The sequence below is a fragment of the Orbicella franksi genome, chromosome 7, assembly GCF_964199315.1.
Source record: "Orbicella franksi chromosome 7, jaOrbFran1.1, whole genome shotgun sequence".
Taxonomy (NCBI): domain Eukaryota; kingdom Metazoa; phylum Cnidaria; class Anthozoa; order Scleractinia; family Merulinidae; genus Orbicella; species Orbicella franksi.
In genome coordinates this window covers 32,140,348-32,212,436 of record NC_138151.1, presented here as the reverse complement: position 1 = coordinate 32,212,436, position 72,089 = coordinate 32,140,348, and the positions used below count along the sequence as shown (strand labels likewise).

General features: G+C 40.2%; 2 protein-coding genes across 2 annotated transcripts; both read right to left on the bottom strand.

Moving 5' to 3' along the window:
• Positions 1-27,769: 27,769 nt before the first annotated feature.
• Positions 27,770-30,190, bottom strand: LOC145493737 (uncharacterized). The gene is made up of 2 exons (XM_081473195.1): positions 29,787-30,190; positions 27,770-27,948 (listed from the first exon to the last, which is right to left on the bottom strand). Exons 1-2 carry the CDS (start codon positions 29,962-29,964, stop codon positions 27,770-27,772), a joined length of 357 nt encoding a protein of 118 aa, XP_081329321.1. The 5' UTR covers positions 29,965-30,190.
• A 27,275-nt stretch (positions 30,191-57,465) lies between these two features.
• On the bottom strand, positions 57,466-58,443 carry LOC145493736 (uncharacterized). Its single transcript, XM_081473194.1, has one exon. It carries the CDS (start codon positions 58,441-58,443, stop codon positions 57,466-57,468), a length of 978 nt encoding a protein of 325 aa, XP_081329320.1.
• Between the last annotated feature and the right edge of the window lie 13,646 nt (positions 58,444-72,089).

Below are 72,089 nucleotides of genomic sequence, written 5' to 3'. Positions count from 1 at the left end.
GAACAACATTGAAGAGCTACCCCCGGGATTATTTTCCAATGTATCAATGCTTTGGTCCTTGTAAGCTTGTTTGCAGTTCTTTTTTCTTTAATTTTTATGAACGTAATTATTAGTGATAATTAAGTATTTGTTCGAACTATGACACTGACCCTGTCAACTCCAGCTTGATTTCAACATTACAAACATTGCTTTTTGATTATCGTTATCGGTCGTTTATCGGTAAGTTTTGTTTTTACATTATGTAGAGATCAAGACTGAAAACAGCAGTGCACAGTGTTATGAAGGAAATACATGTATCCAGCTAGATGAGACAAATTTATACGTTTATCCATTAAAGAAAGGAATTGCAAGGCCTTTGGTCTATTCCTTTTATAAACATATTACATCAAGATCATTGCTTTCCACTTATTGGCGAGATAAAAACACAATTTTATTTCACTACAGTAAAATGTCACACTTTTTGTCCGTCTACTATACAGAAAATCCGTGTAAATTAAGACTAAAATAAGATATGATTTAGATAAACGTTTATGCAGCAACGGTCGAGAGAAGATCAAGATAAGAGAGTCAATCCTGCATAGAGACTTCATACCCAAGGTAATCCGTCATTTTATATGTTTTGATTTTCAATAGACGATTTATCGACCTTTTTTGTTTGCGCTCTCAGCCGTGTTTTTGTGCTCGTTTGGCTGTTCATTCCTTTGCCGTTCATTTGGTTTCAGGGAGTCTCATAAGCAAATCACAGTGGGAACAGCAACATAGTTAATATAGGGAACTGATTACGAAGTGTAGCAAACATCAAAGAAGTAAACAAAGATACCAAGATTTATGCTGGAATGTCCACGACCGGGCACAATCTTTTGTCTTGAGCTCATACACTTTGCATGAGTTACGTAACCAAGACGTCTCTATTGGTTAGTTGCTTGGTCAGTAGTAAAGAATTGTTGTGTTTTGAGCACGGTCAAGGCTAAAAAACAGAACAAAATCACACAACAAAGAACTTTGTCGAGTTTCATAACCATTCCCCTCCATTAACTATGATAGCAACGAGTATAATAGCTGTCTACAACAACAATGTGAAATAATCACATTCTGCGCATTCTAGATAACATGAAATACGACGGGTAATTAAAAAAAAAAATTGGCTTTTGATGCTTTCTTACATATTATATTTTGGATATCTCCGAGAGTGATAGACAAACTGAATCTAAATATTGCGTAAATCCTAGGTTCAACATAAAGTCGTTTCCAATCGACGTTGTCCTTGATGTTGTTCTCCTTGTTGCTTTAAGTCCATCTTGTTGTTTAGGCAGGGAGCGTCTCTGCATTTTCGACCATCTGATTGTTTGGTTGCGTTGTTTTCGGCGTTCGTTTGCTTTGCACTCGTTTGGTTGCTCATTTCTTTACGGTTTATTCAGTTTTTTTTATTTTTTGGCCGGGCAAATCTGTCCTCCGATTAAAGTTTCGAAATTTATTAAACTTTGCGATGGCTAAAGCTCCTTTGGTTCTGTGATATTAAAATATCAAGGAAGGCATCCTTGCACGGGTAACCCGAAAACACTGACCCCCGGTCCGCGGACTACCTATGGACCGGTCCACGGACTCCCGTTACGGACCCCCTCTACGGACCAGCCCCCAACATATAATAAACATGATAAATAAATATTTCAGTTACAGGTTGTCTAATAGATTACTCGTCACGGCGAAATTTCGAACGTTACATTGTGCAAATGGGCAGACCTGGATTCAGGCTCGGGTGCAATTTATATAATTACACATTGCCATTTTCTTTGCTGTGGCCATAAAGTATACGAAAGACGCGTACAGGGAAGCCTCCGGGAAGCCTCGAAATTTATGTTCTTTCCCCTATGCCATTTTTTTTAGCCATCCTCCCGTGGGTTCGTGAACTCGTTCCAGGCCTCACAATTTACTTAGCGGAAAAACAGATACAAACAAGAATAAACGGCCTAGAAATATATCTTCCATAGCCAGATTGAGCCACGAATGGAAGGTAACAACTTTCCTTCTTACCATCGACATCTCCTCAAGCTGAAAACAGCTTTTAGGGAGGGGGGTGGGATGGTAAAAACCCAAGTCTGTTACATTTGCACAGTGTAACACTCGAAAAATCACCGACACGAGTCTGAATCTATTAGACAACCGATAAGAGAAATCTTTGTTTATTATTTTTACACTGTTTTAGGGTGGTGCATAGAGGGGGTCCGTAGGGGTAGTCTATGGACCGGTCCGTAGTGTAGTCCGCGAACCCGGTCCATTGTGGTGGTCCGCGTACCGGGGGTCAGTGTTTTCGGGTTACCCATCCTTGCACTGCATGTTCCATGTTTTCCTTGGCCTTGAAACGAAGCGAAACATAACCAATTCTTCCACGAAAACATCCACGTAACGCGCGAGAAACATCCGAAGAAGAACTGGGTACAGTCGTACATGTACCATGTTTCAAAATAACTTAAGGTACAAGGCATATATGATAGATTCACTCTCTTACCTTGATCTTCTCTTGCTACAGTATGATGTCACAATTTGTGCCCCGTGACCCTCCGTTATAGCCACCTCCGTTTAGTTGAACCGAAGTGGCTGTAGGTTTCTGAATTGGTGGTGGCATCGGCCTGCTTTACAGAAAGGATCTCAAAATTCAACAAGTGAAAACTGATACTTGTAATTCATTTGAATTTATGGAACTATTATTTCACTCTAGCTCATCTGTTATTCGTATTGTTATTGTTTATCGACCACCATTATCATCTAAGAATGGCCTTACACATACTCAATTCTTCGATGAATTCTCCTATCTACTGGAACTCTTGGTATCTTCTTCTGGTAAACTTCTCCTGGCTGGTGACTTTAATTTTCATGTCAACGATCGATCGAATGGCCCAGCTTGTCAATTTTTGGATCTGTTAAACTGCTTCAATCTGAATGCCATGAATGTCAATATTCCAACTCATAAAAGTGATAATGTCTTGGATCTTATTATTACCAGGTTAGATGAAACAACGACATCAAATTTCTCAATCGATGACCCTGCTATCTCCGATCACTTTGCTGTCCATTGTAACTTGGCTGTTTCAAGGCCACCTAACCCGAAACAAGTCCTAAAGTCACGAAAGCTGTGCAATGTCAATTTACATAAGCTACGACAAGATATAAACTCATCTACTTTAGTCAAATCACCTTCGTCAGATATTACGGAACTTTGCGATCAGTATGATGCTGTTTTATCCTCTATTTTGGATGAACATGCACCTCTGCGCACAAGGATTATCACCCTAAGACCTCATGCTCCTTGGTATAATAATGAGATTAGGAAGCAGAAAACCATTTGTCGTAAACGTGAACGGTGCTGGCGTCGTTCCGGTCTTGCGTCTGATTACCAATCTTACGTCGACCAGTGCCTTGTTGTGAAAAACACTATTTTAAAATCAAAAATGGATTATTACTCCATCTTATCGACGAGGCTGGAAGCGATAACAAGTCTCTTTTTCGCACCATCGACCGCCTTCTCCACAGGAAGCCCGAGAAGTGTCTTCCGTCTTGTTCCTCGGCTACGGAACTTGCAAATAATTTTATCACTTTCTTCGAAAATAAAATTATCAATATAAGATGTAAACTCGAAGCTGCCGAAATGCCTGATCTCTTCTGTACTTTGGACAAATTAACGCTCGACTGTCAGTTAAATGCCTTCTCACCTACTTCAATCGTTGAACTTTCGGAAGTTGCACGCACTGTTGTGTCTAAGTCTTGTAGCCTGGACCCTCTGCCTGCCGTCTTGTTAAAAGAAAATTTTGACATGCTTCTACCCACGCTTTGCAGGATTGTAAACTTGTCCCTGGAATCTGGATATGTGCCTCCTTCACTAAAAACCGCCGTCTTACTGCCACTACTCAAGAAACCATCCTTGGACCACGAAATCCTTAGTAATTATAGGCCTATCTCAAATCTCAAGGTCATTTCAAAAATCATCGAAAAAGTTGTTGCAGTACGTCGTCAGGACTACTTGGAATCCAACCAACTTAATGAACCGCTACAATCAGCCTACAAGCGATTTCATAGCTGTGAAACCGCTCTTGTACGTGTACACAATGATATTTTGCGTGCCATTGACGATCGTCACTGTGTTATACTCCTGCTGCTTGATCTATCTGCTGCTTTTGACACTGTTGATCACGACATTCTTCTAACAAGACTGAAATCCAAGTTTTCAATCTGTGGCACTGCCCTTGAATGGTTTCGTTCCTATCTTACAAACCGCACACAATTTACCTTAATCGATGGAAAAAAATCACAGTCTCGTGAGCTTAAATGTGGAGTCTCCCAAGGTTCGGTCCTAGGGCCCATCCTGTACTTACTTTATACTACAGCACTGGCTGACATTCTACGGTACCACGAAATGCAATTTCACTTCTACGCTGACGATACTCAGTTATATATCTCTTTTTCAACAAACAACGACGTCGAATTAACTAATGCAGTTGGAAAAATTGAGGACTGTTTGTCTGATCTTGACAAGTGGATGTCTCTTAACAAGCTAAAACTGAATAAGGACAAGACGGAACTTCTTCATCTATACTCGAAACACAACCCGCAGCAGTCTCTACCACCAATCCGTTTTGGTCAAGACATAATTCAGCCATCTCAATTTGCTAGAAACATCGGTGTGATATTTGACAGTACCATGACTATGCTTCCGCATATCAGTTCTATTTGTAAATCAGCCTCTTATCATCTGCGCAACATCTCCCGGATAAGGAAATTCTTATCTACGAAAACCACCGAGATCCTGGTCATGCTTTTGTGTCTTCCAAACTCGACCACTGCAACTCTCTTTTGTACAATGTACCGAAGTGTGCTTTAAAAAAGCTCCAGTCTGTTCAGAACGCCGCTGCCCGACTTATCACCTGTTCCCGAAAGTACGACCGCATCACTCCAATACTGAAAGAATTACACTGGCTTCCTATTTCTGAACGCATTAAATTCAAGATTATGTTACTTACCTTTAAGGCTCTTCATCAACAATCTCCTGTCTACATTCAAGATCTAGTAGCGTACTACCAACCTTCCAGAATCCTCCGATCATCACACTTATTACTTCTTAACCCCACGAATTTTCACCTGAAGACATATGGTTCTCGAGTTGTTTCCGCTCCTGAACTCTGGAACAGTCTACCTGTTTCTATCCGCTCATGTGACAATCTAAGTTCTTTTAAATCTAAACTCAAAACTCATCTTTTTAAGAAAACTTATTATTCTTAGCGACTTTTACTTTCTATTACTTTCCTTAATGCACATTTTTAATTATTAAGATTAGTACAGATCATTTTGGCGAATTGTACAGCGCCTAGAGCAGGCATGGATAGGCGCTATATAAATATTTATTTATATTTATTATTTATTAACAGTGTTGAGGCTAGTAAAGTGAGTTCGTTTTAATCCATTGGTTAAGCAAACTCATAACTCAAAGGTGGTTCAGGGGACGGGGTTGGGTTAAACGGATGGAACTCTAAACTTTTTTTGATACATGTATATAATTTAAGAGAAAATGTTTTCTCCGCTGTAGTAGATTTGCAAATCTTATAACTCAGATATAGTCTAAATTGATAGTGAAGTATTAAAAACTGATACTAGAATGTAAAAGGGTACTAGTTCTGCAATGTTGCCAAAGATTTTTGTAAAGAAGGCGTAATCTTGCTTTGCATGCCGGTCAAAACCACGGCGGTTGCTATTTAGTCCATCAGCTGAGAGCCGAAAATTTGGGTTTATGGCTCACTTGAGGGGAACAGCCGAAACATGTCTTATCTTAATCTTCGGCTTTCAAGCATCACAAAAATGTATGATAGCAAGGAAAGAACGGTAGCTTTCACTTTTAAATCGAATTTAAATTTTGCCCTGCATACCTTTTTTTGCCGCCATCTTGGATGTTTGGGGAACGCTTAAAAGTGGTTTGTATTCCTTTAATGTGAGCGAATAGTGTTTCAAATGTAAATTTTAAACGTATCCGAATAACAAACAAGATGTCCATTTGTTCTAGTGCTTGAATTATCAGCACATGACGTCATAAGTGACTTCAAAACGCCTGATTATTGGTCACAATATGATCATTTTGCACTTATAATCATTGCAAAAACATTGTGGGGTACGGTTCTCAAAATTATTTCATGAAAAGAGGGCAAGTAGATAAAGTATTTATATAAATTGCAAGTCTGTTGAAACAAAGCCCTCAAAAACAATAGCCTGTTTCCTTCATCCAGCCCCAGTTCACAAACATGCGGTCTCACAAACGAAAGTGCAAACGTGTTTCCGCTACACCATGATCTGATCAATGGTGGATGAATGCATTGTATGTGGTTGTTAGGGTTCTAGGTTAGCCCAGGAGAGCTTCGTCACGAGTATTGGGCTATTACTTCATCACAGACCTACATCCATGAGGAGTAGTTGGCTGGTTGGGAGGTGCGGTGGCCTCATGGTTAGTGGGCTCGTCTCCGGATCGAGCGGTCCGGGTTCGAGCCCTGGCCGGGGACATTGTGTTGTGTTCTTGGGCAAGACACTTTACTCTCACAGTGCCTCTCTCCACCCAGGTGTATAAATGGGTACCGGCGAACTTAATGATGGGGGTAACCCTGCGATGGACTAGCATCCCATCCAGGGGGTAGAAGAAATACTCCTAGTCACTTCATGCTACAGAAACCGGGATAAGCTCCGGCCTGATGGGCCACTTGGCTCGTATGCAGACTTTACCTTACCTTAGCCCAGGAAGCTTCCTCACGAGTATTGGGCCATTACTTCATCACAGACCTACGTACATAAGGAGAAGTTGGCTCCAGCACGCATCGAAGAAGAGATCAAAGCTGTAGGTAAGCTAGTGGATCAGCTCAAGGATGTTATCACCGAGGTATCAAAGCGAAAACAGAAGTAAGTAATGGCTTATTGCAGGCCAAGAGCTGAACACGGGACAATTGCATTCGTTAGTGTTTACCAATACCTTTAGGCATTACGTAATCCTTTTGTTAGACTTGCCATCGTACATTTTTCATATATTAGTTTTCGTTCATAAAAATAAGTTAAATTCTAATCCTCGGCGTGTGCGGTACGGATCGGAACTTCTTGGGCATTTTCGAATATCGAGGACACTTGGACTGTCAGGGCACCGTTTAAAAGTTTGGTTTATAAAATCGTGTGGAATAGAATAAATGTTTAATCTGGTAAACAAGAGCGAGGTAAAGAAGGCAGTGAATGACTTTGTAACTACCGTTGCTCATCTAATCCCGCTTCAGTTTACTTAGATCCATCGAAGAAAGCCAAGATGAAGTCTTTTAAGGATCTGTAGGCTGTGCATAAGGTTCGCGACTAGGATGTAGTACTTCCTTCTCGTATGGATCGTGATGTATTTGCTCTGATGGCACTTGTCGGTCCCTTGTCGATCCTTGTGGACTTCCGCGAAAAACAACAGCGCAAAGCTTCCCGACAGAGGCCAAACTCTCCCAACAGCTAGAATGACGCATCACAGTCACCGAGAAATACCTAGAGAACGCACCAGTATTTTCAGTATACCTGGAATGGTGGTCTTGCAGAAGTTGAATATCCCGACCCTCTGGAGGTATGTCTCATGTGGTCACTAAGACAGTGTTTGAGTTGGTAATGAACACCGGCAACAGGAAACAGGAACGTGGACGAAGTGTTGGACATGTATCGCGAGGTATCAATCAAGAATGTCGAAAGATTTTAAAGAGTGTCTACCTCTGACAGTGAACAGTACAAGAACATAATCCCTGCCCATACTGCGAAGTCAGGGAACAAGCTTTTCAGTGTCACCACAAACAAGCCTGACATTGCCAATTCCCTCGTGTCACAGTGGAAGAAAGAAGAATTCTGAGGCAAGCTCAGTGACCGGATCATGTACGTGACAACCGAAGATCAGTGTTAGAGACTAAGACGCAGCCGTATGCGAACTAATTCCTGAGATAGGGTGTAATCATGAAGAGGCTGATATGAGTATGGTTCTCCACGCTTGGTAAGTGGGAGGCAGATGCGTCATCCACTCCGACACCGATATCTTTGTCCTACTGCTTGCTGAAAGCCAAAACCTTGGAATGTGCTACATGAAGAATGGAAGAGGCGGAAAGACCAGAATGCTATGAAAGACCAGAATGTTATTTAGTTATTAACAGCTTGGAGAAGTAACTTGACCAAGGAATTGACAAGCTCTACTTCATGAAAGTCCTAATTAGCGTACACACCATCACACGCTGATACTCTCTGGTAAGCAGTTCAGCCTCTAATTCTCCAATATAGTGAAAGGTACGTCCGAGCTCTGGCGAGAATTGGGAACGAACGAACAGTATACGTATTGAAGGAGGCACGCATGTGACAGCTGTACGAGAAGGAGTACCAGATTATCGATGCGCTGCGCTATGAAGTTCACTGCACCAGAGGCGAGAAAGTTTAGCCAGAGGCAGTCATCTCTATGACGTCGCGTTACAAGAGCAAATTATCAAGCAGCAATCTGGAGAGGAGTCGTCATCACAGAGAAGACAGTCGAAATATGACGCTAATAGCAGAGTATTTTTGAGAAATTTTAAGATGTTTAAAAGGGTGCTCAAACAGAAATATAACTTCTTCATCGGAACTAAAACTAAGGAAAAAAAGAAAACTAAAATCGTAGAAATATCTGCTAAAACAATCAGACATTCAATCACTATCGCGGTCATGATTTACCGTGTTTAAGCTTATGACTTTGAGAAGTTACAGATCCAAATGCAAGTGACAGCAGTGACAAAGGGCGTTATACGAGCTTGACGTTTCTGTACTCGAACCAGCTCTAGACTGAAGTATCTACGTTGAGTTAGGGTATATTGGTTAATGACGTATTGTGCTTACTTAACTAAACGTAGAAAAAGGTTTTTTTCTAGTACTGTGATGTGAAGCACCTTATTGGTAATTTAGTCATTTCAGATGGTTGAAATAGAGGTTGAATACATAAACTAGAAAACAAAACGGTGGCCATTGTGCTGTAATTTATTACGTCATCACAGCTTAAACAACTACAGACAATACTGAAATAATAACCAAGATACTAATTATTACAAATGTAGGACCAGGCAAAATAACGTCTACCTTTAAGAAAAGAAACATATAAGAAAATAACATTTCGAATTCCAAGATGACGACCAAAGGGAGGGTATTGGGGGTAAATTTAAAATTCGATTTACAAAGTGAAAGCTACCGTTCTATCCTCGCTATCATGCATTTTTATGATGCGCAATAGTCAAAGATTAAGAATATACAAGTTTCGTTTGTTCCCCTTAAGTGAGCCATACAACCACCTCAGCAGTGATGGACTAATTGTAATATCAAATGATGTGGGAAGACTCCCGACATATCAAATGTATCGGCGAGAGATGAATGAAATCATCCTCCCATTCCCTTCATCCCCGATAACTGTTCAAGGGGAAGAGGGGTTCGGGGGGGGGGGGAGGGGCTGGGTGGTTGTTGATAAAATCCTTTTTCGATATATCAAGGTCTTTTGCCGTTGATATGACAGCCGTGAACTTGCTCCACATGAAAATACGTTTTTATCTTTTTATTAATACTATGTATTTTCAACTTGCTCTCCGTCTACCGCAGAGACCTGACAGGAAATAACATTCAGAATTTACCACAGGATATCTTCTCCTCTTTGGAGAACTTGGGATTCCTGTAAGTATATCCATCATCTTTGTTTTTCGTTTAACAATCATTACAACTGCTAGCCTTGCTTTTTGCAAATGTCTAATCGGATTATTGTTATTTATTATTTTATTATTATTTTAGTAGGAAAACAATCATTTCAAAATAGGTATTTAAGAAATAGAAAACAGGTTATACTTTCCGTTATAGCAGGAGCCATAATCGGGGACGGAGACCGTAAGCGCGATCCATTTCTAGTATTGGGGTTGTCCCCATGGTATGGGACAATAATTCTATTTCTAGAACAAATTGCGCCATCCCCTGCGGCACACGCGCGTACATGCTGCGAGGATTTTTGCGGATGTCGCGCGGGGGGAATGGCGTCCGAAATTCCCGAAATTTTTCATGTTTTTGGCCCACAACTCAGCGCGTTTACGTCTGTTGGGATTTTGCTTAAGTATTTTCGTCGTAAGCTGCTGCAGTTTGAGTGAAGTAAGACAGTGTCGAATTTAGGTATGTTCCGCTTTAAGCTTAGATATATATCGCTGACCAAGTTGTGTTCCAACGGAGGCTTCTTTTACATGAGCTGTATATTACTCCACTTTAAATTTCACATATGTTGAAGATTAACAGCTGTCCATTACGCAGCAAAAAACTAGTTGGATATATTTAGATATAGCAGAGCTTCAGGACTACATAGTTTTCTAGCTCCTCTTGCCACACGCCTGCGAGAAATTTGCCAGTCTATCGCGACCGAAAAGTAAAACAAAATAATTGCTAGTTTGAGTTTCGCCTGAATTGTAAGCAACGCTTGATGTTTCATCAAGGCCCAATAACTTTACGTACGTAGATACTGCTCAGTTTTATTCGTGTAAAAATTCAGTAAATTCTCTGTTGTCGATGAATGAGAGCGCCCGCTGATGCTTGTTTTGTGCAGTCAGTAAACATGACAAATTGTACTTCCGCCGCACTTTCGTGAGAAAGCGTACATCGAACTCAAACAGTAACTCTGTAGTTTTTGAATATGTTTAAGATTGATAAATGTTTGAGAACATATTAAAAGCTAAGCTGAAAATATTCCAATAAAGCAGAAATAATCAGCAAAGTTACGTTGACGCTTTCTTTAATCAACTTCGAATAACGATTTCGATTTTGTTGATCGAGTTATCAAAACTCCTTGTCTATTTTCATTTTCGCAGTGTAAAACTTCGCTATGTTTATGTCGAAGAAACACACGACGTTAGTAGCCTTTTTTGCGTTCGTGAAATTTGTTGCAGCATCTCAGCACAAAAGATAACGAAAGAAATCTTTGTCAAGATTTGTTGACAATTGAAAACACCGACTCGGACTTGAAAGTGCACGAGCTGCACTATGCAAATGAGCTAATTGTACGCGTCAGACCTTCCTTTCAAAAACTTTTGCAAACTCACCAAACAAGCAGAAACAAAACAGGTTTTGGTTATGATCAACCATTGTCTGAGAAACTCACAAAGTAACTCGATACCAGAGTAGAGAGTTTTCTTGCTATATTCTTAAGTTAGAACAAACGCAAAAACACGCGTAAGCTTGGCCCAACTAGCGCGAGCAGATCTTATTATTCATTCCCAGCGGGAGATTGAAGTCTTGTTTTCGACACTGAAAATCCAGCTTTTCCGTTAGCTCAACGCATAAAACTACATATAAGCGCCCTGGTTCGTATTCCCTGCCTTATTCCCTGCCATCATTGGGAAAACTACGCAAGATAATCTCTGTATCTCTCAACTCTCACCATTTGATCACGCAACGTGACAACATCCACGCGAGAGCCTCCGACATGTGCGTGGGTCCGCGCGGATATATGACGTCAGGATGGCGCAATTTATTCTAAAAATAGAAAAATTGTCCCATATCATAGGTGCGCGCGGATCCCAAGACTTACGGTCTCCGTCCCCGATTATGTCTCCTGGTTATACATAACATCAAAATGTGGTCAGAGCATCGGTGACACACTCCGCAATCGTCTCGTGTGCCACTTTTTTCTTTTGCTGTTAAAATATTTTCATGTCATTGGTATGATCAACTACTGAAAAGACGAGCGGCAACATGGAATATATATGGATTTTTTCCTTTTTTACAATAACTTTTAACTCTATCACGTGCTAATTGGTCAATTGTTATAAAAGTATCGACAAAGATGACGCGATCATGTGGAGTCTATCTTTTTGTTGAGGGTCGACGATCGAGGGTTACATGTTGAAGGTCGAGTGTGGCGGGTCGAGGGTAATATTTTTTGTTTTCTCGGTTTGTTTTTTTACTCTTCTATTTGCTGTAGGTTCGAATTACACCGCTCACTCGACTCTGGTCTAAATGTTCCTCCCCGAATTGGTTAAATGTCCGCTAACATGATCGCACTTCATTTCACAAACGTCTTTGCTACAGCGAGAAAGATAATTTATGTAGTCTTCTCGATTCAGACATCTTTTTGGGTCCAATGTTGAGGGTTTAATAATATATCACAGACCTGATTAGTATTTATCTATAACCTTCTATAACATTCAAAGTCCGGTTTTTCATGTGACTAGTCCTCACGCTGGATGCATTGGCCGATGTACTAATGCCATCAACTTTTGAGTGGCTATCCGCGTAGAAATAAATCCAAACATTTAGTTTTGCAGTTGTAATTTCTTCAACAAATGATAACACACAGGAATAACAGAATGTGGTTCGCGTTAATATTTGCATTGATAGTGACAATGTTGTGTCAAAGTGCCTCACTCGCTTCGAATTTCACATTTTCTGCCGGCAAATTTTTCACTGTGGAAAACAAATAAAAAGCCTTCCCTAGCTTCGTTTGCGTACCTTTTCTTCTATGTCGCTGTAGTGGTTTACGTCATTTTACTACCAATGCGATTTCGTGGAGTGTTGGCTTCATTGTTTTCCAGCGTTATTGACAGGCCGCGAGGAGAAATATTGCCATCTGTGAAACAGTACTTGAAATCTGGAGGCAATGGGAGCAATGGAAGCAAATTTACGGCTATTTTCCTCCTTCGGTAAATTCTCCGTCATACGAAACATCTGTGAGATTTTGCCATCTGAATTACCACTCTCCTTCGGTAAACTTGCAGGGCTTTGCGATGGGTCGCGATGAAAAATATCTGTGAGATTTGCGAGCTTAAATAGACTATATATCATGGTTTTCGACGACATCTTGATGGCTAGGCAAAGCGGTCAGAAATTACAGTGTTTGTATAGGAATCCGATGGCAAATAACTTTTTCCAAAATTGAATTTTACACAAGTTGTCAATCGGAACGTTAAACTACTAGGTACAGGATTGTATTTCCAGGTTTAAAGGATGTAGCTTGGCTAGAAGACGCTCGGTTTATTTTTCTAATTTTCCATACATTTGTCTGTAAATTTGGCTGGGTGGACGCGGTTCGCGGGAAAAAAAAAAACAGACAAATGTATGGAAAATTAACTGAGCGTCTTCTAGCTAAGCTACACCCTTCAGATCCTTCAAACTTGGTGAATACAATCTTCCACCTAGTATTTTACACCCAGTCAAAATGAATGATAGGAAATCAGTAGAGGAATTTAAAACATATTGAACATCATGGGTGACAAATTACTCCTTAATTTTGGCGCGAAATTTTAGCATTAATTTATAATTTCACATGTGAAATTATAAAATTGCCATGGCAACATCTCTTGTATTTCGATCATTGCCAAGATGGCGTTGAGATTTAGGACGGTGACCATTGAAGAAGTTACGGAATTAAAAGAACCGGCAGAAAACTTAAATACGCGATAGAGCACAATTACCTGGGTGAGGGTTTTTGAGAAATGGTGTGGCGAAAATAGCCTTGAGAGATACCTGGAGATGATTCTTCCTGAGCAGTTGAATGAAGTACTCGAGCGGTTTTACGCCTTCGTGTGTAAACAAGACGGAATCGATTACGAACGTGGGTCCCTAAAACAGATTATCCAACCACTCAGTCCGGAAAACGGTGGTCAGAAAGCTGAAGGCCTAGAGAGTTCCAAAATCCGAAATAATAACAACAAATGGCCATCGACAAGAATAAAGCGTTGAAGCCTACAACCACGGGAACGAAGACGAGCAGCCGACAACTGTCTAGCATCATTGATGGCAAAGAAATCCACTTTAACCAGACAACCAGTCGAGTTCCCCTTCAGCCGCTAATCTTACCTTCATTTTCAAAGATTTTAGAGAAAGTTGTATACAATCGACTTATAGATTATTTAACTAAATTTAACATCTTAAACAAAAACCAGTATGGCTTCAGGCAAAAACACTCTACTGCAATGGCAATTTTAGATTTTGTAGAAAAAATACATTTTGCAATTGACAATGGCGAATACTGTATAGGTATCTTTTTAGATCTCGCAAAAGCCTTTGATACAGTTAACCACACAATCCTATTGAACAAACTTGAACATTATGGAATCAGAGGTATACCACACTTATGGTTTAAGAACTACTTATCTAACAGAAAACAGTATGTACAATTCAAAGGAGTAGACTCAGAAATGTCAGACATAATATGTGGGGTTCCACAGGGGTCAGTACTTGGGCCACTCCTATTCTTGATATACATCGATGACATAAGTGCTTCCTCAAATGTGTTTTCCTTCACATTATTTGCTGATGACACCAACATATTTTACAAAACTAAAAGTCTAAACCAGTTACTTACAAAAGCAAATGGTGAGTTAACTAAACTTTCTCTATGGTTCAAAGCAAATAAATTATCTTTAAATATTTCTAAAACAACTTACATGTTATTTTCAAACAGAAAAAACATGAATGAGACTATAAATTTAATGATAGACGAGAACATCATTGACAGAGTTAGGGAATGTAAGTGTCTTGGCACAGTTATAGATGAAAAACTAACATGGAAACCTCATATTAGCTTGATAACAAGTAAAATATCAAAAACTATTGGAATTATGTTTAAAGTAGGGCAATTTTTAACCAAAGAAACGACCAAAACCTTATATTACACTCTTGTTTACCCTTACATACATTACTGTAATGTCATATGGGCCAACAATTATCCTACTAGACTATCTAGAATAGTAATACTTCAGAAAAGAGCAGTCAGGGCTATAGCTAAAATTCAGTTTAGAGAGATTACAGAAAATGTCTTTAAGGAACTAAAAATATTAAAAGTACAAGAGATAAATAAGCTAGAAATTTCATTTTTTTTTTATGTTCAAGTTTTACAATAATCAACTTCCAAAAAATTTGTCAGACATCTTTTCAGCAAATTATCAAATACATAGTTATGGTACACGACGTGCAGATGACAGTCATCTCCCACGTAAATCAACTACACTTGGCCAATACTCCTTGGCCTTTCAAGGTCCAAAAATATGTAATAGTATAGACATCAAAACACGAAAAATCGAATCTTTCAATATATTTAAGAATAACATAAAAAGATCTATATTAGACAAAGATAGCAGCAGTGGCAAAATACCCCTTTTATGAAATAAACTTTTGATACTTATTGCTTCGTTGATTATTTCATAAGATATTTCGAGTTGTTTCAAGTTTGATAATTATTATCACTTAGTTGATAAATGTCAAATTACGGATCTATAATTTCACGCATTTTTTTTTTTTTTTTTTGCTTTTCTATAGACTCCCTCGTCACTTGTTTTGTATCAAAAAAATAGTAATATTAGGCGATTTATAGTATATATTGTAATAGGTGATGGAAGCAATAAAGTTGAAGTTATGGCAGCCCATGTCTGACCCACGTTGCTGTCACACAATGACGCACAACAGAAAAAGTAATGTGACGACGGAAACCGCAGCAGCCCATGTCTGACCTCAGTTTCCGACATCGCGTATGAACAAAAAAATCCACCAAAACTAAAATAATTGACGACAGAAAAATGTAGCAGCCCTTGTCTGACCTACAAGGTCGTCAACAATGACTACAGTCTTGATCATAGTACTAAATAATGCGTCAGAAATAGTGGCAGCCCATGTCTGACCTACATTTCTAAGACTGAAGAAAAATAGAAAAAGGTGTAAAAGTGTTTCAATGGTGCGTGACCTAATGACATGTTTAACTTAATTAGCTTGGAGGCGTTCAGAGCGGATATATATTTTGAAAGCATCAGATTTCCAGCGGCCAAGAGTGCGGATTTGCGCATCTGAGAAACCCTTATCAGCCGCGAGCGAAGCAGCCCCAATTCGAAAGCTCTGGCCTTTGTATCGACTGGTATCAAGGCCACAAAATTGTCAACGTTAGAGCGAAGCCTTATAAATCTCTCAAATGAGTGACCAACTCTCCGGTAGAAGGTTCGCTGGCACTGGTGTTTGTAATTCGTCTGCCTGTGGCGCTATTACCTTGAAGCTCTCGACCTGAAAGCGAGAGATGTAATCGGCTTGGCTGTTCTGCAGGCCGGGAACATGCCGACGACGAAATAAAATATTATAGCGTAGACAACTAAGAACCAAGTCACGTAGTAGAACCATGACTAACTTATGCTTAGAGGTCTGCTTATTAATAATATCTACTAGGGCAGCATTATCTGTGAAAAATAGCACGCAGCGATTGGTCATACTAGACCCCCATATGTGGGCAGCTAAAACAATGGGAAAAAGCTCGAGGAAAGTGATGTTGAAACTGTGCCATGCATCCGGAAAGGCACCGCCAAACCAATGCCTACCAAATACCGCACTATAACCTTTAGATGGCGCGGCATCTGTATATAATTCAAGTGTAGAGGAAGTTTCCCAGCGGTCCGACGGAAAAAATGCCCTTCCATTAAAATTATCTAGAAATGTTAACCACATACGGATATCATGTTTAGATTCTCTGTTTAAACGGATGTGGTGATAAGGGCTTGTTAGACCGCTGGTAAGGTCAATTAAGCGGCGTAAAAAAGCGCGGCCTGGGATGACAACAGAACAACAGAAGTTGAACAGGCCAATTAAAGACTGCAGTTCGCGCACAGTGACGGAGCGTTTCTTGTGAAAGTGATGTAGTAAGGTACGACATTTAGTAAGCTTGTCTAACGGCAACCTGGCCTCCTGCCGCACAGAATCGAGCTCTGTACCAGCAAACTGTAAAGTGGTATTCGGTCCCACTGTTTTGTCCTGGGCAATTGGGACTCCAAGAAAGTTACGCATATCGAGAAACTTATGTAGGTCTTCACCGCATTTAACTCTACTTGGTGCAATAAACAAAAAGTCGTCTAAAATATGTAAAACGGCAGAGACATGTAAGTGTTGCATGGCAAGCCACTCTAAAGAAGAACTGAACTTTTCGAAAATCGCGCAGCTAGACCTTAGTCCCATAACGAGACAACGATCAAAATAGTATTCATTTGCCCTTTTGATACCGAGTAACGGGTACTCCAACGGGTGAACAGGAATTATACGAAATGCGGACTTAATATCCGTTTTAGCCAAAAAGCAACCCGCACCTAATTTCTTTAAAATATGAGTGGCCTCCCCCTATTAGTAATAGTAGCATAATGGACTGATGAACATTCGTCAGGGATGGAATCACTTACAGACGAACCTTTTGGGTATGATAAATGGTGAATTAATCTAAATTCATTAGGAGCCTTCTTGGGAACCATGCCAATGGGCGAAGTACGAAAAATGGGAAAAGGTGGAGCCTTGAAAGGTCCCACAACCCTACCAGCTTCGATACTCTTCATTAATTTTGAGGAAACAATTTCCGGATTCTGGAGGGCACTTTGCAAATTAGGAGATTCAAAAGAAGATAATTGGCCGATGTAAGAAATTCGAAAACCGTTCCGAAAACCGTCAACTAATAAGGTTTTTAGGGCTGGGCTATAACCAGCCAATAAATTCTCAAACCGGTCCGCTTTTACGGGGGTGACTGGCTGGCTGTCCAACACTTGGATTAATAAGTTGTGATCCGGATTTTCCGATATTGGGGCGCTGGTGGGTTGAGGAAACCTGACATTGACTTGCCGGATGTTTTGCATTGCATTTAAAGCAGACATGCTCATATTGGCATCCCCTGCACTGCATACCGGCGTGAAATGTCCAACATGTCCCTTTGGGAAATTTGCTGGTAGAAGGTCGAAAACGGACTGGTGCGTGGGCCTTATCCGCACCTGCGGATGATGGAGTTTTGCCGCAAATATTGGACATCGCCCTAAGCCATAATTCCCAGTGGATTTGATCCCAAGGGTAACGGTGAGGTGCAGATTGTCTTAAGTAGCGGAACTGCTCGTCATAAAAAAGCCAGTCGGCCGATTTATGAGAAAGATCACGCACCACTTCACAATATTTCATCAACTTTGGGGCGTCATCAGCAGCTTTCTCCGAATAAATCGTGACGAAAATGTTAAAGGCAGTTATCCACTGCTGAATAGTTGTCACCTTCTTTGGCGTGTGATAAGGCTCAAGAGTTAGGTGGGGTTGACCCGAGACACCACCAGGGAAGGTCATAGATAAGGCATACCGCTCACGGGGAGGAGCTACTGACAACAACACACCAAAATCTATGTATTCGTGAGCCCAAATTTTTGCTTTCGTTTTTGAGCTAACTCTAGCACCTAAATCTGCGCCAATGCTGGTAAAAAGCTGGCGCGGTTCATCCCCAACACTCAAGGGAGAAAGAGGTGGATCCGCGCCTTGCGTACCTGTGGGTTGAGTGAGGTTTGAAATCTCCTCGTTCACCAGATGGTCAACCTGACCAAGTGCTGTGGTAGTGCTGGCGGGGACACTCGCTTGATGCTGCGTGGCCATGGCGTCCTTCACGGCCGCGGAGACAGCAGCGGTAATTGTGCTGGTGAGCGCCTGGAGATTTAACTGGACCATCCCCGGGACTGCAGCAGACTGGGTATCTTGTACTATTGCAGCTGGCTCGGCCTCTTACAGATCAGAGGCAGGCGGCAACGAGCGAAGACGCTTAGAACGGCTTCCAGCGCCAGCAGTACGCTTCTTAGGCGGCATGATTAAGCGAGAAGAAATGATCTATATAATAACGGATGTTAGGTGACAGCGTTAACCGCATACAAGGTAAAATGAGCTTAAGACAATTACATGGCCGGGAAGAAATCTATAACTAAATAGACAACCTCAGAGGTGCCGGATTAAAGTAACCGCCAAATAGTTGCGGTATGTGAAAAAGGATTAAAAAAGACTGTTATCAGACCGAGACAACGCCTTTGCTGTAAATTGCGACAAGTGAGAAATAATAATCATAAAAGCTCATTTCCATGAACAAATAGATATGCATTGACAGTGATACCGAGTGCATTGGACACACCTATGGAAATAGGCGGTCAAAATGGATTGTACACTCATGCGGTAAACTGCAACCAAAAAACAATAAGCAAAGCCGGTATAGAACAAATACACACCTATCTACTGTGTTTATCATATAAAAAGAATGCACACCTATGTACTGTGCACAACGTATAAAACAAAGGCACACTAATGTACTGTGCACACCGTATAACACGGGCACAAATGTACTGTGTACACAGATGGCCAAATGATAAGCCAACGGAAACAGCAATGAAAAGGTATGCGGCAAATGAAAACCGCAAAAATAGCTGAATCACGAGGCAACAAGACACGGCTTGGTGTAAAATGTACACTGTACATATATCAAAAGGAAATGGCTTGAATTAGCGTCAGACAGCATAGTTCGGCCTAATGGTCGACAATTGAACGAATGCGTAATGACTTTAAAACGGCCCCTGCCTATTGAGGTGGACACCATCACGCGCGAGAAATCTCTGGGATGAATTCCGAAAGCCTTTATGTCCCCAGAAAAAGACATGAGGGAGGGCTTCGAGGAACGTTTTAACATGTTTGTTAAACGCGCGAACACGCGTGTTGAATACAGGATCGGACCCCAGAAGGGTTTGGCAGACACAAATAAGCTTAACGTTGTACGTGTCGTGCAGAATGGTAACAAGCTCCTCGATAGAAGAACCCACAACTAAAGGAACAAGACGAGAAAGATCATTGGTTCCCAACTGTAAAATAACTATGTCTGGAGCGAATGAAGCGACCACGGGGAGGTGGTATTGCAACGTCTTAGCCACAGTTCTCCCCCCAACACCACGCCATTTAAATGTGGCAGCATTATTTAACAAGAATTAGTGGTTAAGGTTAGGGTTTGCGGCAACGACGTTCTCTAAACGCCTAATGAATGAATGCCCCAGGATAAAAATTAGAGGGAGACCCATTCTAATGCAATACAAAATATCTCTTCAACTTCCCTGAAAAAATGTTATCGCCAAGAGATATACTCGCTGTGATGGTCAAAGCAAGAGGGAATGAGTGAGAATGCGACCAGTCTTTTATACTGGCGGATAGATAACACTCTTTAACATGATTGGCTGTAATGTCACATGACAGACCACCATCGGATTGACAAATATGTGCCTTGAATACAATAGGTCAATTTATCGACATAAAAAACATCATGCCTTGGCTTGATGTTTGTTTGTTTTTTTTCTGGGTTTGTTTAAATCAAGTTATTAGTGCCAGATATATTCACCTGATATGGATACAAGTTAAAACGTGCGTTTTGACATGTTTATCTAAAGAAAAAAACATTGAAAAATAATTCGAGTAAAATGCTCCTCGTTCTCTGCTCCCCCCTACCCCCCTCATGGGAGAGAATTACTGGGAGTAGAGTCTCTGTAGTGTCCCACTCTCACCGGTCCAACCGCACGAGGAGCCTCCGGCGCGTCTTCGATGCGACTTACTTTAAATAAGAGGTCAAAAGCCCTTTGCCTCCCTCTTGGGAGGCATTTCTTAGACTCGCACATGGCATAGCCTCGTTTTGGTGCTAAGCTTATTTTCGTCCTATAATGTCATGAAATTGGTGTTCTCATTTCTTAACTTGACAGACGTGTTAAACTCGTGATTTTCTTCACATCTATTAGCTTGACAGTAGCTACAGCTTGAATTACCTTAAAATCTTTTTCTTCAGGCAATTATTTATTTGGGTCAAATAAGAAGGGAAAATAAGAAAAACACATGCAAGAGCTCGCAAAGCACACACACAAAGACTAATTATATTTATACATACAGATTGGTTGACAATGTACATTTTTGATTGGACATTCATGTTATGGTCAAGTAACAAATGTCATTACAAAGTATCCGCCGACCGGAATCACGTGACCATATTGCAGGTTCAAGTTTAGAGCTTATCGAAAACACGTGTTTTTTTAAGTTGACCGCTGATCAAGTGCTGGTTTTCGATTGCAGCGCGAGCTCATGTTAGTTTCACTTGTTGCAAAGAGGGCTGGGTTTTTCGGAAGCCGCTTAACGCTAACCCAGGATTAAAGTTCACTGAAGTATAAATTTTTCTTGCAGAAAGTGTTTTTCACTGCTTCTTTTGTGTATGTTGAAATTATTCAAGTTCAAAACAGAAGGCAAAGCAATATACAGAAAACCTTACAGCAAGAGTTACACAACTTAAGTCAAATTTCTTGCTTTTCCTGGGTTAGCGTATTCCGGCTATCAACAATCCGGCCCAGGAGCTCCGGTTTTAGGCTTGGCTAAATCTACTTATTAACCAAACATTCTCCCTTATTTTAGGTATCTGGCATCCAACAACATTGAAGAGCTACCCCCGGGATTATTTTCCAATCTATCAATGCTTTGGTCCTTGTAAGCTTGTTTGCAGTTCTTTTTTCGTTAATTTTTCTGAACGTAATTATTAGTGATAATTAAGTATTTGTTCGAACTATGACACTGACCCTGTCAACTCCAGCTTGATTTCAACATTACAAACATTGCTTTTTGATTATCGTTATCGGTCGTTTATCGGTAAGTTTTGTTTTTACATTATGTAGAGATCAAGACTGAAAACAGCAGTGCACAGTGTTATGAAGGAAATACATGTATCCAGCTAGATGAGACAAATTTATACGTTTATCCATTAAAGAAAGGAATTGCAAGGCCTTTGGTCTATTCCTTTTATAAACATATTACATCAAGATCATTGCTTTCCACTTATTGGCGAGATAAAAACACAATTTTATTTCACTACAGTAAAATGTCACACTTTTTGTCCGTTTACTATACAGAAAATCCGTGTAAATTAAGACTAAAATAAGATATGATTTAGATAAACGTTTATGCAGCAACGGTCGAGAGAAGATCAAGATAAGAGAGTCAATCCTGCATAGAGACTTCATACCCAAGGTAATCCGTCATTTTATATGTTTTGATTTTCAATAGACGATTCATCGACCTTTTTTGTTTGTGCTCTCAGCCGTGTTTTTGTGCTCGTTTGGCTGTTCATTCCTTTGCCGTTCATTTGGTTTCAGGGAGTCTCATAAGCAAATCACAGTGGGAACAGCAACATAGTTAATATAGGGAACTGATTACGAAGTGTAGCAAACATCAAAGGAGTAAACAAAGATACCAAGATTTATGCTGGAATGTCCACGACCGGGCACAATCTTTTGTTTTGAGCTCATACACTTTGCATGAGTTACGTAACCAAGACGTCTCTATTGGTTAGTTGCTTGGTCAGTAGTAAAGAATTGTTGTGTTTTGAGCACGGTCAAGGCTAAAAAACAGAACAAAATCACACAACAAAGAACTTTGTCGAGTTTCATAACCATTCCCCTCCATTAACTATGATAGCAACGAGTATAATAGCTGTCTAACACAACAATGTGAAATGACCACATTCTGCGCATTCTAGATAACATGAAATACGACGGGTAATTTTAGAAAAAAAATTGGCTTTTGATGCTGTCTTACATATTATATTTTGGATATCTCCGAGAGTGATAGACAAACTGAATCTAAATATTGCGTAATTCCTAGGTTCAACATAAAGTCGTTTCCAATCGACGTTGTCCTTGATGTTGTTCTCCTTGTTGCTTTAAGTCCATCTTGTTGTTTAGGCGAGAGCGTCTGTCTGCATTTTCGAACATCTGATTGTTTGGTTGCGTTGTTTTCGGCCTTCGTTTGCTTTGCACTCGTTTGGTTGCTCATTTCTTTACCGTTTATTCAGTTTTTTTATTGTTTGGACGGGCAAATCTGTCCTCCGATTAAAGTTTCGAAATTTATTAAACTTGGCGAGGGCCGAAGCTCCTTTGGTTCTTTGATATTAAAATATCAAGGAAGGCATCCTTGCACGGGTAACCCGAAAACACTGACCCCCGGTCCGCGAACCCCCGCTACGGCCCGGGTCCGCGGACTACCTATGGACCGGTCCACGGACTCCCGTTACGGACCCCCTCTACGGACCAGCCCCCAAAATATAATAGAAATAATAAATAAATATTTCAGTTACAGGTTGTCTAATAGATTACTCGTCACGGCTAAATTTCGAACGTTACATTGTGCAAATGGGCAGACCTGGATTCAGGCACGGGTGCAATTTATATAATTACACATTGCCATTTTCTTTCCTGTGGCCATAAAGTATACAAAAGACGCGTACGGGGAAGCCTCCGGGAAGCCTCGACATTTGCGTTCTTTCTCCTCTGCCATTTTGTTCAACCCATCCTCCCGTGGGTTCGTGAATTAGTTCCAGGCTTCACAATTTGCTCAGCGGAATAACAGATACAAACAAGAATAAACGGCCTAAAAATATATCTTCCATAGCCAGATTGAGCCACGAATGGAAGGTAACAACTTTCCTTCTTACCATCGGCATCTCCTTACGCTGAAAACAGCTTTTAGGAAGGTGGGGTGGGGTGTTAAAAACCCAATTCTGTTACATTTGCACATGCAGTGCAACACTCGAAAAATCACCGACAAGAGTCTGAATTTATTAGACAACCCATAAGTGAAATCTTTATCTCTTATTTTTACACTATTTTAGGGTGGTCCGTAGAGGGGGTCCGTAGGGGTAGTCCATGGTTCGGTCCGTAGGGTAGCCCGCGAACCCGGTCCGTTGTGGGGGTCCACGAACCGGGGGTCAGTGTTTTCGGGTTACCCATCCTTGCACTGCGTGTTCCATGTTTTCCTTGGCTTTCAAACAAAGCGAAACATAACCAAATCCTCCACGAAAACATCCACGCAACGCGCGAGAAACATCCGAAGAAGAACTGGGTACAGTCGTACATGTACCATGTTTCAATATAACTTAAGGTATAAGGCATATATGATAGATTCACTCTCTTACCTTGATCTTCTCTTGCTACAGTATGATGTCACAATTTGTGCCCTGTGACCCTTCGTTATAGCCACCTCCGTTTAGTTGAATCGAAGTGGCTGTAGGTTTCTGAAATAAATTACTAAATTACGAAACAGTGTTGAGGCCAGTAAAGTGAGTTCGTTTTAATCCATTGGGTAAGCAAACTCATGACTCAAAGGTGGTTCAGGGGAGGGGGGTTGGGTTAAACGGATGGAACTCTAAACTTTTTTTAATACGCGTATATAATTTAAGAGAAAATGTTTTCTCGGCTGTGGTAGATTTGCAAATCCTATAATTAATATAGTCTAAATCGATAATGAAGTATTAAAAACTGATACTAGAATGTAAATGAGTACTAGTTCTGCAATGTTGCCAAAGATTTTTGTAAAGAAGGCGTAATCTTGCTTTGCATGCCACTCAAAACCACGGTGGTTGCTACTATAATTTCAAATGATGTGGGGAGACTCCCGACATATCAAATGTATCGGCGAGAGATGAATGAAATCATCGTCCCATTCCCTTCATCCCCGATAACTGTTCAAGAGGAAGGGGAGTGGTGGGGGGGGGGGGGGGAGTGTGTGGGTGGTTGTTGTTAAAATCCTCTTTCGATATATCAAGGCTTTTTGCCGTTGATATGACAGCCGTGAACTTGCTCCACATGAAAATACGTTCTTTATCTCATTAATACTATGTATTTTCAACTTGTTCTCCGTCTATCGCAGAGACCTGAGAGGAAATCACATTCAGAATTTACCACAGGATATCTTCTCCTCTTTGGAGAACTTGCGATACCTGTAAGTATATCCATCATCTTTGTTTTTTGTTTAACAATCATTACAACTGCTAGCCTTGCTTTTTGCAAATGTCTACTCGGATTATTATTATTTATTATTTTATTATTATTTTAGTAGGAAAACAATCATTTCAAAATAGTTATTTAAGAAATAGAAAACAGGTTATACTTTCCGTTATAGATAACATCAAAATGTGGTCAGAACATCGGTGACACACTCGGCAATCGCCTCGTGAGCCATTTTTTCTTTTGCTGTTAAAACATTTTCATGTCATTGGTATAATCTACTACTGAAAAGACGAGCGGCAACATGGAATATATATGGATTTTTACCTTTTTTTACAATAACTTTTAACTCTATCACGTGCTAATTGGCCAATTGTTATAAAAGTACCGACACAGATGACGCGATCATTTGGAGTCTATCTTTTTGTTGAGGGTCGACGATCGAGGGTTCCATGTTGAAGGTCGAGTGTGGCGGGTCGAGGGTAATAATTTTTGTTTTCTGGGTTTGTTGTTTTGCTCGTTGGTGTAGGTTTGAATTCTGCCGCTCAGTCGACTCTGGCCATGGTCTACATGTTCCTCCCCAAATTGGTTAAATGTCTGCTAACATGATCGCACTTCATTTCACAAACGTCTTTGCTACAACGAGAAAGATAATTTATGTAGTCTTCTCGATTCAGATATCTTTTTGGGTCCTTGACTATTTATCTATAACCTTCTATAACATTCAAAGTCCGGTTTTTCATGTGACTTCATCACGCTGGATACATTGGCTGATGTACTAAGGCCATTAACTTTTGACTGGCTCTCCGCGTAGAAATAAATCCAAACATTTAGTTTTGCAGTTGTAATTTCTTCAACAAATGGTAACACACAGGAATTACCGGAATGTGGTTCGCGTTAATATTTGTATTGATAGTGACAATGTCGTGTCAAAGTGCCTCACTCGCTTCGAATTTCACATTTTCTGCCGGCTCATTTTTCACTGTGGAAAACAAATAAAAACGCCTTCCCTGGCTTGGTTTGCGTACCTTTTCTTCTATGTCGCTGTAGTGGTTTAGGTCATTTTACTACCAATGCGATCTCGTGGAGTGTTGGCTTCATTGTTTTCCAGCGTTATTGACAGGCCGCGAGGAAAAATATTGCCATCTGTGAAACAGTACTTGAAATCTGGAGGCAATGGGAGCAATGGAAGCAAATTTACGGCTATTTTCCTCCTTCGGTAAATTCTCTGTCATACGAAACATCTGTGAGATTTTGCGACCTGAATTACTACTCTCCTTCGGTAAACTTGCAGGGCTTTGCGATGGGCCGCGATGAAAAATATCTGTGAGATTAGCGAGCTTAAATAGACTATATATCACGGATTTCGACGACATCTTGATGGCTAGGCAAAGCGGTCAGAAATTACAGTGTTTGTATAGGAATCCGATGGCAAATAACTTTTTCCAAAATTGAATTTTACACAAGTTGTGAATCGGAACGTTAAACTACTAGGTACAGGATTGTATTTCCAGGTTTAAAGGATGTAGCTTGGCTAGAAGAAGCTCGGTTTATTTTGCTAATTTTCCATACATTTGTCTGTAAATTTGGCTGGGTGGACGCGGTTCGCGGGAAAAAAAAAAAAACAGACAAATGTATGGAAAATTAACTGAGCGTCTTCTAGCTAAGCTACACCCTTCAGATCCTTCAAACTTGGTGAATACAATCTTCCACCTAGTATCAGTAGAGGAATTTAAAATTAAACATATTGAACATCATGGGTGACAAAGTACTCCTTAATTTTGGCGCGAAATTTTAGCAGTAATTTATAATTTCACATGTGAAATTATAAAATTGCCGTGGCAACATCTCTTGTATTTCGATTATTGCCAAGATGGCGTTGAGATTTAAGACGGTGACCATTGAAGAAGTTACGGAATTAAAAGAAGCGGCAGAAAACTTAAATACGCGATAGAGCACAATTACCTGGGTGAGAGTTTTTGAGAAGTGGTGTGGCGAAAATAGCCTTGAGAGATACCTGGAGATGATTCTTCCTGAGCAGTTGAATGAAGTACTCGAGCGGTTTTACGCCTTCGCGTGTACACAAGACGGAATCGATTACGAACGTGGGTCCCTAAAACAGATTATCCAACCACTCAGTCCGGAAAACGGTGGTCAGAAAGCTGAAGGCCTAGGGAGTTCCAAAATCCGAAATAATAACAACAAATGGCCATCGACAAGAATAAAGCGTTGAAGCCTACAACCACGGGAACGAAGACGAGCAGCCGACAACTATCTAGCATCATTGATGGCAAAGAAATCCACTTTAACCAGACAACCAGTCGAGTTCCCCTTCAGCCGCTAATCTTACCTTCATTTTCAAAGATTTTAGAGAAAGTTGTATACAATCGACTTATAGATTATTTAACTAAATTTAACATCTTAAATAAAAACCAGTATGGCTTCAGGCAAAAACACTCTACTGCAATGGCAATTTTAGATTTTGTAGAAAAAATACATTTTGCAATTGACAATGGCGAATACTGTATAGGTATCTTTTTAGATCTCGCAAAAGCCTTTGATACAGTTAACCACACAACCCTATTGAACAAACTTGAACATTATGGAATCAGAGGTATACCACACTTATGGTTTAAGAACTACTTATCTAACAGAAAACAGTATGTACAATTCAAAGGAGTAGACTCAGAAATGTCAGACATAATATGTGAGGTTCCACAGGGGTCAGTACTTGGGCCACTCCTATTCTTGATATACATCGATGACATAAGTGCTTCCTCAAATGTGTTTTCCTTCACATTATTTGCTGATGACACCAACATATTTTACAAAAATAAAAGTCTAAACCAATTATTTACAAAAGCAAATGGTGAGTTAAATAAACTTTCTCTATGGTTCAAAGCAAATAAATTATCTTTAAATATTTCTAAAACAACTTACATGTTATTTTCAAACAGAAAAAACATGAATGAGACTATAAATTTAATGATAGACGAGAACATCATTGACAGAGTTAGGGAATGTAAGTTTCTTGGCACAGTAATAGATGAAAACTAACATGGAAACCTCATATTAGCTTGATAACAAGTAAAATATCAAAAAATATTGGAATTATGTTTAAAGTAGGGCAATTTTTAACCAAAGAAACGACCAAAACCTTATATTACACTCTTGTTTACCCTTACATACATTACTGTGTCCGGAAAGGCACCGCCAAACCAATGCCTACCAAATACCGCACCATAACCTTTAGATGCCGCGGCATCTGTACATAATTCAAGTGTAGAGGAAGTTTCCCAGCGGTCTGACGGAAAAAATGCCCTTCCATTAAAATTATCTAGAAATGTTAACCACATACGAATATCATGTTTAGATTCTCTGTTTAAACGGATGTGGTGATAAGGGCTTGTTAGACCGCTGGTAAGGTCAATTAAGCGGCGTAAAAAAGCGCGGCCTGGGATGACAACAGAACAACAGAAGTTGAACAGGCCAATTAAAGACTGCAGTTCGCGCACAGTGACGGAGCGTTTCTTGTGAAAGTGATGTAGTAAGGTACGACATTTGGTAAGCTTGTCTAACGGCAACCTGGCCTCCTCCTGCACAGAATCGAGCTCTATACCAGCAAACTGTAAAGTGGTATTCGGTCCCACTGTTTTGTCCTGGGCAATTGGGACTCCAAGAAAGTTGCGCATATCGAGAAACTTATGAAGGTCTTCACCGCATTTAACACTACTTAGCGCAATAAACAAAAATTCGTCTAAAATATGCAAAACGGCAGACATGTAAGTGTTGCATGGCAAGCCACTCTAAAGAAAAACTGAACTTTTCGAAAATCGCGCAGCTAGACCTTAGTCCCATAGCGAGACAACGATCAAAATAGTATTCATTTGCCCATTTGATACCGAGTAACGGGTACTCCAACGGGTGAACAGGAATTATACGAAATGCGGACTTAATATCCGTTTTAGCCAAAAAGCAACCCGCACCTAATGTCTTTAAAATATGAATGACATCACTAATAGTAGCATAATGGACTGATGAACATTCGTCAGGAATGGAATCATTTACAAACGAACCTTTTGGGTGTGATAAATGGGGAATTAATCTAAATTCATTAGGAGCCTTCTTGGGAACCATGCCAATGGGCGAAGTAGGAAAAATGGGAAAAGGTGGAGCCTTGAAAGGTCCCACAACCCTACCAGCTTCGATTTCCTTCATTAATTTTGAAGGAACAATTTCCGGATTCTACAGGGCACTTTGCAAATTAGGAGATTCAAAAGAAGATAATTGGCCGAGTTAAGAAATTCGAAAACCGTTCCGAAAACCGTCAACTAATAAGGTTTTTAGGGCTGGACTATAACCAGCCAATAAATTCTCAAACCGGTCCGCTTGTACGGGCGTGACTGGCTGGCTGTCCAACACTTGGATTAGTAAGTTGTGATCCGGATTTTCCGACATTGGGGCGCTGGTGGGTTGAGGAAACCTAACATTGACTTGCCGGATGTTTTGCATTGCATTTAAAGCAGACGTGCTCATATTGGCATCCCCTGCGCTGCTTACCGGCGTGAAATGTCCAAAATGTCCCTTTGGGAAATTTGCTGGTAGAAGGTCGAAAACGGACTGGTGCGTGGGCCTTATCCGCACCTGCGGATGGTGGAGTTTTGCCGCAAATATTGGACATCGCCCTAAGCCATAATTCCCAGTGGATTTGATCCCAAGGGTAACGGCGAGGTGCAGATTGTCTTAAGTAGCGGAACTGCTCGTCATGAAAAAGCCAGTCGGCCGATTTATGAGAAAGATCACGCACCACTTCACAATATTTCATCAACTTTGGGGCGTCATCAGCAGCTTTCTCCGAATAAATCGTGACGAAAATGTTAAAGGCAGTTATCCACTGCTGAATAGTTGTCACCTTCCTTGGCGTGTGATAAGGCTCAAGAGTTAGGTGGGGTTGACCCGAGACACCACCACGGGAGGTCATAGATAAGGTATACCGCTCACGGGGAGGAGCTACTGACAACAACACACCAAAATCTATGTATTCGTGAGCCCAAATTTTTGCTTTCGTTTTTGAGCTAACTCTAGCACCTAAATCTGCGCCAATGCTGGTAAAAAGCTGGCGCGGTTCATCCCCAACACTCAAGGGAGGAAGAGGTGGATCCGCGCCTTGCGTACCTGTGGGTTGAGTGAGGTTTGAAATCTCCTCGTTCACCAGATGGTCAACCTGACCAAGTGCTGTGGTAGTGCTGGCGGGGACACTCGCTTGATGCTGCGTGGCCATGGCGTCCTTCACGGCCGCGGAGACAGCAGCGGTAATTGTGCTGGTGAGCGCCTGGAGATTTAACTGGACCATCCCCGGGACTGCAGCAGACTGGGTATCTTGTACTATTGCAGCTGGCTCGGCCTCTTACAGATCAGAGGCAGGCGGCAACGAGCGAAGACGCTTAGAACGGCTTCCAGCGCCAGCAGTACGCTTCTTAGGCGGCATGATTAAGCGAGAAGAAATGATCTATATAATAACGGATGTTAGGTGACAGCGTTAACCGCATACAAGGTAAAATGAGCTTAAGACAATTACATGGCCGGGAAGAAATCTATAGCTAAATAGACAACCTCAGAGGTGCCGGATTAAAGTAACCGCCAAATAGTTGCGGTATGTGAAAAAGGATTAAAAAAGACTGTTATCAGACCGAGACAACACCTCTGCTGTAAATTGCGACAAGTGAGATAAATAACAATCATAAAAGCTCATTTCCATGAACAAATAGATATGCATTGACAGTAATACCAAGTGCATTAGACACACCTATGGAAATAGGCGGCCAAAATGGATTGTACACTCATGCGGTAAACTGCAACCAAAAAACAATAAGCAAAGCCGGTATAGAACAAATACACACCTATCTACTGTGTTTATCATATAAAAAGAATGCACACTTATGTACTGTGCATACCGTATAACACGGGCACAAATGTACTGTGTACACAGGTGGCCAAATGATAAGCCAACGGAAACAGCAATGAAAAGGTATGCGGCAAATGAAAACCGCAAAAATAGCTGAATCACGAGGCAACAAGACACGGCTTGGTGTAAAATGTACACTGTACATATATCAAAAGGAAATGGCTTGAATTAGCGTCAGACAGCATAGTTCGGCCTAATGGTCGACAATTGAACGAATGCGTAATGACTTTAAAACGGCCCCTGCCTATTGAGGTGGACACCATCACGCGCGAGAAATCTCTGGGATGAATTCCGAAAGCCTCTATGTCCACAGAAAAAGACATGAGGGAGGGCTTCGAGGAACGTTTTAACATGTTTGTTAAACGCGCGAACACGCGTGTTGAATACAGGATCGGACCCCAGAAGGGTTTGGCAGACACAAATAAGCTTAACGTTGTACGTGTCGTGCAGAATGGTAACAAGCTCCTCGATAGAAGAACCCACAACTAAAGCATCAAGACGAGAGAGATCACTGGTTCCCAGCTGTAAAATAACTATGTCTGGAGCGAATGAAGCGACCACGGGGAGGTCGTATTGCAACGTCTTAGCCACAGTTCTCCCCCCAACACCACGCCATTTAAATGTGGCAGCATTATTTAACAAGAATTAGTGGTTAAGGTTAGGGTTTGCGGCAACGACGTTCTCTAAACGCCTAATGAATGAATGCCCCAGGATAAAAATTAGAGGGAGACCCATTCTAATGCAATACAAAATATCTCTTCAACTTCCCTGAAAAAATGTTATCGCCAAGAGATATACTCGCTGTGATGGTCAAAGCAAGAGGGAATGAGTGAGAATGCGACCAGTCTTTTATACTGGCGGATAGATAACACTCTTTAACATGATTGGCTGTTATGTCACATGACAGACCACCATCGGATCGACAAATATGTGCCTTGAATACAATAGGTCAATTTATCGACATAAAAAACATCATGCCTTGGCTTGATGTTTGTTTTTTTTTTCTCGGTTTGTTTAAATCAAGTTATTAGTGCCAGATATATTCATCTGATATGGATACAAGTTAAAACGTGCGTTTTGACATGTTTATCTAAAGAAAAAAACATTGAAAAATAATTCGAGTAAAATGCTCCTTGTTCTCTGCTCCCCCCTACCCCCCTCATGGGAGAGAATTACTGGGAGTAGAGTCTCTGTAGTGTCCCACCCTCACCGGTCCAACCGCACGAGGAGCCTCCGGCGCGTCTTCGATGCGACTTACTTTAAATAAGAGGTCAAAAGCGCTTTGCCTCCCTCTTGGGAGGCATTTCTTAGACTCGCACATGGCATAGCCTCGTTTTGGTGCTAAGCTTATTTTCGTCCTATAATGCCATGAAATTGCTGTTCTCAGTTCTTAACTTGACAGACGTGTTAAACTCGTGATTTTCTTCACATCTATTAGCTTGACAGTAGCTACAGCTTGAATTACCTTAAAATCTTTTTCTTCAGGCAATTATTTATTTGGGTCAAATAAGAAGAGAAAATAAGGAAAACACATGCAAGAGCTCGCAAAGCACACACACAAAGACTAATTATGTTTATACATACAGATTGGTTTACAATGTACATTTTTGATTGGACATTCATGTTATGGTCAAGTGACAAATGTCATTACAAAGTATCCGCCGACCGGGATCACGTGACCATATTGCAGGTTCAAGTTTAGAGCTTATCGAAAACACGTGTTTTTTTAAGTTGACCGCTGATCAAGTGCTGGTTTTCGATTGCAGCGCGAGCTCATGTTAGTTTCACTTGTTGCAAAGAGGGCTGGGTTTTTCGGAAGCCGCTTAAAGCTAACACAGGATTAAAGTTAACTGAAGTATAAATGTTTCTTGCAGAAAGTGTTTTTCACTGCTTCTTTTGCGTATGTTGAAATTATTCAAGTCCAAAACAGAAGGCAAAGTAATATACAGAAAACCTTACAGCAAGAGTTACACAACTTAAGTCAAATTTCTTGCTTTTCCTGGGTTAGCGAAACCGGCTATCAACAATCCGGCCCAGGAGCTCGGGTTTTAGGCTTGGCTAAATCTACTTATTAACGAAACATTCTCCCTTATTTTAGGTATCTGGCATCCAACAACATTGAAGAGCTACCCCCGGGATTATTTTCCAATCTATCAATACTTTCTACGTTGTAAGCTTGTTTGCAGTTCTTTTTTATTTAATTTATATGAACGTAATTATTAGTGATAATTAAGTATTTGTTCGAACTATGACACTGACCCTGTCAACTCCAGCTTGATTTCAACATTACAAACATTGCTTTTTGATTATCGTTATCGGTCGTTTATCGGTAAGTTTTGTTTTTACATTATGTAGAGATCAAGACTGAAAACAGCAGTGCACAGTGTTATGAAGGAAATACATGTATCCAGCTAGATGAGACAAATTTATACGTTTATCCATTAAAGAAAGGAATTGCAAGGCCTTTGGTCTATTCCTTTTATAAACATATTACATCAAGATCATTGCTTTCCACTTATTGGCGAGATAAAAACACAATTTTATTTCACTACAGTAAAATGTCACACTTTTCGTCCGTCTACTATACAGGAAATCCGTGTAAATTAAGACTAAAATAAGATATGATTTAGATAAACGTTTATGCAGCAACGGTCGAGAGAAGATCAAGATAAGAGAGTCAATCCTGCATAGAGACTTCATACCCAAGGTAATCCGTCATTTTATATGTTTTGATTTTCAATAGACGATTCATCGACCTTTTTTGTTTGCGCTCTCAGCCGTGTTTTTGTGCTCGTTTGGCTGTTCATTCCTTTGCCGTTCATTTGGTTTCAGGGAGTCTCATAAGCAAATCACAGTGGGAACAGCAACATAGTTAATATAGGGAACTGATTACGAAGCGTAGCAAACATCAAAGGAGTAAACAAAGATACCAAGATTTATGCTGGAATGTCCACGACCGGGCACAATCTTTTGTTTTGAGCTCATACACTTTGCATGAGTTACGTAACCAAGACGTCTCTATTGGTTAGTTGCTTGGTCAGTAGTAAAGAATTGTTGTGTTTTGAGCACGGTCAAGGCTAAAAAACAGAACAAAATCACACAACAAAGAACTTTGTCGAGTTTCATAACCATTCCCCTCCATCAACTATGATAGCAACGAGTATAATAGCTGTCTAACAAAACAATGTGAAATGATCACATTCTGCGCATTCTAGATAACATGAAATACGACGGGTAATTTAAAAAAAAAAATTGGCTTTTGATGCTGTCTTACATATTATATTTTGGATATCTCCGAGAGTGATAGACAAACTGAATCTAAATATTGCGTAATTTCTAGGTTCAACATAAAGTCGTTTCCAATCGACGTTGTCCTTGATGTTGTTCTCCTTGTTGCTTTAAGTCCATCTTGTTGTTTAGGCGGGAGCGTCTCTGCATTTTCGAACATCTGATTGTTTGGTTGCGATGTTTTCGGCCTTCGCTTGCTTTGCACTCGTTTGGTTGCTCATTTCTTTACCGTTTATTCAGTTTTTTTATTGTTTGGACGGGCAAATCTGTCCTCCGATTAAAGTTTCGAAATGTATTTGAACTTGGCGAGGGCCGAAGCTCCTTTGGTTCTTTGATATTAAAATATCAAGGAAGGCATCCTTGCACGGGTAACCCGAAAACACTGACCCCCGGTCCGCGGACCCCCGCTACGGACCGGGTCCGTGGACTACCTATGGACCGGTCCACGGACTCCCGTTACGGACCCCCTCTACGGACCAGCCCCCAAAATATAATAGAAATAATAAATAAATATTTCAGTTACAGGTTGTCTAATAGATTACTCGTCACGGCGAAATTTCGAACGTTACATTGTGCAAATGGGCAGACCTGGATTCAGGCTCGGGTGCAATTTATATAATTACACATTGCCATTTTCTTTGCTGTGGCCATAAAGTATACGAAAGACGCGTACAGGGAAGCGTCCTGGAAGCCTCGAAATTTGTGTTCTTTCCCCTGTGCCATTTTGTTCAGCCCATCCTCCCGTGGGTTCGTGAATTAGTTCCAGGCTTCACAATTTACTGAGCGGAATAACAGATACAAACAAGAATAAACGGCCTAAAAATATATCTTCCATAGCCAGATTGAGCCGCGAATGGAAGGTAACAACTTTCCTTCTTACCATCGGCATCTCCTTACGCTGAAAACAGCTTTTAGGGAGGTGGGGTGGGGTGTTAAAAACCCAATTCTGTTACATTTGTACATGTAGTGCAACACTCGAAAAATCACCGACACGAGTCTGAATTTATTAGACAACCCATAAGTGAAATCTTTATCTGTTATTTTTACACTATTTTAGGGTGGTCCGTAGAGGGGGTCCGTAGGGGTAGTCCATGGTTCGGTCCGTAGGGTAGTCCGCGAACCCGGTCCGTTGTGGGGGTCCACGAACCGGGGGTCAGTGTTTTCGGGTTACCCATCCTTGCACTGCGTGTTCCATGTTTTCCTCGGCTTTCAAACGAAGCGAAACATAACCAAATCCTCCACGAAAACATCCACGCAACGCGTGAGAAACATCCGAAGAAGAACTGGGTACAGTCGTACATGTACCATGTTTCAAAATAACTTAAGGTATAAGGCATATATGATGGATTCACTCTCTTACCCTGATCTTCTCTTACTACAGTATGATGTCACAATTTGTGCCCTGTGACCCTCCGTTATAGCCACCTCCGTTTAGTTGAATCGAAGTGGCTGTAGGTTTCTGAAATAAATTAATAAATTAGGAAACAGTTTTGAGGCCAGTAAAGTGAGTTCGTTTTGATCCATTGGTTAAGCAAAGTCATAACTCAAAGGTGGTTCAAGAGAGGGGGGTAGGTTGAACGGATGGAACTCTAAACTTTTTTTAACACACATATATAATTTAAGAGAAAATGTATCCTCCGTTTGATAGATTTGCAAATATTACAATTAATATAGCCTAAATTGATAGTGAAGTATCACAAGCTGATATTAGAATGTAAAAGGGTACTAGTTCTGCAATGTTACCAAAGACTTTTGTGAAAACGGCGAAATCTTGCTTTGAAGGCAGGTCAACTGAAACCAAGGCGGTTGCTACTGTAATGTCAAATGATGTGGGGAGAATCACGACATATCAAATGTATCGGCGAGAGATGAATGAAATCATCCTCCCATTCCCTTCATCCCCGATAACTGTTCAAGAGGGACGGGGGGTGGGTGGTGGTTGATAAAATCGTCTTTCGATATTTCAAGGCTTTTTGCCGTTGATTAGACAGTCGTGAACTTGCTCGGCATGAAAATACGTTCTTTATCTCATTAGTGATACTATATATTTCCAACTTCTTCTCCGTCTATCGTAGAGACCTGAGAGGAAATCACATTCAGAATTTACCAGAGGATATCTTCTCCGCTTTGGTGAACTTGGTAGTCCTGTAAGTATATCGATCATCTTTTCTTTTTGTTTAACAATTATTACAACTGCTAGCCTTGGGTTTTTGCAAATATCTACTCGGATTAGTATTATTTATTATTTTATTATTATTTTAGTAGGAAAACAATCATTTCAAAATAGTTATTTAAGAAATAGAAAACAGCTTATACTTACCGTTATAGATTACATCAAAATGTGGTCAGAACATCGGTGACCGCTTTGGTAGATTTGCAAATCTTACAATTAATATAGTCTAAATTAATAGTGAAGTATAAAAAACTGATACTAGAATGTAAAAGGGTACTAGTTCTGCAATGTTGCCAAAGACTTTTGTGAAAAAGGCAAAATCTTCCTTTAAAGGCAGGTCAACTGAAACCAAGGCGGTTGCTACTGTAATGTCAAATGATGTGAGGAGAATCTCGACATATCAAATGTATCGGCGAGAGATGAATGAAATCATCCTCCCATTCCCTTAATCCCCGATAACTGTTCAAGAGGGACGGAGAGTGGGTGGTTATTGATAAAATCTTCTTTCGATATATCAAGGCTTTTTGCCGTTGATAAGACAGTCGTCAACTTGCTCCACATGAAAATACGTTTTTTATGTCATTATTAATACTACGTATTTTCAACTTGTTCTACCTCTATCGCAGAGACCTGAGAGGAAATCACATTCAGAATTTATCAGAAGATATCTTCTCCGCTTTGGAGAACTTGTCACTCCTGTAAGTATATCGATCATCTTTTTCTTTTTGTTTAACAATTATTACAACTGGTAGCCTTGCTTTTTTGCAAATGTCTACTCGGATTAGTATTATTTATTATTTTATTATTATTTTAGTAGGAAAACAATCATTTCAAAATAGTTAATTAAGAAATAGAAAACAGCTTATACTTTCCGTTATAGATAACATCTAAATGTGGTCAGAACATCGGAGACACACTCCGCAATCGCTTCGTGTGCCATTTTTTCTTTTGCTGTTAAAACATTTTCACGTCATTGGTATGATCTACTACTGAAAAGACGAGCGGCAACATGGAACATATATGGATGTTTACCTTTTTTTACAATAACTTTTAACTCTATCACGTGCTAAGCGGCCAATTGTTATAAAAGTACCGACACAGATGACGCGATCATTTGGAGTCTATCTTTTTGTTAAGGGTCGAGGGTCGAGGGTAATATATTTTTATGCCGATACATTGTACGGAAATGAGTTCGGGAGCTCTCTGTGGTGTCGCACTAGTTTGCTGAGGATGATATGGTGTACAACAAATAATCAACTCGTGAATTGGCATTTCTTGGCCACTTATACTGTGGCGGTTTTAATGGAAACTCAAATAAAAGTTAATTGTTAACAATGTCCATGGTAATTAAATTGTCATTTTCAGCAAAGGTGGGGCGAAAAAGGCGCCAAAAGCCACAACAATGTGGCAGCCCCACCAAGACACCACTGCAGAGCTCGCGAACTGAAAAACCGAGTTATAGTAGAGAAACTAGAATAATATGGACGGATCAGTAACACCCCGTGCCTGACTTACGTCACCGTCGAGTTTTGACAATAACGTAAAATGACAGAATAAGAACATCACAGTAGGCGTAATCTACAGAGCAACGGACTCAGATATGAAATGTTTTCTTGAAAGAATTACTGAAATAACGGAAAAAATAAATCTCGTAAATAAAAAATGCTATTTTCTTGGGGATTTCAACATCGATTTACTAGGTTACTAGGTTACTATTTTATTATTATTTTAGTAGGAAAACAATCATTTCAAAATAGGTATTTAAGAAATAGAAAACAGATTACACTTTCCGTTATAGATAACATCAAAATTTGGTCAGGGCATCGGTGACACACTCGGCAATCGCCTCGTGTGCCATTTTTTCTTTTGCTGTTAAAACATTTGCATGTCATTGGTATGATCTACTACTGAAAAGACGAGCGGCAACATGGAATATATATGGATTTTTACCTTTTTTTACAATAACTTTCAACTCTATCACGTGCTAATTGGCCAATTGTTATAAAAGTACCGACACAGATGACGCGATCATGTGGAGTCCATCTTTTTGTTGAGGGTCGACGATCGAGGGTTCCATGTTGAGGGTCGAATGTGGCGGGTCGAGGGTAATATTTTTTGTTTTCTGGGTTTGTTGTTTTACTGTTTGGTGTAGTTTCGAATTCCGCCGTTCAGTCGACTCTGGTCTACATGTTCCTCCCCGAATTGGTTCAATGTCCGCTAACATGATCGCACTTCATTTCACAAACGTCTTTGCTACAGCGAGAAAGATAATTTATGTAGTCTTCTCGATTCAGATATCTTTTTGGGTCCCATGTCGAGGGTTTAATAATATATCACAGACCTGACTATTTATCTATAACCTTCTATAACATTCAAAGTCCGGTTTTTCATGCGACTTCCTCACGCTGGATGCATTGGCCGATGTACTAATGCCATCAACTTTTGAGTGGCTATCCGCGTAGAAATAAATTCAGACATTTAGTTTTGCAGTTGTAATTTCTTCATCAAATGATAACACACAGGAATAACAGAATGTGGTTCGCGTTAATAGTCTTATTGATAGTGACAATGTTGTGTCAAAGTGCCTCACTCGCTTCGAATTTCAGATTTTCAGCCGGCAAATTTTTCATTGTGGAAAACAAATAAAAACGCCTTCCCTGGCTTCGTTTGCGTACCTTTTCTTCTATGTCGCTGTAGTGGTTTAGGTCATTTTACTACCAATGCTATTTCGTGGAGTGTTGGCTTCATTGTTTTCCAGCGTTATTGACGGGCCGCGAGGAGAAATATTGCCATCTGTGAAACAGTACTTGAAATCTGGAGGCAATGGGAGCAATGGAAGCAAATTTACGGCTATTTTCCTCCTTCGGTAAATTCTCTGTCACACGAAACATCTGTGAGATTTTGCGATCTGAATTACTACTCTCCTTCGGTAAACTTGCAGGGCTTTGCGATGGGTCGCGATGAAAAATATCTGTGAGATTTGCGAGCTTAAATAGACAATATATCACGGTTTTCGACGACATCTTGATGGCTAGGCAAAGCGGTCAGAAATTACAGTGTTTGTATAGGAATCCGATGGCAAATAACTTTTTCCAAAAACGAATTTTACACAAGTTGTGAATCGTAACGTTAAACTACTAGGTACAGGATTGTATTTCCAGGTTTAAAGTATGTAGCTTGGCTAGAAGACGCTCGGTTTATTTTTCTAATTTTCCATACATTTGTCTGTAAATTTGGCTGGGTGGACGCGGTTCGCGGGAAAAAAAAAAACAGACAAATGTATGGAAAATTAACTGAGCGTCTTCTAGCTAAGCTACATCCTTCAGATCCTTCAAACTTGATGAATACAATCTTCCACCTAGTATTTTACACCCAGTCAAAATGAATGATAGGAAATCAGTAGAGGAATTTAAAATTAAACATATTGAACATCATGGGTGACAAATTACTCCTTAATTTTGGCGCGAAATTTTAGCATTAATTTATAATTTCACATGAGAAATTATAAAATTGCCATGGCAACATCTCTTGTATTTCGATCATTGCCAAGATGGCGTTGAGATTTAGGACGGTGACCATTGAAGAAGTTACGGAATTAAAAGAAGCGGCTGAAAACTTAAATACGCGATAGAGCACAATTACCTGGGTGAGGGTTTTTGAGAAGTGGTGTGACGAAAATAGCCTTGAGAGATACCTGGAGATGATTCTTCCTGAGCAGTTGAATGAAGTACTCGAGCGGTTTTACGCCTTCGTGTGTAAACAAGACGGAATCGATTACGAACGTGGGTCCCTAAAACAGATTATCCAACCACTCAGTTCGGAAAACGGTGGTCAGAAAACTGAAGGCCTAGGGAGTTCCAAAATCCGAAATAATAACAAAAAATGGCCATCGACAAGAATAAAGCGTTGAAGCCTACAACCACGAGAACGAAGACGAGCAGCCGACAACTGTCTAGCATCATTGATGACAAAGAAATCCACTTTAACCAGACAACCAGTCGAGTTCCCCTTCAGCCGTTAATCCAGTCCCCTGCAGCGGTGGGCAGTGGCCACGTCTACAATTTCCTCAACTGTAATGTGGTGATAAACCACATGCCGGACAGGCTAACGCTTCGTGCACAACAAGCCATGATGTATAATTTGTCCACAACCGTGTTCCTTGCCAGCTTGGAAGGTTTTTCAACTTTGTGCATTTTCGCTTGACTTTCATTTAGGCAAGTTTTCTTAGACCATAAAGTAATTTCTTAGTGATAATTTCACTTCAAAACAAACTGTCAAAACTTTATATGGCCTCGTGCAAAATTGTAGTTTCAGCTCATTTCAACGCGTGCCGTTGTCATTTCATTCATCAGTTCATGACGAATTAGAGCCAATCATCTAAGAAAGATTTGACAGTTGCCTTAATTTTGAAACATTATGAACAAGCACGAGGAATTCGAAAGGTATTTTTGAGAAGAAACTCAGAAAATTACGAACTTTAGCAATACTGTATGCTTGAAACTAAAACTATAGTCTTCGTAACGTTCTCGATTTTCGATAGAATAAACCAGTAAAAAAGTTACGGTTGTGAACGTAATTTGTAACCCACGATATTAAAGGGTAATCAAATGGTTTTCTCGTGGAATTAGGAAATAATTTCACTTGCGTTTTGTCAAAATTCTGATAATTTATCGAGCCTTTAGACGAGAGAAATTATCAGAATTTTGACAAAACGCAAGTGAAATTATTTCCTAATTTCATTCGTCACCATTTGATTACACATACTAATATGGGGAAACTTTTCAAGCAAAATTTCCTCTACGTGTTTATTCAAAGAACTATTTTTACTCGGGAGAAAGCCAGTTCAAATCCAGTTCTATTTTCGCGGCGGCCGTTTCTAAAGCTGCTATTTCCCTTTTTTTCCTCCTGAAACTCCTGTTTTTCATCTGGATGCCAACTCAACGTTCCACAGAAAAACACTGACTCGCATTTTGCCACTCGGCAGGTGCGAACTGTGTGATTTCTTACATGACAGTTACATAGCGTTGACCGGTATTTCCAAGCGCGGAAGCTGCGTCTCTTATCTTGGCAGAGGTTTCTTCAAGTTCTTATCTTTTAGCGCTTGCTTCCTCAAGTTTAAACTTTAATTCTTGGCTCATTTTCCTCGATGAACCTTTCACATGGGCTAAGTAACTGATGCCTGCTTGTCAGAAGAGAAACGTCGCTCGTTTTCGGTACTCGATACTCGTCCGCATCATTGTTTGAGCCCGACGTGGATATCTTTTTTTCGTGCAGGAGATTTTAAATTTGATACAGGGCTTTGTAACTGCTGTGTTGACGTCGTTTGACGCTTCAAGCTGCTTTTTACTCTCCCAAGCGTTGTTAGCCGAGTAATCATGTTCAAGACTAGTCTTTTGTGGCCTTCAGGAGAAATGAAGATCTTCTCCTGCTAGATACCGCCCAAACAATGTTGAGGTGAACCCTTTCTTCCTTTAAAATTTTCCTGCATATTGTAAAAGATCATAGTCGACATCCGACAGAAATTCCTCCATTGATTTCCTATCATTCATTCTGATTTTCAAAACTGCAAAAGACAAAATGCCCGTACGCGTTGCTGACTTTGCTTCTCTTCAAGTGTTTGCGGAGTGGCGCCAAAACGTTCCCAAGTGGGTGGGTGACCTTTGAAGTTTGATTGTCAAAACTTTGAATTTTGATTGACCGGCAGTTGCAATCGACCGTAAGATCTTTTTTAAACGTTTCCTCCACCCCGCTCTTCGTTTGTAATAGCTAGTAGTTACGGCATGTATTTCGGTAAATCTATTTAAGAGTTCGACTGATCGTGTGCCCAGGTTGTTCTCGCTATGTTATAAAAGAATTGGTTCATGCTTTCAGTTGTGCGTATATCGAATTTTGAATGCACTTGGTAAGTTTGGAGAGCACTCAAGAAGCTAGAGTTGCTCAGCAACTCTTACGCTTCTCTCGTGCTCTCCAAAAACATATTTTTCCCAAGGGGCCAAGTGTGGAATCTTTCATTGAGCAAAATGATATACTTTTTCCATCTCAATACGGCTTCCGCAAAGCGCATTCAACACAGCGTGCAATTCTTGACATTGTAAGTACCATATAGGAAAACATGGACAAGCGCTTGTTCTCATGTGGTGTATTCATTGACCTGAAAAAGGCTTTTGATACATTCGATCATAAAATTCTTTTGCACAAGCTAGATCACTATGGTTTTCGTAGTGTTATAAATAAATGGTTCTCATCTTACTTGGATGGTCGAACTTAAACTACGCAAATTGGCTCTTATATATCTAAAAGGCAAAATACCACTCGTGGCGTACCCCAAGGCTCAGTACCTTTACTTTTCCTAATCTATGTCAACGATATCCAAGAATCCTCTGACAAAAATCTTAAGTCCCTTGAGTCGACTGTAAATCAAGAACTCTGCAAGTTGTTCTATCGGTTAACGGCTAATAAATTAACCTTAAATATTAAAAAAACAAATTTTGTTATATTTAGACCAGCTCAGAGAAAACTTACTTATCATCTCAAAATTATGATATTCGATAATGATCAAAATAAGCATGTGGCTCTAGAATGTAAAAAATTTGTGAGATATCTAGGTGTGATAATTGACAATAATCTTTCTTGGAAACGTCATATTGACCATGTAGCTGTTAAAATAAGCCGAACTGTAGAATTGATTTGTAAACTACGGTATTTTCTGCCAAGACATACTCTTTTAACTATTTATAGATCCCTAGTTACTCCTTATTTAACTTATGGTATGATGGCTTGGGGCCAAGCATATAAATCACACCTTGAAAAGCTTCTCCAGCTCCAAAAGCGAGCTCTTTGCTTAATCTATTTTACTGAGCGAAATCAACATACGATCCCTTTATTTATTGATGCCAGTGTTTTACCGTTAAAATGTTTGTATTATGAGCTTTTAGCTAACCTTATGTTTGAAATAAGACACAGAAATGCTCCTGGAAACATTCAAGATCTCTTTCAAGACATTTCTGATATTCATTCTTATAATACTCGATCCTCAGTCTCAAATAACTTTTACACACAACGTTCTGGGCTCTCGATTCAAGTGAACTCATTTTCTAGAATAGGAACAAAAATTTGGAATGAAATGCCTATATCTTTAAGAAAACTTTCACAAAAAATTCTTTATGAGGAAAATAAAACAAATACTTTTTGAAATTCTAGCTTCAGAAGACTGTAATATTGATCTTTCAGATGTCGTTCAAAAAGTAAAGCTGAATTTATTTTCTTTATGCTCTATGTTATTGCATCTATTTGTAACTCCTTTACCATACAATGCAGTGGCTGCGCGTGGTTTGCTGGGAAGAACTGACAAAAACATCATTTGCCATGTTTTGGCCACCGAGGTGGTCGTTTATTTTTATAACAACAAACGTTTACTCTGAGAAACATTAAACAATCAAAATCATTCCCAGCAAAGGTGGGGGAGTACCCACACAAATATTCAAAAAAGACCATTTTCCCTATCCCAACGGAGGGTGGGTGGGAAATTACGAACTGTGTGTAAAGCACGAGTGTTTGGGAAAAGAGGACAGTAGCCTAGCCTCGTCTGCTTAAATATAGGTTTTCCAAGGACCCAGATGTCCCCCCAACCCTTTGCTGGGAGACTGGCACTAACCAGATGCATAAAACCATTTATTCCCCGGTGGGGTGAATAAATCTCCTTTTAGTATGTATTCATAAATATTCAATAATATCGTTTTAGTGTATCTGTAGTCTCTCGTCGTAACTGTTGTTAATTATTATTTGTAATACCGTTAGTTTATTAGTTGTCTCTAATCATTGCTGTCAATTTTAGTCTCTTTAGTTCTCTTGATGCCTTCAGTTGTATTTAGTTGTACCTAGTTGCATATTAATAATTCGTGTAAACATGACCCGCCTAGATTAGCTCAGCTATCCGCGGGCATGTTATAATTGTAATTTTAATTTAAAAACAAAATAAAATGTATGTATGTATGCGTGTATGTATGTATGTACAATGTGAAATGAGCACATTCTGCGTACTCTAGTTAACGTGAAATACGACGGGCAATTAAAAAAAAATAGGCTTTTGATGCTGTCTTACATATTATATTTTGCATATCTCTGAGAGTGATAGACAAACTGAATCTACATTATTGCGTAATTCCTAGGTTCAACATAAAGTCGTTTCCAATCGACGTTGTCCTTGATATTGTTCTCCTTGTTGCTTTAAGTCCCTTTTGTTGTTTAGGCGGGGAGCGTCTGTCTGCATTTTCGACCATCTGATTGTTTGGTTGCGATGTTTTCAGTTCGGCCTTCGTTTGCTTTGCACTCGTTTAGTTGCTCATTTCTTTACCGTTTATTCAGTTTTTTTATTGTTTAGACGGGCAAATCTGTCCTCCGATTAAAGTTTCGAAATGTATTTAAACTTGGCGAGGACCGAAGCTCCTTTGGTTCTTTGATCTTTGCACGGGTAACCCGAAAACACTGACCCCCGGTCCGCGGACTACCTATGGACCGGTCCACGGACTCCCGCTACGGACCCCTTTTACGGACCAGCCCCCAACATATAATAAACATGATAAATAAATATTTCAGTTACAGGTTGTCTAATAGATTACTTGTCACGGCGAAATTTCGAACGTTACATTGTGCAAATGGGCAGACCTGGATTCAGGCTCGGGTGCAATTTATATAATTACACATTGCCATTTTCTTTGCTGTGGCCATAAAGTATACGAAAGACGCGTAGGGGGAAGCCTCCGGGAAGCCTCGAGATTTGTGTTTTTTCCCCTATACCATTTTTTTTAGCCATCCTCTCGTGGGTTCGTGAATTAGTTCCAGGCGTCACAATTTACTTAGCGGAATAACAGACACAAACAAGAATAAACGGCCTAAAAATATATCTTCCATAGCCAGATTGAGCCACGAATGGAAGGTAACAACTTTCCTTCTTCCCATCGGCATCTCCTTACGCTGAAAACAGCTTTTAGGGAGGGGGTGAGGTGGTAAGAACCCAATTCTGTTACATTTGCACAGTGTAACACTCGAAAAATCACCGACACGAGTCTGAATCTATTAGACAACCGATAAGAGAAATCTTTATTTATTATTTTTACACTATTTTAGGGTGGTCCGTAGAGGGGGTCCGTAGGGGTAGTCCATGGACCGGTCCGTAGGGTAGTCCGCGAACCCGGTCTATTGTGGGGGTCCGCGTACCGGTGGTCAGTGTTTTCGGGTTACCCATCCTTGCACTGCATGTTCCATGTTTTCCTTGGCTTTGAAACGAAGCGAAACATAACCAATTCTTTCACGTAAACATCCACGCAACGCGCGAGAAACACCCGCGGAAGAACTGGGTACAGTCGTACATGTACCATGTTTCAAAATAACTTAAGGTACAAGGCATATATGATGGATTCACTCTCTTACCTTGATCTTCTCTTGCTACAGTATGATGTCACAATTTGTGCCCTGTGACCCTCCGTTATTGCCACCTCCGTTTAGTTGAACCGAAGTGGCCGTAGGTTTCTGAAATAAATTACTAAATTACAAAACAGTGTTGAGGCCAGTAAAGTGAGTTCGTTTTAATCCATTGGTTGAGCAAACTCATAACTCAAAGGTGGTTCAGGGGACGGGGGTGGGTTAAACGGATGAAACTCTAAACTTTTTTTGATACATGTATATAATTTAAGAGAAAATGTTTCCTCCGCTTTGGTAGATTTGCAAATCTTATAACTGATATAGTCTAAATTAATAGTGAAGTATTAAAAACTGATACTAGAATGTAGAAGGGTACTAGTTCTACAATGTTGCCAAAGATTTTTGTAAAGAAGGCGTAATCTTGCTTTGCATGCCGGTCAAAACCACAGCGGTTGCTATTTAGTCCATCAGCTGAGAGCCGAAAATTTGGGTTTATGGCTCACTTGAGGGGAACAGCCGAAACATGTCTTATCTTAATCTTCGGCTTTCAAGCATCACAAAAATGTATGATAGCAAGGAAAGAACGGTAGCTTTCACTTTTAAATCGAATTTTAAATTTTGCCCTGCATACCCTTTTTTGCCGCCATCTTGGATGTTTGTAGAACGCTTAAAAGTGATTTGTATTCCTTTAATGTGAGCGAATAGTGTGTCAAATGTAAATTTTAAACGTATCCGAATAACAAACAAGATGTCCATTTGTTCCAGTGCTTGAATTATCAGCACATGACGTCATAAGTGACTTCAAAACGACTGATTATTGGTCACAATATGATCATTTTGCACTTATAATCATTGCAAAAACATTGTGGGGTACGGTTCTCAAAATTATTTCATGAAAAGAGGGCAAGTAGATAAAATATTTATTTAAATTGCAAGTCTGTTGAAACAAAGCCCTCAAAAACAATTGCCTGTTTCCTTCATCCAGCCCCAGTTCACAAACATGCGGTCTCACAAACGAAAGTGCAAACGTGCTTCCTCTGCACCATGATCTGATCAATGGTGGATGAATGCATTGTATGTGGTTGTTAGGGTTCTAGGTTAGCCCAGGAGAGCTTCGTCACGAGTATTGGGCTATTACTTCATCACAGACCTACATCCATGAGGAGTAGTTGGCTGGTTGGGAGGTGCGGTGGCCTCATGGTTAGTGGGCTCGTCTCCGGATCGAGCGGTACGGGTTCGAGCCCTGGCCGGGGACATTGTGTTGTGTTCTTGGGCAAGACACTTTACTCTCACAGTGCCTCTCTCCACCCAGGTGTATAAATGGGTACCGGCGAACTTAATGATGGGGGTAACCCTGCGATGGACTAGCATACCATCCAGGGGGTAGAAGAAATACTCCTAGTCGCTTCATGCTACAGAAACCGGGATAAGCTCCGGCCTGATGGGGCACTTGGCTCGTATGCAGACTTTACCTTACCTTAGCCCAGGAAGCTTCTTCACGGGTATTGGGCTATTACTTCATCACAGACCTACATCCATAAGGAGTAGTTGGCTCCAGCACGCATCGAAGAAGAGATCAAAGCTGTAGAAAAGCTAGTGGATCAGCTCAAGGATGTTATCACCGAGGTATCAAAGCGAAAATAGAAGTAAGTAATGACTTATTGCAGGCCAAGAGCTGAACACGGGACAGTTGCATTCGTAATGAACACGGGACAATTGCATTCGCTAGTGTTTACCAATACCTTTAGGCATTATGTAATCCTTTTGTTAGACTTGCTATCGTACATTTTTCATATATTAGTTTTCGTTCATAAAAATAAGTTAAATTCTAATCCTCGGCGTGTGCGGTACGGATCGGAACTTCTTGGGCATTTTCGAATATCGAGGACACTTGGACTGTCAGGGCACCGTTTAAAAGTTTGGTTTATAAAATCGTGTGGAATACAATAAATATTTAATCTGGTAAACAAGAGCGAGGTAAAGAAGGCAGTGAATGACTTTGTAACGACCGTTGCTCATCTAATCCCGCTTCAGTTTACTTAGATCCATCGAAGAAAGCCAAGCTGAAGTCTTTTAAGGATCTGTAGGCTGTGCATAAGGTTCGCGACTAGGATGTAGTACTTCCTTCTCGTATGGATCGTGATGTATTTGCTCTGATGGCACTTGTCGGTCTCTTGCCGATCCTTGTGGACTTCCGCCAAAAACAACAGCGCAAAGCCTGCCACAGAGGCAAAACTCTCCCAACAGCTAGAATGACGCATCACAGTCACCGAGAAATACCTAGAGAACGCACCAGTATTTTCAGTATACCTGGAATGGTGGTCTTGCAGAAGTTGAATATCCCGGCCCTCTGGAGGTATGTCTCATGTGGTCACTAAGAGAGTGTTTGAGTTGGTAATGAACACCGGCAACAGGAAACAGGAACGTGGACGAAGTGTTCGACATGTATCGCGAGGTATCAATCAAGAATGTCGAAAGATTTTAAAGAGTGTCTACCTCTGACGGTGAACAGTACAAGAACATACTTCCTGCCCATACTACGAAGTCAGGGAACAAGCTTTTCAGTGTCACCACAAACAAGCCTGACATTGCCAATTCCCTCGTGTCACAGTGGAAGAAACAAGAATTCTGAGGCAAGCTCAGTGACCGGATCATGTACGTGACAACCGAAGATCAGTGTTAGAGACTAAGACGCAGCCGTATGCGAACTAATTCCTGAGATAGGGTGTAATCATAAAGAGGCTGATATGAGTATGGTTCTCCATGCTTGGTACGTGGGAGGCAGATTCGTCATCCACTCCGACACCGATATCTTTGTCCTACTGCTTGCTCAAAGCCAAAACCTTGGAATGTGCTACATGAAGAATGAAAGAGGCGGAAAGACCAGAATGCTATGAAAGACCAGAATGTTATTTAGTTATTAACAGCTTGGAGAAGTAACTTGACCAAGGAATTGACAAGCTCTACTTCATGAAAGTCCTAATTAGCGTACATACCATCACAGGCTGATACTCTCTGGTAAGCAGTTCAGCTTCTAATTCTCTCCAATATAGTGAAAGGTACGTCCGAGCTCTGGCGAGAATTGGGAAGGAACGAACAGTATACGTACTGAAGGAGGCACTCATGTGACAGCTGTACGAGAAGGAGTACCAGATTATCGATGCGCTGCGCTATGAAGTTCACTGCACCAGAGGCGAGAAAGTTTAGCCAGAGGCAGTCATCTCTATGACGTCGCGTTACAAGAGCAAATTATCAAGCAGCAATCTGGAGAGGAGTCGTCACCACAGAGAAGACAGTCGAAATATGACGCTAATAGCAGAGTATTTTTGAGAAATTTTAAGGTGTTTGAAAGGGTGCTCAAACAGAGATATAACTTCTCCATCGGAACTAAAACTAAGGAAAAAAAGAAAACTAAAATCGTAGAAATATCTGCTAAAACAATCAGATATCCAAGCACTGTCGCGGTCCTGATTTACCGTGTTTAAGCTTATGACTTTGAGAAGTTACAGATCCAAATGCAAGTGACAGCAGTGACAGAGGGCGTTATACGAGCCTGGCGTTTCTGTACTCGAACCAGCTCTAGACTGAAGTATCTACGTTGAGTTAGGGTATATTGGTTAATGACGTATTGTGCTTACTTAACTAAACGTAGAAAAAGGTTTTTTTCTAGTATTGTGATGTGAAGCACCTTATTGGTAATTTAGTCATTTCAGATGGTTGAAATAGAGGTTGAATACATAAACTAGAAAACAAAACGGTGGCCATTGTGCTGTAATTTATGACGTCATCACAGCTTAAACAACTACAGACAATACTGAAATAATAACCAAGATACTAATTATTACAAATGTAGGACCAGGCAAAATAACGTCTACCTTTAAGAAAAGAAACATATAAGAAAATAACATTTCGAATTCCAAGATGACGACCAAAGGGAGGGTATTGGGGGTAAATTTAAAATTCGATTTACAAAGTGAAAGCTACCGTTCTATCCTCGCTATCATGCATTTTTATGATACGCAATAGTCAAAGATTAAGAATATACAAGTTTCGTTTGTTCCCCTTAAGTGAGCCATACAACCACCTCAGCAGTGATGGACTAATTGTAATATCAAATGATGTGGGGAGACTCCCGACATATCAAATGTATCGGCGAGAGATGAATGAAATCGCCTCCCATTCCCTTCATCCCTGATAACTGTTCAAGAAGAAGAGGGGTTGGGGGGGGGGGGGGGCTGGGTGGTTGTTGATAAAATTCTTTTTCGATATATCAAGGCCTTTTGCCGTTGATATGACAGCCGTGAACTTGCTCCACATGAAAATACGTTTTTATCTTTTTATTAATACTATGTATTTTCAACTTGCTCTCCGTCTACCGCAGAAACCTGACAGGAAATAACATTCAGAATTTACCACAGGATATCTTCTCCTCTTTGGAGAACTTGGGATTCCTGTAAGTATATCCATCATCTTTGTTTTTCGTTTAACAATCATTACAACTGCTAGCCTTGCTTTTTGCAAATGTCTAATCGGATTATTGTTATTTATTATTTTATTATTATTTTAGTAGGAAAACAATCATTTCAAAATAGGTATTTAAGAAATAGAAAACAGGTTATACTTTCCGTTATAGCAGGAGCCATAATCGGGGACGGAGACCGTAAGCGCGATCCATTTCTAGTATTGGGGTTGTCCCCATGATATGGGACAATAATTCTATTTTTAGAACAAATTGCGCCATCCCCTGCGGCACACGCGCGTACATGCTGCGAGGATTTTTGCGGATGTCGCGCGGGGGGAATGGCGTCCGAAATTCCCGAAATTTTTCATGTTTTTGGCCCACAACTCAGCGCGTTTACGTCTGTTGGGATTTTGCTTAAGTATTTTCGTCGTAAGCTGCTGCAGTTTGAGTGAAGTAAGACAGTGTCGAATTTAGGTATGTTCCGCTTTAAGCTTAGATATATATCGCTGACCAAGTTGTGTTCCAACGGAGGCTTCTTTTACATGAGCTGTACATTACTCCACTTTAAATTTCACATATGTTGAAGATTAACAGCTGTCCATTACGCAGCAAAAAGCTAGTTGGATATATTTAGATATAGCAGAGCTTCAGGACTACATAGTTTTCTAGCTCCTCTTGCCACACGCCTGCGAGAAATTTGCCAGTCTATCGCGACCGAAAAGTAAAACAAAATAATTGCTAGTTTGAGTTTCGCCTGAATTGTAAGCAACGCTTGATGTTTCATCAAGGCCCAATAACTTTACGTCCGTAGATACTGCTCAGTTTTATCCGTGTAAAAATTCAGTAAATTCTCTGTTGTCGATGAATGAGAACGCCCGCTGATGCTTGTTTTGTGCAGTCAGTAAACATGACAAATTGTACTTCCGCCGCACTTTCGTGAGAAAGCGTACATCGAACTCAAACAGTAACTCTGTAGTTTTTGAATATGTTTAAGATTGATAAATGTTTGAGAACATATTAAAAGCTAAGCTGAAAATATTCCAATAAAGCAGAAATAATCAGCAAAGTTACGTTGACGCTTTCTTTAATCAACTTCGAATAACGATTTCGATTTTGTTGATCGAGTTATCAAAACTCCTTGTCTATTTTCATTTTCGCAGTGTAAAACTTCGCTATGTTTATGTTGAAGAAACACACGACGTTAGTAGCCTTTTTTGCGTTCGTGAAATTTGTTGCAGCATCTCAGCACAAAAGATAACGAAAGAAATCTTTGTCAAGATTTGTTGACAATTGAAAACACCGACTCGGACTTGAAAGTGCACGAGCTGCACTATGCAAATGAGCTAATTGTACGCGTCAGACCTTCCTTTCAAAAACTTTTGCAAACTCACCAAACAAGCAGAAACAAAACAGGTTTTGGTTATGATCAACCATTGTCTGAGAAACTCACAAAGTAACTCGATACCAGAGTAGAGAGTTTTCTTGCTATATTCTTAAGTTAGAACAAACGCAAAAACACGCGTAAGCTTGGCCCAACTAGCGCGAGCAGATCTTATTATTCATTCCCAGCGGGAGATTGAAGTCTTGTTTTCGACACTGAAAAATCCACCTTTTCCGTTAGCTCAACGCATAAAACTACATATAAGCGCCCTGGTTCGTATTCCCTGCCTTATTCCCTGCCATCACTGGGAAAAATACGCAAGATAATCTCTGTATCTCTCAACTCTCACCATTTGATCACGCAACGTGACAACATCCACGCGAGAGCCTCCGACATGTGCGTGGTTCCGCGCGGATATATGACGTCAGGATGGCGCAATTTATTTTAAAATAGAAAAATTGTCCCATATCATAGGTGCGCGCGGATCCCAAGACTTACGGTCTCCGTCCCCGATTATGGCTCCTGGTTATACATAACATCAAAATGTGGTCAGAGCATCGGTGACACACTCCGCAATCGTCTCGTGTGCCACTTTTTTCTTTTGCTGTTAAAATATTTTCATGTCATTGGTATGATCTACTACTGAAAAGACGAGCGGCAACATGGAATATATATGGATTTTTTCCTTTTTTACAATAACTTTTAACTCTATCACGTGCTAATTGGTCAATTGTTATAAAAGTATCGACAAAGATGACGCGATCATGTGGAGTCTATCTTTTTGTTGAGGGTCGACGATCGAGGGTTACATGTTGAAGGTCGAGTGTGGCGGGTCGAGGGTAATATTTTTTGTTTTCTGGGTTTGTTTTTTTACTCTTCTATTTGCTGTAGGTTCGAATTACACCGCTCACTCGACTCTGGTCTAAATGTTCCTCCCCGAATTGGTTCAATGTCCGCTAACATGATCGCACTTCATTTCACAAACGTCTTTGCTACAGCGAGAAAGATAATTTATGTAGTCTTCTCGATTCAGACATCTTTTTGGGTCCAATGTTGAGGGTTTAATAATATATCACAGACCTGATTAGTATTTATCTATAACCTTCTATAACATTCAAAGTCCGGTTTTTCATGTGACTAGTCCTCACGCTGGATGCATTGGCCGATGTACTAATGCCATCAACTTTTGAGTGGCTATCCGCGTAGAAATAAATCCAAACATTTAGTTTTGCAGTTGTAATTTCTTCAACAAATGATAACACACAGGAATAACAGAATGTGGTTCGCGTTAATATTTGCATTGATAGTGACAATGTTGTGTCAAAGTGCCTCACTCGCTTCGAATTTCACATTTTCTGCCGGCAAATTTTTCACTGTGGAAAACAAATAAAAAGCCTTCCCCAGCTTCGTTTGCGTACCTTTTCTTCTATGTCGCTGTAGTGGTTTACGTCATTTTACTACCAATGCGATTTCGTGGAGTGTTGGCTGCATTGTTTTCCAGCGTTATTGACAGGCCGCGAGGAGAAATATTGCCATCTGTGAAACAGTACTTGAAATCTGGAGGCAATGGGAGCAATGGAAGCAAATTTACGGCTATTTTCCTCCTTCGGTAAATTCTCTGTCATACGAAACATCTGTGAGATTTTGCCATCTGAATTACCACTCTCCTTCGGTAAACTTGCAGGGCTTTGCGATGGGTCGCGATGAAAAATATCTGTGAGATTTGCGAGCTTAAATAGACTATATATCATGGTTTTCGACGACATCTTGATGGGTAGGCAAAGCGGTCAGAAATTACAGTGTTTGTATAGGAATCCGATGGCAAATAACTTTTTCCAAAATTGAATTTTACACAAGTTGTCAATCGGAACGTTAAACTACTAGGTACAGGATTGTATTTCCAGGTTTAAAGGATGTAGCTTGGCTAGAAGACGCTCGGTTTATTTTTCTAATTTTCCATACATTTGTCTGTAAATTTGGCTGGGTGGACGCGGTTCGCGGGAAAAAAAAAACAGACAAATGTATGGAAAATTAACTGAGCGTCTTCTAGCTAAGCTACACCCTTCAGATCCTTCAAACTTGGTGAATACAATCTTCCACCTAGTATTTTACACCCAGTCAAAATGAATGATAGGAAATAAGTAGAGGAATTTAAAACATATTGAACATCATGGGTGACAAATTACTCCTTAATTTTGGCGCGAAATTTTAGCATTAATTTATAATTTCACATGTGAAATTATAAAATTGCCATGGCAACATCTCTTGTATTTCGATCATTGCCAAGATGGCGTTGAGATTTAGGACGGTGACCATTGAAGAAGTTACAGAATTAAAAGAAGCGGCAGAAAACTTAAATACGCGATAGAGCACAGTTACCTGGGTGAGGGTTTTTGAGAAATGGTGTGGCGAAAATAGCCTTGAGAGATACCTGGAGATGAATCTTCCTGAGCAGTTGAATGAAGTACTCGAGCGGTTTTACGCCTTCGTGTGTAAACAAGACGGAATCGATTACGAACGTGGGTCCCTAAAACAGATTATCCAACCACTCAGTCCGGAAAACGGTGGTCAGAAAGCTGAAGGCCTAGAGAGTTCCAAAATCCGAAATAATAACAACAAATGGCCATCGACAAGAATAAAGCGTTGAAGCCTACAACCACGGGAACGAAGACGAGCAGCCGACAACTGTCTAGCATCATTGATGGCAAAGAAATCCACTTTAACCAGACAACCAGTCGAGTTCCCCTTCAGCCGCCAATCTTACCTTCATTTTCAAAGATTTTAGAGAAAGTTGTATACAATCGACTTATAGATTATTTAACTAAATTTAATATCTTAAACAAAAACCAGTATGGCTTCAGGCAAAAACACTCTACTGCAATGGCAATTTTAGATTTTGTAGAAAAAATACATTTTGCAATTGACAATGGCGAATACTGTATAGGTATCTTTTTAGATCTCGCAAAAGCCTTTGATACAGTTAACCACACAATCCTATTGAACAAACTTGAACATTATGGAATCAGAGGTATACCACACTTATGGTTTAAGAACTACTTATCTAACAGAAAACAGTATGTACAATTCAAAGGAGTTGACTCAGAAATGTCAGACATAACATGTGGGGTTCCACAGGGGTCAGTACTTGGGCCACTCCTATTCTTGATATACATCGATGACATAAGTGCTTCCTCAAATGTGTTTTCCTTCACATTATTTGCTGATGACACCAACATATTTTACAAAACTAAAAGTCTAAACCAGTTACTTACAAAAGCAAATGGTGAGTTAACTAAACTTTCTCTATGGTTCAAAGCAAATAAATTATCTTTAAATATTTCTAAAACAACTTACATGTTATTTTCAAACAGAAAAAACATGAATGAGACTATAAATTTAATGATAGACGAGAACATCATTGACAGAGTTAGGGAATGTAAGTGTCTTGGCACAGTTATAGATGAAAAACTAACATGGAAACCTCATATTAGCTTGATAACAAGTAAAATATCAAAAACTATTGGAATTATGTTTAAAGTAGGGCAATTTTTAACCAAAGAAACGACCAAAACCTTATATTACACTCTTGTTTACCCTTACATACATTACTGTAATGTCATATGGGCCAACAATTATCCTACTAGACTATCTAGAATAGTAATACTTCAGAAAAGAGCAGTCAGGGCTATAGCTAAAATTCAGTATAGAGAGATTACAGAAAATGTCTTTAAGGAACTAAAAATATTAAAAGTACAAGAGATAAATAAGCTAGAAATTTCATTTTTTTTATGTTCAAGTTTTACAATAATCAACTTCCAAAAAATTTGTCATCTTTTCAGCAAATTATCAAATACATAGTTATGGTACACGACGTGCAGATGACAGTCATCTCCCACGTAAATCAACTACACTTGGCCAATACTCCTTGGCCTTTCAAGGTCCAAAAATATGTAATAGTATAGACATCAAAACACGAAAAATCAAATCTTTCAATATATTTAAGAATAACATAAAAAGATCTATATTAGACAAAGATAGCAGCAGTGGCAAAATACCCCTTTTATGAAATAAACTTTTGATACTTATTGCTTCGTTGATTATTTCATAAGATATTTCGAGTTGTTTCAAGTTTGATAATTATTATCACTTAGTTGATAAATGTCAAATTACGGATCTATAATTTCACGCATTTTTTTTTTTTTTTTTTTTTGCTTTTCTATAGACTCCCTCGTCACTTGTTTTGTATCAAAAAAATAGTAATATTAGGCGATTTATAGTATATATTGTAATAGGTGATGGAAGCAATAAAGTTGAAGTTATGGCAGCCCATGTCTGACCCACGTTGCTGTCACACAATGACGCACAACAGAAAAAGTAATGTGACGACGGAAACCACAGCAGCCCATGTCTGACCTCAGTTTCCGACATCGCGTATGAACAAAAAAATCCACCAAAACTAAAATAATTGACGACAGAAAAATGTAGCAGCCCTTGTCTGACCTACAAGGTCGTCAACAATGACTACAGTCTTGATCATAGTACTAAATAATGCGTCAGAAATAGTGGCAGCCCATGTCTGACCTACATTTCTAAGACTGAAGAAAAATAGAAAAAGGTGTAAAAGTGTTTCAATGGTGCGTGACCTAATGACATGTTTAACTTAATTAGCTTGGAGGCGTTCAGAGCGGATATATATTTTGAAAGCATCAGATTTCCAGCGGCCAAGAGTGCGGATTTGCGCATCTGAGAAACCCTTATCAGCCGCGAGCGAAGCAGCCCCAATTCGAAAGCTCTGGCCTTTGTATCGACTGGTATCAAGGCCACAAAATTGTATGCTTAGAGGTCTGCTTATTTATAATATCTACTAGGGCAGCATTATCTGTGAAAAATAGCACGCAGCGATTGGTCATACTAGACCCCCATATGTGGGCAGCTAAAACAATGGGAAAAAGCTCGAGAAAAGTGATGTTGAAACTGTGCCATGTATCCGGAAAGGCACCGCCAAACCAATGCCTACCAAATACCGCACTATAACCTTTAGATGGCGCGGCATCTGTATATAATTCAAGTGTAGAGGAAGTTTCCCAGCGGTCCGACGGAAAAAATGCCCTTCCATTAAAATTATCTAGAAATGTTAACCACATACGGATATCATGTTGAGATTCTCTGTTTAAACGGATGTGGTGATAAGGGCTTGTTAGACCGCTGGTAAGGTCAATTAAGCGGCGTAAAAAAGCGCGGCCTGGGATGACAACAGAACAACAGAAGTTTAACAGGCCAATTAAAGACTGCAGTTCGCGCACAGTGACGGAGCGTTTCTTGTGAAAGTGATGTAGTAAGGTACGACATTTGGTAAGCTTGTCTAACGGCAACCTGGCCTCCTGCCGCACAGAATCGAGCTCTGTACCAGCAAACTGTAAAGTGGTATTCGGTCCCACTGTTTTGTCCTGGGCAATTGGGACTCCAAGAAAGTTACGCATATCGAGAAACTTATGTAGGTCTTCACCGCATTTAACTCTACTTGGCGCAATAAACAAAAAGTCGTCTAAAATATGTAAAACGGCAGAGACATGTAAGTGTTGCATGGCAAGCCACTCTAAAGAAGAACTGAACTTTTCGAAAATCGCGCAGCTAGACCTTAGTCCCATAACGAGACAATGATCAAAATAGTATTCATTTGCCCTTTTGATACCGAGTAACGGGTACTCCAACGGGTGAACAGGAATTATACGAAATGCGGACTTAATATCCGTTTTAGCCAAAAAGCAACCCGCACCTAATTTCTTTAAAATATGAGTGGCCTCACTAATAGTAGCATAATGGACTGATGAACATTCGTCAGGGATGGAATCACTTACAGACGAACCTTTTGGGTATGATAAATGGTGAATTAATCTAAATTCATTAGGAGCCTTCTTGGGAACCATGCCAATGGGCGAAGTACGAAAAATGGGAAAAGGTGGAGCCTTGAAAGGTCCCACAACCCTACCAGCTTCGATACTCTTCATTAATTTTGAGGAAACAATTTCCGGATTCTGGAGGGCACTTTGCAAATTAGGAGATTCAAAAGAAGATAATTGGCCGATGTAAGAAATTCGAAAACCGTTCCGAAAACCGTCAACCAATAAGGTTTTTAGGGCTGGGCTATAACCAGCCAATAAATTCTCAAAGCGGTCCGCTTTTACGGGGGTGACTGGCTGGCTGTCCAACACTTGGATTAATAAGTTGTGATCCGGATTTTCCGACATTGGGGCGCTGGTGGGTTGAGGAAACCTGACATTGACTTGCCGGATGTTTTGCATTGCATTTAAAGCAGACATGCTCATATTGGCATCCCCTGCACTGCATACCGGCGTGAAATGTCCAACATGTCCCTTTGGGAAATTTGCTGGTAGAAGGTCGAAAACGGACTGATGCGTGGGCCTTATCCGCAACTGCGGATGATGGAGTTTTGCCGCAAATATTGGACATCGCCCTAAGCCATAATTCCCAGTGGATTTGATCCCAAGGGTAACGGTGAGGTGCAGATTGTCTTAAGTAGCGGAACTGCTCGTCATAAAAAAGCCAGGCAGCCGATTTATGAGAAAGATCACGCACCACTTCACAATATTTCATCAACTTTGGGGCGTCATCAGCAGCTTTCTCCGAATAAATCGTGACGAAAATGTTAAAGGCAGTTATCCACTGCTGAATAGTTGTCACCTTCTTTGGCGTGTGATAAGGCTCAAGAGTTAGGTGGGGTTGACCCGAGACACCACCAGGGAAGGTCATAGATAAGGCATACCGGTCACGGGGAGGAGCTACTGACAACAACACACCAAAATCTATGTATTCGTGAGCCCAAATTTTTGCTTTCGTTTTTGAGCTAACTCTAGCACCTAAATCTGCGCCAATGCTGGTAAAAAGCTGGCGCGGTTCATCCCCAACACTCAAGGGAGAAAGAGGTGGATCCGCGCCTTGCGTACCTGTGGCTTGAGTGAGGTTTGAAATCTCCTCGTTCACCAGATGGTCAACCTGACCAAGTGCTGTGGTAGTGCTGGCGGGGACACTCGCTTGATGCTGCGTGGCCATGCCGTCCTTCACGGCCGCGGAGACAGCAGCGGTAATTGTGCTGGTGAGCGCCTGGAGATTTAACTGGACCATCCCCGGGACTGCAGCAGACTGGGTATCTTGTACTATTGCAGCTGGCTCGGCCTCTTACAGATCAGAGGCAGGCGGCAACGAGCGAAGACGCTTAGGACGGCTTCCAGCGCCAGCAGTACGCTTCTTAGGCGGCATGATTAAGCGAGAAGAAATGATCTATATAATAACGGATGTTAGGTGACAGCGTTAACCGCATACAAGGTAAAATGAGCTTAAGACAATTACATGGCCGGGAAGAAATCTATAACTAAATAGACAACCTCAGAGGTGCCGGATTAAAGTAACCGCCAAATAGTTGCGGTATGTGAAAAAGGATTAAAAAAGACTGTTATCAGACCGAGACAACGCCTTTGCTGTAAATTGCGACAAGTGAGATAAATAATAATCATAAAAGCTCATTTCCATGAACAAATAGATATGCATTGACAGTAATACCGAGTGCATTGGACACACCTATGAAAATAGGCGGTCAAAATGGATTGTACACTCATGCGGTAAACTGCAACCAAAAAACAATAAGCAAAGCCGGTATAGAAGAAATACACACCTATCTACTGTGTTTATCATATAAAAAGAATGCACACTTATGTACTGTGCAAAACGTATAAAACAAAGGCACACTAATGTACTGTGCATACCGTATAACACGGGCACAAATGTACTGTGTACACAGGTGGCCAAATGATAAGCCAACGGAAACAGCAATGAAAAGGTATGCGGCAAATGAAAACCGCAAAAATAGCTGAATCACGAGGCAACAAGACACGGCTTGGTGTAAAATGTACACTGTACATATATCAAAAGGAAATGGCTTGAATTAGCGTCAGACAGCATAGTTCGGCCTAATGGTCGACAATTGAACGAATGCGTAATGACTTTAAAACGGCCCCTGCCTATTGAGGTGGACACCATCACGCGCGAGAAATCTCTGGGATGAATTCCGAAAGCCTCTATGTCCCCAGAAAAAGACATGAGGGAGGGCTTCGAGGAACGTTTTAACATGTTTGTTAAACGCGCGAACACGCATGTTGAATACAGGATCGGACCCCAGAAGGGTTTGGCAGACACAAATAAGCTTAACGTTGTACGTGTCGTGCAGAATGGTAACAAGCTCCTTGAAAGAAGAACCCACAACTAAAGCATCAAGACGAGAAAGATCATTGGTTCCCAGCTGTAAAATAACTATGTCTGGAGCGAATGAAGCGACCACGGGGAGGTGGTATTGCAACGTCTTAGCCACAGTTCTCCCCCCAACACCACGCCATTTAAATGTGGCAGCATTATTTAACACGAATTAGTGGTTAAGGTTAGGGTTTGCGGCAACGACGTTCTCTAAACGCCTAATGAATGAATGCCCCAGGATAAAAATTAGAGGGAGACCCATTCTAATGCAATACAAAATATCTCTTCAACTTCCCTGAAAAAATGTTATCGCCAAGAGATATACTCGCTGTGATGGTGAAAGCAAGAGGGAATGAGTGAGAATGCGACCAGTCTTTTATACTGGCGGATAGATAACACTCTTTAACATGATTGGCTGTTATGTCACATGACAGACCACCATCGGATCGACAAATATGTGCCTTGAATACAATAGGTCAATTTATCGACATAAAAAACATCATGCCTTGGCTTGATGTTTGTTTTTTTTTTCTCGGTTTGTTTAAATCAAGTTATTAGTGCCAGATATATTCATCTGATATGGATACAAGTTAAAACGTGCGTTTTGACATGTTTATCTAAAGAAGAAAACATTGAAAAATAATTCGAGTAAAATGCTCCTCGTTCTCTGCTCCCCCCTACCCCCCTCATGGGAGAGAATTACTGGGAGTAGAGTCTCTGTAGTGTCCCACCCTCACCGGTCCAACCGCACGAGGAGCCTCCGGCGCGTCTTCGATGCGACTTACTCTAAATAAGAGGTCAAAAGCGCTTTGCCTCCCTCTTGGGAGGCATTTCTTAGACTCGCACATGGCATAGCCTCGTTTTGGTGCTAAGCTTATTTTCGTCCTATAATGCCATGAAATTGCTGTTCTCATTTCTTAACTTGACAGACGTGTTAAACTCGTGATTTTCTTCACATCTATTAGCTTGACAGTAGCTACAGCTTGAATTACCTTAAAATCTTTTTCTTCAGGCAATTATTTATTTGGGTCAAATAAGAAGAGAAAATAAGAAAAACACATGCAAGAGCTCGCAAAGCACACACACAAAGACTAATTATATTTATACATACAGATTGGTTTACAATGTACATTTTTGATTGGACACTCATGTTATGGTCAAGTGACAAATGTCATTACAAAGTATCCGCCGACCGGGATCACGTGACCATTTGCAGGTTCAAGTCTAGAGCTTATCGAAAACACGTGTCTTTTTAAGTTGACCGCTGATCAAGTGCTGGTTTTCGATATCACCGCGAGCTCATGTTAGTTTTACTTGTTGCAAAGAGGGCTGGGTTTTTCGGAAGCCGCTTAACGCTAACCCAGGATTAAAGTTAACTGAAGTATAAATTTTTCTTGCAGGAAGTGTTTTTCACTGCTTTTTTTGTGTATGTTGAAATTATTCAAGTGCAAAACAGAAGGCAAAGCAATATACAGAAAACCTTACAACAAGAGTTACACAACTTAAGTCAAATTTCTTGCTTTTCCTGGGTTAGCGTATTCCGGCTTTCAACAATCCGGCCCAGGAGCTCCGGTTTTAGGCTTGGCTAAATCTACTTATTAACCAAACATTCTCCCTTATTTTAGGGATCTGGCATCGAACAACATTGAAGAGCTACCCCCGGGATTATTTTCCAATCTATCAATGCTTTGGTCCTTGTAAGCTTGTTTGCAGTTCTTTTTTCTTTAATTTTTATGAACGTAATTATTAGTGATAATTAAGTATTTGTTCGAACTATGACACTGACCCTGTCAACTCCAGCTTGATTTCAACATTACAAACATTGCTTTTTGATTATCGTTATCGGTCGTTTATCGGTAAGTTTTGTTTTTACATTATGTAGAGATCAAGACTGAAAACAGCAGTGCACAGTGTTATGAAGGAAATACATGTATCCAGCTAGATGAGACAAATTTATACGTTTATCCATTAAAGAAAGGAATTGCAAGGCCTTTGGTCTATTCCTTTTATAAACATATTACATCAAGATCATTGCTTTCCACTTATTGGCGAGATAAAAACACAATTTTATTTCACTACAGTAAAATGTCACACTTTTTGTCCGTCTACTATACAGAAAATCCGTGTAAATTAAGACTAAAATAAGATATGATTTAGATAAACGTTTATGCAGCAACGGTCGAGAGAAGATCAAGATAAGAGAGTCAATCCTGCATCGAGACTTCATACCCAAGGTAATCCGTCATTTTATATGTTTTGATTTTCAATAGACGATTTATCGACCTTTTTTGTTTGCGCTCTCAGCCGTGTTTTTGTGCTCGTTTGGCTGTTCATTCCTTTGCCGTTCATTTGGTTTCAGGGAGTCTCATAAGCAAATCACAGTGGGAACAGCAACATAGTTAATATAGGGAACTGATTACGAAGTGTAGCAAACATCAAAGAAGTAAACAAAGATACCAAGATTTATGCTGGAATGTCCACGACCGGGCACAATCTTTTGTCTTGAGCTCATACACTTTGCATGAGTTACGTAACCAAGACGTCTCTATTGGTTAGTTGCTTGGTCAGTAGTAAAGAATTGTTGTGTTTTGAGCACGGTCAAGGCTAAAAAACAGAACAAAATCACACAACAAAGAACTTTGTCGAGTTTCATAACCATTCCCCTCCATTAACTATGATAGCAACGAGTATAATAGCTGTCTAACACAACAATGTGAAATGATCACATTCTGCGCATTCTAGATAACATGAAATACGACGGGTAATTTTAGAAAAAAAAATAGGCTTTTGATGCTGTCTTACATATTATATTTTGGATATCTCCGAGAGTGATAGACAAACTGAATCTAAATATTGCGTAATTCCTAGGTTCAACATAAAGTCGTTTCCAATCGACGTTGTCCTTGATGTTGTTCTCCTTGTTGCTTTAAGTCCATCTTGTTGTTTAGGCGGGAGCGTCTCTCTGCATTTTCGAACATCTGATTGTTTGGTTGCGATGTTTTTGGCGTTCGTTTGCTTTGCACTCGTTTGGTTGCTCATTTCTTTACCGTTTATTCAGTTTTTTTATTGTTTGGACGGGCAAATCTGTCCTCCGATTAAAGTTTCGAAATGTATTTAAACTTGGCGAGGGCCGAAGCTCCTTTGGTTCTTTGATATTAAAATATCAAGGAAGGCATCCTTGCACGGGTAACCCGAAAACACTGACCCCCGGTCCGCGGACCCCCACTACGGACCGGGTCCACGGACTACCTATGGACCGGTCCACAGACTCCCGCTACGGACCCCTTCTACGGACCAACCCCCAAAATATAATAAAAATGATAAATAAATATTTCAGTTACAGGTTGTCTAATAGATTACTCGTCACGGCGATATTTTGAACGTTACATTGTGCAAATGGGCAGACCTGGATTCAGGCTCGGGTGCAATTTATATAATTACACATTGCCATTTTCTTTGCTGTGGCCATAAAGTATACGAAAGACTCGTACGGGGAAGCCTCCGGGAAGCCTCGAAATTTGTGTTCTTTCCCCTGTGCCATTTTGTTCAGCCCATCCTCCCGTGGGTTCGTGAATTAGTTCCAGGCTTCACAATTTACTCAGCGGAATAACAGATACAAACAAGAATAAACGGCCTAAAAATATATCTTCCATAGCCAGATTGAGCCGCGAATGGAAGGTAAGAACTTTCCTTCTTACCATCGGCATCTCCTTACGCTGAAAACAGCTTTTAGGGAGGTGGGGTGGGTTGTTAAAAACCCAATTCTGTTACATTTGCACATGTAGTGCAACACTCGAAAAATCACCGACACGAGTCTGAATTTATTAGACAACCCATAAGTGAAATCTTTATCTCTTATTTTTACACTATTTTAGGGTGGTCCGTAGAGGGGATCCGTAGGGGTAGTCCATGGTTCGGTCCGTAGGGTAGCCCGCGAACCCGGTCCGTTGTGGGGGTCCACGAACCGGGGGTCAGTGTTTTCGGGTTACCCATCCTCGCACTGCGTGTTCCATGTTTTCCTTGGCTTTCAAACGAAGCGAAACATAACCAAATCCTCCACGAAAACATCCACGCAACGCGTGAGAAACATCCGAAGAAGAACTGGGTACAGTCGTACATGTACCATGTTTCAAAATAACTTAAGGTATAAGGCATATATGATGGATTCACTCTCTTACCTTGATCTTCTCTTACTACAGTATGATGTCACAATTTGTGCCCTGTGACCCTCCGTTATAGCCACCTCCGTTTAGTTGAATCGAAGTGGCTGTAGGTTTCTGAAATAGATTACTAAATTACGAAACAGTGTTGAGGCCAGTAAAGTGAGTTCGTTTTAATCCATTGGGTAAGCAAACTCATGACTCAAAGGTGGTTCAGGGGAGGGGGGTTGGGTTAAACGGATGGAAATTAACTCTAAACTTTTTTTAATACGCGTATATAATTTAAGAGAAAATGTTTTCTCGGCTGTAGTAGATTTGCAAATCCTATGATTAATATAGTCTAAATCGATAGTGAAGTATTAAAAACTGATACTAGAATGTAAATGGGTACTAGTTCTGCAATGTTGCCAAAGATTTTGGTAAAGAAGGCGTAATCTTGCTTTGCATGCCACTCAAAACCACGGTGGTTGCTACTATAATTTCAAATGATGTGGGGAGACTCCCGACATATCAAATGTATCGGCGAGAGATGAATGAAATCATTCTCCCATTCCCTTCATCCCTGATAACTGTTCAAAAGGAAGGGGGTGGTGGGGGGGGGGGGGGAGGGTGTGGGTGGTTGTTGTTAAAATCCTCTTTCGATATATCAAGGCTTTTTGCCGTTGATATGACAGCCGTGAACTTGCTCCACATGAAAATACGTTCTTTATCTCATTAATACTATGTATTTTCAACTTGTTCTCCGTCTATCGCAGAGAGCTGACAGGAAATCACATTCAGAATTTACCACACGATATCTTCTCCTCTTTGGAGAACTTGGCATCCCTGTAAGTGTATCCATCATCTTTGTTTTTTGTTTAACAATCATTACAACTGCTAGCCTTGCTTTTTGCAAATGTCTGCTCAGATTATTATTTATTATTTTATTATTATTTTAGTAGGAAAGCAATCATTTCAAAATAGTTATTTAAGAAATAGAAAACAGGTTATACTTTCCGTTATAGATAACATCAAAATGTGGTCAGAACCATCGGTGACACACTCGGCAATCGCCTCGTGAGCCATTTTTTCTTTTGCTGTTAAAACATTTTCATGTCATTGGTATAATCTACTACTGAAAAGACGAACGGCAACATGGAATATATATGGATTTTTACCTTTTTTTACAATAACTTTTAACTCTATCACGTGCTAATTGGCCAATTGTTATAAAAGTACCGACACAGATGACGCGATCATGTGGAGTCTATCTTTTTGTTGAGGGTCGACGATCGAGGGTTCCATGTTGAAGGTCGAGTGTGGCGGGTCGAGGGTAATATTTTTTGTTTTCTGGGTTTGTTGTTTTACTCTTTGGTGTAGGTTCGAATTCCGCCGCTCAGTCGACTCTGGCCATGGTCTACATGTTCCTCCCCAAATTGGTTAAATGTCCGCTAACATGATCGCACTTCATTTCACAAACGTCTTTGCTACAACGAGAAAGATAATTTATGTAGTCTTCTCGATTCAGATATCTTTTTGGGTCCTTGACTGTTTATCTATAACCTTCTATAACATTCAAAGTCCGGTTTTTCATGTGACTTCATCACGCTGGATACATTGGCTGATGTACTAAGGCCATTAACTTTTGACTGGCTCTCCGCGTAGAAATAAATCCAAACATTTTGTTTTGCAGTTGTAATTTCTTCAACAAATGATAACACACAGGAATAACCGGAATGTGGTTCGCGTTAATATTTGTATTGATAGTGACAATGTTGTGTCAAAGTGCCTCACTCGCTTCGAATTTCACATTTTCTGCCGGCTCATTTTTCACTGTGGAAAACAAATAAAAACGCCTTCCCTGGCTTGGTTTGCGTACCTTTTCTTCTATGTCGCTGTAGTGGTTTAGGTCATTTTACTACCAATGCGATTTCGTGGAGTGTTGGCTTCATTGTTTTCCAGCGTTATTGACAGGCCGCGAGGAGAAATATTGCCATCTGTGAAACAGTACTTGAAATCTGGAGGCAATGGGAGCAATGGAAGCAAATTTACGGCTATTTTCCTCCTTCGGTAAATTCTCTGTCATACGAAACATCTGTGAGATTTTGCGACCTGAATTACTACTCTCCTTCGGTAAACTTGCAGGGCTTTGCGATGGGCCGCGATGAAAAATATCTGTGAGATTTGCGAGCTTAAATAGACTATATATCACGATTTTCGACGACATCTTGATGGGTAGGCAAAGCGGTCAGAAATTACAGTGTTTGTATAGGAATCCGATGGCAAATAACTTTTTCCAAAATTGAATTTTACACAAGTTGTCAATCGGAACGTTAAACTACTAGGTACAGGATTGTGTTTCCAGGTTTAAAGGATGTAGCTTGGCTAGAAGACGCTCGGTTTATTTTTCTAATTTTCCATACATTTGTCTGTAAATTTGGCTGGGTGGACGCGGTTCGCGGGAAAAAAAAAAACAGACAAATGTATGGAAAATTAACTGAGCGTCTTCTAGCTAAGCTACATCCTTCAGATCCTTCAAACTTGGTGAATACAATCTTCTACCTAGTATCAGTAGAGGAATTTAAAACATATTGAACATCATGGGTGACAAATTACTCCTTAATTTTGGCGCGAAATTTTAGCATTAAGTTATAATTTCACATGTGAAATTATAAAATTGCCGTGGCAACATCTCTTGTATTTCGATCATTGCCAAGATGGCGTTGAGATTTAAGACGGTGACCATTGAAGAAGTTACGGAATTAAAAGAAGCGGCAGAAAACTTAAATACGCGATAGAGCACAATTACCTGGGTGAGGGTTTTTGAGAAGTGGTGTGGCGAAAATAGCCTTGAGAGATACCTGGAGATGATTCTTCCTGAGCAGTTGAATGAAGTACTCGAGCGGTTTTACGCCTTCGTGTGTAAACAAGACGGAATCGATTACGAACGTGGGTCCCTAAAACAGATTATCCAACCACTCAGTCCGGAAAACGGTGGTCAGAAAGCTGAAGGCCTAGGGAGTTCCAAAATCCGAAATAATAACAACAAATGGCCATCGACAAGAATAAAGCGTTGAAGCCTACAACCACGAGAACGAAGACGAGCAGCCGACAACTATCTAGCATCATTGATGGCAAAGAAATCCACTTTAACCAGACAACCAGTCGAGTTCCCCTTCAGCCGCTAATCCAGTCCCCTGCAGCGGTGGGCAGTGGCCACGTCTACAATTTCCTCAACTGTAATGTGGTGATAAACCACATGCCGGACAGGCTAACGCTCCGTGCACAACAAGCCATGATGTATAATTTGTCCACAATCGTGTTCCTTGCCAGCTTTGAAGGTTTTTCAACTTTGTGCATTTTCGCTTGACTTTCATTTAGGCAAGTTTTCTTAGACTATAAAGTAATTTCTTAGTGATAATTTCACTTCAAAACAAACTGTCAAAACTTTATATGGCCTCGTGCAAAATTTTAGTTTCAGCTCATTTCAACAGGTGCCGTTGCCATTTCATTCATCAGTTCATGACGAATTAGAGCCAATCATCTAAGAAAGATTTGACAGTTGTCTTAATTTTGAAACATTATGAACAAGCACGAAGAATTCGAAAGGTATTTTTGAGAAGAAACTCAGAAAATTACGAACTTTAGCAATAATGTATGCTTGAAACTAAAACTATATTCTTCGTAACGTTCTCGATTTTCGATAGAATAAACCAGTAAAAAAGTTACGGTTGTGAACGTAATTTGTAACCCACGATATTAAAGGGTAATCAAATGGTTTTCTCGTAAAATTAGGAAATAATTTCACTTGCGTTTTGTCAAAATTCTGATAATTTGCCGAGCCTTTAGGCGAGGGAAATTATCAGAATTTTGACAAAACGCGCGTGAAATTATTTCCTAATTTCACTCGTCACCATTTGATTACACATACTAATATGGGGAAACTTTTCAAGCAAAATTTCCTCTACGTGTTTATTCAAAGAACTATTTTTACTCGGGAGAAAGCCAGTTCAAATCCAGTTCTATTTTCGCGGCGGCCGTTTCTAAAGCTGCTATTTCCCTTTTTTTCTCCTGAAACTCCTGTTTTTCATCTGGATGCCAACTCAACTCTCCACAGAAAAACACTGACTCACATTTTGCCACTCGGCAGGTGCGAACTGTGTGATTTCTTACATGACAGTTACATAGCGTTGACCGGTATTTCCAAGCGCGGAAGCTGCGTCTCTTATCTTGGCAGAGGTTTCTTCAAGTTCTTATCTTTTAGCGATTGCTTCCTCAAGTTTAAACTTTAATTCTTGGCTCATTTTCCTCGATGAATCTTTCACATGGGCTAAGTAACTGATGCCTGCTTGTCAGAAGAGAAACGTCGCTCGTTTTCGATACTCGATACTCGTCCGCATCATTGTTTGAGCCCGACGTGGATATCTTTTTTTCGTGCAGGAGATTGGAAATTTGATTCAGGGCTTTGTAACTGCTGTGTTGACGTTGTTTGACGCTTCAAGCTGCTTTTTACTCTCCCAAGCGTTGTTAGCCGAGCAATCATGTTCAAGACTAGTCTTTTGTGGCCTTCAGGAGAAATGAAGATCTTCTTCTGCTAGATACCGCGCAAACAATGTTGAGGTGAACCCTTTCTTCCTTTAAAATTTCCCTGCATATTGTAAAACATCATAGTCGACATCCGACAGAAATTCCTCCATTGATTTCCTATCGTTCATTCTGATTTTCAAAACTGCAAAAGACAAAATGCCCGTACGCGTTGCTGACTTTGCTTCTCTTCAAGTGTTTGCGGAGTGGCGCCAAAACGTTCCCAAGTGGGTGGGTGACCTTTGAAGTTTGATTATCAAAACTTTGAATTTTGATTGACCGGCAGTTGCAATCGACCGTAAGATCTTTTTTAAACGTTTCCTCCACCCCGCTCTTCGTTTGTAATAGCTAGTAGTTACGGCATGTATTTCAGTAAATCTATTTAAGAGTTCGACTGATCGTGTGCCCAGGTTGTTTTCGCTATGTTATAAAAGAATTGGTTCATGCTTACAGCTGTGCGTATATCGAATTTTGAATGCACTTGGTAAGTTTGGAGAGCACTCAAGAAGCTAGAGTTGCTCAGCAACTCTTACGCTTCTCTCGTGCTCTCCAAAAACATATTTTTCCCAAGGGGCCAAGTGTGGAATCTTTCATTGAACAAAATGATATACTTTTTCCATCTCAATACGGCTTCCGCAAAGCGCATTCAACACAGCGTACAATTCTTGACATTGTAAGTACCATATAGGAAAACATGGACAAGCGCTTGTTCTCATGTGGTGTATTCATTGACCTGAAAAAGGCTTTTGATACATTCGATCATAAAATTCTTTTGCACAAGCTAGATCACTATGGTTTTCGTGGTGTTTTAAATAAATGGTTCTCATCTTACTTGGATGGTCGAACTTAAACTACGCAAATTGGCTCTTATATATCTAAAAGGCAAAATACCACTTGTGGCGTACCCCAAGGCTCAGTACCTTTACTTTTCCTAATCTATGTCAACGATATCCAAGAATCCTCTGACAAAAATCTTAAGTCCCTTGAGTCGACTGTAAATCAAGAACTCTGCAAGTTGTTCGATCGGTTAACGGCTAATAAATTAACCTTAAATATTAAAAAAACAAATTTTGTTATATTTAGACCAGCTCAGAGAAAACTTACTTATCATCTCAAAATTATGATATTCGATAATGATCAAAATAAGCATGTGGCTCTAGAATGTAAAAAATTTGTGAGATATCTAGGTGTGATAATTGACAATAATCTTTCTTGGAAACGTCATATTGACCATGTAGCTGTTAAAATAAGCCGAACTGTAGAATTGATTTGTAAACTACGGTATTTTCTGCCAAGACATACTCTTTTAACTATTTATAGATCCCTAGTTACTCCTTATTTAACTTATGGTATGATGGCTTGGGGCCAAGCATATAAATCACACCTTGAAAAGCTTCTCCAGCTCCAAAAGCGAGCTCTTTGCTTAATCTATTTTACTGAGCGAAATCAACATACGATCCCTTTATTTATTGATGCCAGTGTTTTACCGTTAAAATGTTTGTATTATGAGCTTTTAGCTAACCTTATGTTTGAAATAAGACACAGAAATGCTCCTGGAAACATTCAAGATCTCTTTCAAGACATTTCTGATATTCATTCTTATAATACTCGATCCTCAGTCTCAAATAACTTTTACATACAACGTTCTGGGCTCTCGATTCAAGTGAACTCATTTTCTAGAATAGGAACAAAAATTTGGAATGAAATGCCTATATCTTTAAGAAAACTTTCACAAAAAATTCTTTATGAGGAAAATAAAACAAATACTTTTTGAAATTCTAGCTTCAGAAGACTGTAATATTGATCTTTCAGATGTCGTTCAAAAAGTAAAGCTGAATTTATTTTCTTTATGCTCTATGTTATTGCATCTATTTGTAACTCCTTTACCATACAATGCAGTGGCTGCGCGTGGTTTGCTGGGAAGAACTGACAAAAACATCATTTGCCATGTTTTGGCCACCGAGGTGGTCGTTTATTTTTATAACAACAAACGTTTACTCTGAGAAACATTAAACAATCAAAATCATTCCCAGCAAAGGTGGGGGAGTACCCACACAAATATTCAAAAAAGACCATTTTCCCTATCCCAACGGAGGGTGGGTGGGAAATTACGAACTGTGTGTAAAGCACGAGTGTTTGGGAAAAGAGGACAGTAGCCTAGCCTCGTCTGCTTAAATATAGGTTTTCCAAGGACCCGGATGTCCCCCCAACCCTTTGCTGGGAGACTGGCACTAACCAGATGCATAAAACCATTTATTCCCCGGTGGGGTGAATAAATCTCCTTTTAGTATGTATTCATAAATATTCAATAATATCGTTTTAGTGTATCTGTAGTCTCTCGTCGTAACTGTTGTTAATTATTATTTGTAATACCGTTAGTTTATTAGTTGTCTCTAATCATTGCTGTCAATTTTAGTCTCTTTAGTTCTCTTGATGCCTTCAGTTGTATTTAGTTGTACCTAGTTGCATATTAATAATTCGTGTAAACATGACCCGCCTAGATTAGCTCAGCTATCCGCGGGCATGTTATAATTGTAATTTTAATTTAAAAACAAAATAAAATGTATGTATGTATGTATGCGTGTATGTATGTATGTACAATGTGAAATGACCACATTCTGCGTACTCTAGTTAACGTGAAATACGACGGGCAATTAAAAAAAAAATAGGCTTTTGATGCTGTCTTACATATTATATTTTGGATATCTCTGAGAGTGATAGACAAACTGAATCTACATTATTGCGTAATTCCTAGGTTCAACATAAAGTCGTTTCCAATCGACGTTGTCCTTGATATTGTTCTCCTTGTTGTTTAAGTCCCTTTTGTTGTTTAGGCGGGGAGCGTCTGTCTGCATTTTCGACCATCTGATTGTTTGGTTGCGATGTTTTCAGTTCGGCCTTCGTTTGCTTTGCACTCGTTTAGTTGCTCATTTCTTTACCGTTTATTCAGTTTTTTTATTGTTTAGACGGGCAAATCTGTCCTCCGATTAAAGTTTCGAAATGTATTTAAACTTGGCGAGGACCGAAGCTCCTTTTGTTCTTTGATCTTTGCACGGGTAACCCGAAAACACTGACCCCCGGTCCGCGGACTACCTATGGACCGGTCCACGGACTCCCGCTACGGACCCCTTTTACGGACCAGCCCCCAACATATAATAAACATGATAAATAAATATTTCAGTTACAGGTTGTCTAATAGATTACTTGTCACGGCGAAATTTCGAACGTTACATTGTGCAAATGGGCAGACCTGGATTCAGGCTCGGGTGCAATTTATATAATTACACATTGCCATTTTCTTTGCTGTGGCCATAAAGTATACGAAAGACGCGTAGGGGGAAGCCTCCGGGAAGCCTCGAGATTTGTGTTTTTTCCCCTATACCATTTTTTTTAGCCATCCTCTCGTGGGTTCGTGAATTAGTTCCAGGCGTCACAATTTACTTAGCGGAATAACAGACACAAACAAGAATAAACGGCCTAAAAATATATCTTCCATAGCCAGATTGAGCCACGAATGGAAGGTAACAACTTTCCTTCTTCCCATCGGCATCTCCTTACGCTGAAAACAGCTTTTAGGGAGGGGGTGAGGTGGTAAAAACCCAATTCTGTTACATTTGCACAGTGTAACACTCGAAAAATCACCGACACGAGTCTGAATCTATTAGACAACCGATAAGAGAAATCTTTATTTATTATTTTTACACTATTTTAGGGTGGTCCGTAGAGGGGGTCCGTAGGGGTAGTCCATGGACCGGTCCCTAGGGTAGTCCGCGAACCCGGTCTATTGTGGGGGTCCGCGTA

Excerpts from the sequence above, each read along its gene's own strand:
- LOC145493737 (XM_081473195.1), bottom strand. The coding sequence starts at position 29,964 with ATGGTCCAGTTAAATCTCCAGGCGCTCACCAGCACAATTACCGCTGCT. Across the intron at positions 27,949-29,786 it reads AAACCTCACTCAACCCACAG|ATAATTTTAATGGAAGGGCA; the intron begins GTACGCAAGGCG and ends TAACATTTCTAG.
- LOC145493736 (XM_081473194.1), bottom strand. The coding sequence starts at position 58,443 with ATGGTCCAGTTAAATCTCCAGGCGCTCACCAGCACAATTACCGCTGCT.